Genomic DNA, 72,089 nt, shown 5'->3' on the forward strand with positions numbered 1-72,089 from the left:
GGCGAACACTATTTTTTTCGGGTTCTCCTGAACCATGTCCTTGGAGCGACATCATGGAGGTACCTCAGGACTGTTAATGGTGTGCATTATCCTTCATTCCGTGAGGCTGCGATGAGGAGAGGTCTGATCGAAGAAGACAAATCGCTCGACGAATGTCTTACTGAAAACAGTCTGTTCCAGATGCCATCCTCATTACGTGGGTTGTTCGCTACAATAATTGTATTCTGTGAGCCGAAAGATGTGGCAGGTTTGTAGACAAAACACTTCGATGCGATGGCATAAGACTACAAGCACAATAATCCAAACCCGAGTGCGGTGCAACAACTTGTTTTGATTGACATCAGAAACATGCTGCAATCTATGGGTAAGGACATAAGGTCGTTCCCTCTTCCGCAGATCGACGATGCATTTGACGACGCTAGCGGGGTCCCTCGTGAGATATTTGAAGAGTCGAGCATTGAGCTGAATCTGGACGATGTCAGACTAGCTGATATGCTAAACAAGGAGCAGAAGGCTGCTTACGATGACATAATGTCAACTGTCGACACCGAACAGGGTGGTTTATTCTTTATTGATGGACCTGACGGCACAGGAAAGACTTTTTTTACAGAGCACTGCTTGGAACCGTCCGTAGGCAGAACAAGCTTGCCGTTGCTACAGCTACTTCTGGTGTTGCAGCATCTATAATGCCCGGTGAGAGGACGGCATACTCATGTTTTAAGATTCCCCTTACGCTTGATGACTCATGTTGTTGTAGCTTCACGAAACAGAGTGGTACCGCCAAGTTGCTGCAATCCGCGTCTCTTATCATTTGGGACGAGGCGTCAATGACAAAGAGGCAGGTTGTTGAAGCGCTAGACAACAACATGCGTGATATAATGGGGCGGCAAGATCTTCTGTTCGGTGGCAAGACGGTTGTCTTTGGTGGAGATTTCAAGCAGGTCCTTCCTGTTGTACGGAAAGGATCCAGGGCGCAGATTGTTGGTGCTTCCTTACGGAGATCGCATCTTTGGGAACACATGCGACATCTTAAGCTCGTGCACAACATGAGGGCACAACATGATCGTGAGTTCGCGAATTATCTGCTACGTATTGGTGATGGCACAAAGCAGGTTAACAAAGATGGTGATGTATGCCTTCCTGACGAAATATGTGTCCCGTACTCTGGAGATTCCGAGAAAGATCTGGACACGTTGATCGACAGCATCTTTCCAAACCTCAATGCAAACATGACAAACAAGGACTACATCACCTCCAGAGCCATTTTATCAACCCGTAATGATTGGGTGGATGATATTAATTTGAAGATGATCAACAAGTTCCAAGGTGGGGAGATGGTGTACCATAGTTTCGATGAAGCGGTGGATGATCCGCATAACTACTATCCTGAGGAGTTCCTTAACACATTGACTCCCAACGGCCTACCTCCCTATGTCCTAAAGCTCAAGATCGGATGTCCGGTAATATTGCTTAGAAATATAGACCCTGCAAACGGACTCTGCAATGGAACGAGGCTGGTGGTTAGAGGGTGCCAAAGAAACTCAATAGATGCTGAAATTGTTTTGGGGCAGCATGCCGGGAAGAGGGTTTTCATTCCTCGGATAACCTTGTGCCCCTCTGATGATGAGATGTTTCCATTTCAATTCAAGAGGAAGCAGTTCCCTATCAGGCTCAGCTTCGTCATGACGGTAAACAAGTCACAGGGCCAAACAATACCAAATGTAGGGGTTTACTTGCCTGCACCTATTTTCTCACATGGTCAGTTGTACGTTGCTATGTCTAGAGCCACAGCCAGAACGAACATCAAGATCCTCGCCCTCCCGCCTAACGCAGAGGCAGAAGAGGAAGATGCGAGAAGGCAGGAAAAAAAGATGCAGAAAAGAAAGCAAAGGGCAAGGGTAGAAGAAATGATGTAGTCAAAAAACAAAAAAGAGTACTACCGGTGAATGACACGTATACGAAAAATATTGTATACAAGGAGGTTTTGACATTATAAGCCAGGTAATATTATTATATTTATTATTCATGCATATCATACAATTTAATGCGTATCACTAATAGAATGATACAATTTAATGCTTCTTACTTTATCTCTAGGTAAAATTAAATGCTTTATGATACTGTGCATGAGATGGTCACGACGGAGGAACGGGAGGCTATCCAGCGGGTAACATCTCTTTATTATGCAATTTATTTGGAGTTTTTCGAAAACAATTTTCTATCTGAATGCGTTAATTTGCAGATAGTTGCTCAACTAAGTGTGCATTCAAAATAATAAATATTCAGTTCTTTTGTTCGAATACAAGTTGAAGACTAGGTAGTGTAACTGAGGAAATCATGAACCATGACGCTATTATATAACTGTGCGCTTATAGTGGTAGTCACTATCCAGAATCAACTCATTAATACAATAAATGCTAAATGCTCTGCTTCTGGCTCTGTACCACTCACAGTTTATATAAGAGGACGGCTCTAAATTTTCAAAATGCAAGAAAAGGTCCTCCTCCATCGATGGCGAGGCCCGCTCCCGACCATCACGTGTCCGATCCGACCTTCTACAACGTGGATCTGCACACTCCTGGTTGTTGGCCGCTATGAAAGGACCTCGAGATGCTTAGAGGGGGGGTGAATAAGCTCACTTCAATTTTTCCTGAAAATTCTTCGCAGCCGTTAAAACTGGTCAGAACTTCCGGTGTTGTATCGGAACTTCCGGGGGGGGGTCCGGAACTTCCGGTACAGGGGCGGAACTTCCGACCCAACAGAGTGAATTAAAACGAAATTAAAGGCTGAAGCGAAACTGCCAATTCTACTTGAATCAAAAGGTAAGGTTAGATGCTAGGAACCTCCTGCAACCACAAATATAACAAGGAATAACACAGGGAGAGAGATCGGGCTCAAACAAGCAACTAGGGTTAGTAAAAAGGGAGCTCAAGCAAACACAAGAGACAAGTGATTTGTTTCCCGAAGTTCACCTTCACTAAGGAAGGCTACGTCTCCGTTGAGGATCCCACAAAGGGAGGGCTATCACGAAGAGCCACTTGCCTCACCCCAATTCCCACAAAGGAAATTGGTGCTCACTAAGAGAACTCCACAAAGGAGTGGGTAATACAAACGTTCCCGGGTGCTCCACACGGAGAGGGCACTCAACGGGCGACGCCTAACCGTCTAGAAGCAAGCTTCAAGAGTAACAAACATGAATTGATGCCCGGAGATACTTCAAGTGCTCTTGAGATGAAGAAAATGAACCACACACTCAAAGCTTCTCAATCTCACACCTCACAACAAGTCTCACTCAAACTCTAGCTCAAAACTCACAAGAATTAGCTCAAGAGGGAGTGGGCAGGAGTGTTGAATGCTCAAGGAGGTGTTTTGTCTTTAGGTAGGTCAGCAGCAAATTGGCGGACAAATTGATAGTGGGTGCACTAAACTAGTATCCTCAAACTAGTATCCTCAATTGTCCTCAAACTACTCTCACTCTCACTCTCAGTCTCACAGATGTCCATCAAGCAGCACAACATACGGAGTACAGTAGTAAGCATGGAAGGAGCTGCAAGTCTTCCCTCCACGTGATCTTGTCTGTGCTTAATGTTAATAAATAAATATGCAGCTGTAGTATCTAATCAGGGGTTGAATTGAAGAAGAAAGGATTCAAAAGTGGACAGCAACCGGAAGGAAGCATATGGCATCGGGTTCCCCGGCTGGCCAAAAGGGATTGAACTTCGATCTCCTTTTCAACGGAAGCTGGGGGGTGAGTGACGACGGACAGCTTCAAAAGTTGCAAGCTAGACTCGCATGGCCTGTGTGTACTTTCTTTGAGGAGTTCGCAATAGCTAATATTTCATTTCTCCACTTCAAAATACTATTTTTTATCCTTTCTATGTACATAGTTTTTACTATATATATTTGCGTATATATAGTATATATGTCTACATATATAGTTTTTTAAGCATTTTGAGAAGTCAAAACAAATAGTAATTTGAGATGGAAGGAGTATGGTTAGATACATATTAGTATACCATATTATTATTTATTTATAAACACACTGTGTTAATACAATCTGTTTTTAAAATGACCTACTCCCTCCGTTCCTGGTTACAAGAAGCGCACATATATCAAAATTCTAAATTTACAATTTTTTATCAATTATTTATCCATTAATTTTTTATTTTAAATGTAAATTTGACATGATTGCATTTGTAATCAAATATAATTTCTAATAATTATAAATTTATAACTATAAGTAATATAATATTAGAGAAATTGATGGTCAAAATCTAATTTGGATGGCCGTACCATGTCCCATCGCGTTTTATAAACATAAACTGAGGAAGTAATTGTTTATTCAAAGTGAAGTGATTCAGGACAATTCTCACTAGCAGTCAATTTCTGTACAAGACAAGCTCACAACAAAGTAAAGCCTGAGTCATTTTTTGCATCTACCAGTGAAGTAACTCGGGCGCGAGCTTGGAGTATTAAGTATTTACATACAGTATGGACTTGAAGGGGTATTGATATCTGGTTACATACTCCCTCCGGTTAAATGAAGTTGTTTTGGACAGCCACAGGATCTCTAAAGAACAACTTTGATTTTTTATTTTTATAAAAATATTTATTAAAAACAAATATATGTCCAAGGTGATGGCCAATAGGCTGAAGATTATATTACCAGAAATTATCTCTGAAGAACAATCAGCCTCTGTCCCAGGGAGACTTATAACAGACAACATAATCACAGCATATGAGTGTCTGCATTTTATGAAAAGAAAGAGAGCTCGGGATTTGAGATGTTGCGCCTTGAAGCTTGACATGAAGGAAGCATATGACCTCGTCGAATGGGAGTACCTCCGCTCAATTATGCTTCGGTTGGGATTCCATCGTAAATGGGTTGAGATGGTAATGAGATTGGTCAATTCAGTATCTTTTTCAGTTCTCCTAAACGGTGAGAGTTTGGAGAAATTCACACCGACAAGGGGTATTCGGCAGGGAGATCCTATCTCCCCCTATCTGTTCTTGCTAGCAGCAGAGGGCCTTTCGTGCCTTTTAAAAGCTAGAAGTCAATCATCTACACTCAATGGCATTAGGGTGGCACCATCGGCTCCGATGGTAAACCACCTATTCTTTGCAGATGATAGCCTGTTGTTTTTCAAGGCAGATAGGACGAATGCTCAGGAGGTGCGGGAGGCTCTAAATATTTACTGTAAAGCTTCTGGACAACAAATTAATGTGGACAAATCTTCGATCCTTTTGCCCAAGGGTTGTTGTCAGAGCTTACGGGATCAAATAAAAAATATTCTTGATGTGCATAGTGAAGCCCTCAATGAAAAGTATATGGGTTTGCCGTCAGATGTTGGGAATGCGTCTACTGGTGCTTTCAAATATTTGAAAGACCGGGTGTGGAATAAAATACAAGGATGGATGGAGCAATGTTTATCGGCTGGTGGTAAGGAGGTTCTCATAAAATCAGTTGCTCAGGCGATACCCACATTCTCAATGTCATGTTTCAGATTGCCGCGGGGCTTATGTCAGCACATTGATGGTCTCCTTCGCAATTTCTGGTGGGGCAGCAAGGAAGGAAAAAGAAGAACCTGCTGGGTTGCTTGAGACACCATGGTGCAACCCAAGTATCTGGGCGGTCTCGGGTTCAGAGATCTTGAGATGTTTAACCTAGCTCTCCTTGCGAAACATGCATGGCGAATTCTTGTTGATGGATCATCTCTAAGTGCTAGAATACTGAAGGCAGTATATTATCCTAATGGAGATTTCTTGGATGCAAATCTGGGAAGCTCGCCATCACGCATCTGGAGATCCATCATTGATGGTCGGGATGTTCTGAAACAAGGTCTTATAAGAAGAATTGGGACCGGAGAAACTACGAACATATGATCGATGGATTGGCTTCCTACCGCAGGACCGAGGAGACCCATCAGGTGCAACATGACAAATCCCCCTCAACTTGTGAGTGAGAATATTGATGTGGCATCAGCGTGTTGGGACATGGGAAAATTGCAAGCTTTCTTTACACCTGCGGATATAGAGGTAATTTCAAATATACCTCTATGTAATCGACGCTAAGAAGATTTTTGGGCATGGCATTATGAGAAGAATGGATTTTTCTCTGTGAGATCGGCTTATAGAATGCTAGCATCTATGAAAGCGTCAAGTAATGCTGGGAGATCTAATAGAAAAGAGGAAGAGAAGGAATGGACTAAACTCTGGGGAGTTAAAGTACCATCAAAGATTAGAGTATTCTTGTGGCGGCTTGCTAGATGCTCATTGTCTTCTATGGATGTTTTACACCACAGTAAAATGACAGATAGCAGTTCTTGTTCGATATATGGAGCAACTGACTCATGGAAGCATTCTCTTCTGGAATGCAACATGTCTAAGAGTGTATGGGCATTAGAAGATGATGACATTTTAGAACTGCTAAGTGAGACATGTGAAGTGAACGCAAAGGGCTGGCTACTATCAGTAATGAAGAGCCTGTCACATGATGATTTTGTATGAGTGGCAGTGACATTATGGGCAATCTGGTATGCGAGGAGGAAAAGCGATACATGAGAACACTTTTCAAAGTCCTCTGTCCACGTATTATTTTGTTACAAAATTTGTGGCGGATCTGCAGAACTCAAAACCACACAAGGGGGAGAAGACAGTTGCGCAGACTCGTCCCCGGTGGATTCCCCCACCGGTAGGAATGTTGAAGATCAATGTGGATGCAACTCTATCTAAGAGCTCGAGTTTTGCATCAGCTGCAGTAGTTGCAAGAGATATAGAGGGTAATTTCCTTGAGCATCAGCTGTGGTCTTGACTGGTTTAACGGACTCAAAAACCATGGAAGCAATCACATGTAGGGAAGGCATGGCGCTGGCTAGTGATCTAGCTATCTAAAACTTCAGAATAGCGAGTGATAATTCTTCTGTCATCCGGCAAATAAGAGAAGGAATGGATATGTGTCCACATCTCACGAACAATGTGTCCATATGACACATTGTTTGTGAGATTTTGTCTAGAGCTAGAGAGTTCAGTAGAACGGAGTTTGTCCATGAGTATCGAGAGTCAAATGAAGATGCTCATATATTAGCTAGGAGCTCTGTCTATAGTAGTGTTGGTCATCATGTATGGTTTATGGCTTCACCAGATGGTGTTTGTATCACCCGTAATGTTGAATAAAGTGTGGTGATGATTCTAAAAAAAACAAGAGTGAAGGAGTAGCAACCGGAGGGGGCATCAAATCATTTACACAGAAACAGAACCTCTTCCTCTGTCTTCATCTTCCCCCCCCCCCCCAAGTCCCTCATCTACAAGATTATTCTAGAATCTTCTAGTATCTTCCGGCTTGCTGATTCCTGGCCTCCCTTCCCCTGAGGTCTTGTATCCTGCTTCCTCTGAATCGAGTAATCCCACTAGGTTGCTAAAATTCTAACAGACACCTCAACCGGGCTATGTATGCCGCTCTTGGGTGTTCCAGGTCATATCATTCAGCACTACTCACAGGAAAACAAGACGTCTCCAGCCCTCCACCTGGATACATTTGCTATAGATGTCGAATTCCAGGGCATTTATTCACCATCGCCCAACCATTGGTGATGCCAAGTTCAACAATAATAAAATGAGTCGGTCTCTTGTCCTAGTAGTAACTGTCAGACAGTCCTATCGATGGTAGTTTGGATTTGCTTGTCCCGGATGCCCCAGTTAGTGCTGTTGATGACTTGCCAGTAGAGCTCCACTGTCCGACTATGTAAAAAAGTGATGAGAGATGCAGTTTTGCCGAGCAAGTGTTGTTTTGACAGTTTTTGTGATAGATGCAAGTGTTTTTTCATATGCTATGTTTGTATGTATGTTCAAAGCCTTCGTTTTGGTGTCAATGAGTGCATTTTATAATCTACCCCGACCGTGCTTTCTAGTGACTATGATATCTCACATGAACGAAGAACGATCCATCACAATAGTTCAAATACCGACTATTATAGTTCATAATTCATAATTTCATAATTCCATATATAATAATTCAGATTATAAAGCAAACCAAACAGCTGCTAAACCCGGAAGCGATCATCCATTGATCAGAGGTTCGAGGGGGCCCTTAATAGCACAGGGATCATGGCATCACCAATGGCACAGGGCCCTTATTCCGCAGATCATGGCGCCGCAATGGCAAAATATTACTATGGTTTAGCCAGTTAGAAATTTTTTTTCTATGGTCTGGGTTTTAGGGTACTTATAATTTTACTATGGTTTGGGTACCTATAATTTAAGTCAAAATCTAATTGACTAAATCATATAAAATCTAATTGACTAAATCATAGTCAAAATCCAAGTGGCTAAATCATAGTAAAATTTCCCTAAACACTAATACCCTAAATCATAGTAAAGTTTAGGACTAACCATATTTCAGTTTGTCCAAGGCATGGTTAAGATGGCTATAGCCTAGGCATGGTAAAGATGCGAAGTTAGCACCATTGTTATACTACTAATTCATGCTAAAATAATTTTTATTGTCCAAACCATAGTAAAATTCTGAAACATATTTTTTTGGTTTTTTATTAAAAAATGATTAAATTTAAAAAAATCCTCAGGTTGCCACCCTGTGGCGCCATGATCTGCGGCGCCACACTATAGCGTCATGCAAGGTGGCGCTACAGGGTGGGCCAGGGCGCGGCTGCAGGCCGCCACGTCAACCTACTGTGGCACCACCATGCATGGCACCGTAGTGTGGAAATGCGGCACCACGGACGGTGGCGCCGCAAAAACGGTTGGCTAGTTTTAAAAAATAAAAATTTTCGCGGTTATTTTTGGAAATACTTTAAAAAAAGTTAAAAATAAAAAATATTCTACACCGGCGCGTGGGCGAACCACACCGGTTGGTGGAGCACGGGAGATGGGCCCCCAACCCAACTTTCCCTGTGAACCCACCCCGCAAGATAGAATAACCCGTTTCCGCAAAACTGTACACGCTGCCGGCGAGATTCCATTCCGAAACCTAGGTCGCTAATCCATCCACTACTCAGTACTCACCCCTTCCCACCACCGCCGCCACCACGCCAGGTCGGAAGCCACGCCTCCTCGCCACTAACGTTCGCGGTCCTCCTCGGCTCCTCGCCGGTCTTCGTTGCCGTCCCTGATCCGTTCTCGCTGTCCTGCTCCAGACTCATAGGTCAGTCCACGCCGCTCTACTTCTGTACTTCCCCGCCTTCGAGTTCGTGGCAAGGTTGTCTTCATCTATTCTGTGCTTGATCTGCAGCCCTTGTTTTGCTCGTCGTAGAATCTCTGGTGATGGCGGGAGCTACGCCCAAGACCTCATGGTTCTCACTGGACTGGCCGGTGTATGAGATTCGTGAGACGTTTTTCTCCTATCTCGGGGAAAATCAGTATGCCAAGTTGTCATCGACTCCGGTGATCCCCATCGATGATCCCAAGGTGCCCCTCATACATACATGCCTGAACCGGTTCAAGGGGGCCCTTAATGGCACAGGGAGTCATCGAACCTGCTTTTCTTTGAGATGCATTGTTACCAGTTCTGATGATGTGATTGAACACTTCAGAAGCGACGCAACTTACCATTGATTTACAGAAATCCTCGGGAGTTGGTCTTCTAGGGACTACTTCAAGGAGGAAGCCATTGGCTTGTTACACAGTCTTCTTAGCAAGGTACAGCTTCTGCTCCCCGTAGTTTCTGTGTAGTCTTGTTTTATGAGTTGTGTTAATAGTGAAAGGTCTGAGTATAGTTTCTGAAATAGGAATTGTGACTTAGTGTTAGTACCAGGGTCTACTTTTATATTTGATATCATGGAAGCATGCTTAAAAGATGACATTTACATCTGCAATTTGAGGGTCTACTTCCTTAAGGCGTCGATCCAGGAAGCTCTGCAGTCTCTGGCCGGACGGGGTCCTCATGGCGATCATCTCTTCGGGAAGTGCCTTCTGCTACGCCTGCCTTCACTTTGTTTCGTCCACCTCGTCGGGTTGCTAAGGTCTGTTTGGCGGATGCTTTGCCGCCGTTGTTGGTTGCTCCATGCGGATGCTTTGCCGCATTGGTCGTGCTGCTTGGTGGATGCTTTGCCACCATGTCCTTGGGCTCGGGCGGATGCTTTGCCGCTGGTGTTGGTTGCTCCATGCGGATGCTTTACCGCATTGGTCGTGCTGCTTAGGTGGATGCTTTGCCACCATGATGCTTGGGCGGATGCTTGGCCTCCATGATTCGGTTGCTCGGGTGGATGCTTTGCCACCTTTGAGGTCGAAGATCTGTGTACCCTTGGCGAGGTTGTATCTATGCAGGTTTAGCAGGGTGGTTGTGTCTGGTTTTGGGGATTCTGAGTGTGATTCTTCTTCGCTGTTGTTTTATGTTGGTTTGTTTGTCGTTGTGTAATTTTTCAGTGTTTCTTTTCTTTTAGTCCTTTGTGCTCTCATGTGGGCTAAGGTCTGTTTGGCCTCACCGAGAATTTGTCTGTAAACTGCTTTCTTCTCAATGAAAAACGTGCTAAGGCACGGTCGAAAAAAAAGGAAGCGGTGTTAAGACATAGTGAAAGGTTTGGGTATAGTTTATGAAGTAGGAATTGTGACACATCTACAGGTCATTTCAAACTTAGTGTTAGTACCAGGCTCTACTTTTATTTGATATGATGGAAGCATGCTTAAAAGATGACATTTACATCATTGCAATTTGAGGGAGCAGTATTAAGACATGCTTAAAAGTTTCTTTGTGTGTACTTCTTTACTATGCAGAAATATGGATTACCAGAATCTAGAATACATGCCACGTATTTCAGTGGTGATACATCTTCTGGTTTGAGTCCAGACAATGAATCAAAAACTGCATTGCAGAAATGCATTGGGGAAGAAAGAATCTTACCTTCTATGTCGAAGGTAATGTCTTATCAACTTCTTTTTGAATTTATACGAATATTTATGGACTGTGTTTGAATAATAGGAAGACACTACACCAAAACTGCTCAATTTCGTCGGCCATTATAATTTCGTCGGCAAAAACCAAGCCGACGAAAATAACTCACTTATTTCGTCGGCCAACAAAAACCGTCGAAATTATCATTTATTTTCGTCGGCCTGCGCAGCCCGACGAAAACAGTGTCATATTTTCATCGGCTAGTTCCTAACCGACGAAAATAGAAACTTATTTTCGTCGGCTTGCTCAACTTACGAAAATAATATTTCTTTTTCGTCGGGCTGATAAAAATAAATGAACCCTAGTCAACGATAGGGTTTGGGTATTTCAGTCCCGCACAGCACATCCCCGCGCCCGACCCCCCGCCCCCGCGCCCCGCCGCCACCGCCCCCGGCCCAGCGCTCCGCCGCCCCGCGCGGCCCCCCCGGGCCCCCGCCGCCGCCGCCTCACGCGGCTCCACGCCGCCCCTCTGCCCCCGCGCCTCTCGGCCCCGCGCGGCTCGGCCCCGCGGCCCCCGCCCCCGCCGCCGCCGCCGCCTCGCGCGGCTCCACGCCCCCCCCCCCCCGCGCGGCCCCCCGCGGCGGCCGCCGCCGCCCCCGCCCCGCGCGGCTCGGCCCCGCCGCCGCCGCCGCTTCGGCCCCGCTGCCACCGCCGCCGCCGCCGCCTCGCGCGGCTCCACGCCCCCCCCGCGCGGCCCCCGCGGCCGCCACCCCTCTTCCCCCGCGCCCCTCTGCCCCGCGCGGCTCGGCCCCGCAGCCGCCGCCTCGCGCGGCTCCACGGCGCCCCCCCCCCCCCCGCGCGGCTCGGCCCCGCCGCCGCCGCCGCTTCGGCCCCTTTGCCACCGCCGCCGCCGCCGCCTCGCGCGGCTCCACGCCGCGCCCCTCTGCCCCGCGCCATTTTGGTGCTTATTAGATATGTCCTTGAGGGAATTGGTTTGATAGAAAAGAAGTTGAAGAATAGAATCTGTTGGAAGTAAGTATTGTCCTCCTCCTCTACTTACACTTTTATGCCTGTAATTATGGTGCAACATGCTAATGTCATGAACTTTTAGGGGTTTGGATGAATCAGGAACTAATTTGGATAATGATCTTTCAGTTCTGAAGGTACTTATTTCTGTATGTTCATCTTTCAATTTCTGTATGCTACTAACTTTGTGATTGTGGAGTCTTGTTAGTAGTTGGGAGGTAGCTACTAACTTTGTGATTATGCTGTACAAATGTAGTCCCATGTGAACCAAGATAAGAACAAGTTAAAGACTTATGTAAACATGTTTTTGGCAATCTTTTGAACAAATAGCGCAAGTGCAAGGTGTTCTGTAGTAAAAGATAAATAATACTATCGTTTTTCTGCAGCAGCTGTTTCACGTTTAGTCACAGATTCCTGCAGTAATTCTTTATTTTATTTAGCAACCTCGAGTTATGCTGTTAAAGATCATGTGCTTTTGTAATATTCCCCCTTTATAGCTCACCATATAGTTCCCAGGAACTGGAATGCTATTGTCAATTCTTTGATATATTAAGGTTCCAGAATGCACATTTATTTGTGTGTTTTTCACTTTGCTCTTCCATGAACACATAGTTTTGCAGATACTGGAAAAGCTAAAATATGACTGTGTTATCTTCCTTATTTTTCCCTTTTATTTTATTTGTCAAAATACATGCTTCTCTTGTTAACAAGTCAGTCTTCTGTGACACTGCAACAATAGTTTACATGTGACTTTATGCATAAACATAATCCTGCATTGACAATATGGGAATAAAAGAGAAACTGTGCGTTTTCTTTACATGATACATTAAGTAAATAGTAGTTTTTGAAATAATCATTACATCAAGCCACTTAACTGACTAAAATTGTTTTGGCTGGTGATAAAAAGCTTAGGCAACTCATGTATTGGGGCCCACCTGGTGTTAATGAGGTCCAGCTTTGAGTCTATTGCCTTTGGCAGAAATAATAGCGATGGCAACTCATGCTGCAAGAAGTTTCCTGAAAGGCAGTGGAGCTTCATCCAGAGGTAACATGAATTGACCTTTCATACTTAATCCCTACCTGCGGGTTGGTTGTGCTGGCACATTCTTCCATTGGTGTGGTTCAATTACACGTGAGCCATATGGTCTTGCCTTGGTCCCTCCTTTATAATGATGGCTATACCGGGATTAGATGTATGCTTCTAATCGATGCGTGTTGTGCTTTGCAGATACGTATATAGTTACTGGATGCTTTTGCATATATGAATTAAACATGCAGTTATCATTGCCTTGCCTTTAATTATTTATGAACTTCTTCTTTTTTTCCCTTCATTTCTTAGTTCAATAGGCAAGCAGATGGCGTATTGAGTCCTTTGCAAGCCAAACATATCATAACAAGGATTAATGTTCAATGTTTGGCTGCCATCCTTCAAAAGAAAGAAAGCTTCTATGAATTAGATGACTATGATAACATAATTGATTGCATCTCTTCTGTAAGTTTTCATGTGCGCTTCAAGTTACCTTTTGTTGCAAATGATAACTGGCTGTGTAATATTATTGATTTCCATGGTCAATGACATGTAATGATGACTTATAAGCATTTATGCAGCGTGCTGGTGAAGAATTTGATAGCTATTCGGGTAAAGTTGGTGAAGCTGATACTGATGGAGTTGATACAGCTTACCGCCTCCTTGCAGATCATATGAGAATGATTTCTGTTACTAATGCTCCTGGTTCTCAGCTTGGTAAGTGTGTTATGTTTCGGTTGGTCACTAATGTTAATAATTACAACATCAGTGTATGGCTTGTATGCTAATTTGTCATGATACAATTATTGATCATTTTGAAGGAATAATCATACGAACATGATTATGGATGACTTGTTACATCAATACTTTCTTTTTTTCTTGTCATTACATTGTTCCTATTGTGTTAAATTGGTACATGTCTTTATGAATACCAGGACCTGGACATGAAGGTCGTGAGTATTTCCTTAAGTGTGCCGACAAACTGGCTGTGCAATACGGCCACAAAGTACTTGAGATACTTGAGCAAGATCGCTATGCTGTGTAAGAACAATCACTTTTATTGGAATCTGTGCTTTATTTTTCATGTATTTATACAAAAAAAGTTTCCTTGTTTACAAAAACTAGTATTTTGAACAATGTGTTCTTACACATTATAAACTTTTAATTTTTAATAAAAATGTTTGTTATAATTCTATTAGAGCAACTCCAGCAGTAGCCCCCAAAACAGGGCCCCTACTTTTTATTTGGGTGCTCCCCCACTTTTGGGGGCCCTGTTTTCTTGGCTGAACTCTAGCAGGAGCCCTCAAAACAAAGCCCCTATTCTTAATTCCTCTATTTCCTCACACATAGGCCCTGCTTCCTGGGCTGAAATCTGCAAGAAATTTCTTTACCAAGTTACAATCCATTTGTTCTCCTTTCTTCAGCTTCTCCTTTGCTTGCTTCCTACACATAGGCCTTTTACTGCTAGGCATGGAAGAGTCATGGGTTTGGCTCTTTCTACTCTCACCATCTTCTACATCAAACACAACCACTGTTGCTGCTGGTGAATTGCTTTCCCTTGGCCTTTTGTTGTTGAGAGGGGGCGCAAACTTCTCGCTATGCCTAATCTTCAGACAACAATGAAGGAAAGGAAACCCCTTCTTTCCATCTGCATATGCATTTTGAGCTTTTAGCAACTGAAACCAAAGATGCAGCAGCTTAACAAAAATAATGATGCAGCAGCTTAATAGAATCAAAGACGCAGCAGCTTTTAGCAACATTTTTGAGCTTCTAGTAACTGAAATCAAAGATGCAGCACCTAATAATATCAAAGATGCAGCAGCTTGTAGCAACAATGGTGCAGCACCTAATAAAATTCTTACATGTTCCTGGTATGACACTCCACTAGGATGACGATGCTCAACCTCGTCATATAAGCCTTGAAACTTCTGACACTCTTTGTGAATTGTCGCCCCCCTATGCTCAAGAGAACTTGGATTCCTGTCAGATGTAAATTTTCTGTTGGCATGGAAGTTCTCAGAATTCACTTCCAATAGGCCTTGCAGGTTGCTCATTTCAGGTGATAGGATCCAAACTTATGTTCTCCCATGGTTCACATAATTGGATGTCTTCATCCAGAGAGTAGTTGGTAGCACAGATTGCCTTCCTCTTTGGTGCACTAGGTTGACTAGGTAAAATTCCATTGTCATGAATCTCAATTTCGTCGGACATCAACCGTGACCATGCACCTCCCTGTGTGCTCGAAACGACCAGGAAGCAGCAGCCTCAATGTTAGCTTCGAAGGGAGAGTTGCGCCTCGCTGGGGATTCGCAGGGGTTGGTGGTCCAGACGAAACTGCCGTTTCGGGCCTGGCCAAGAGCCTACAGGAATGAGGACCGTGACCACACACCTCCCTGTCATCTCATAGCGCACATTTACCACTTCTACCTTTTGCTGTGCGCTTCTTTACTTCAAGTGAAAATAACATTGAAGATGAAACCTGTAAAATATTGATTCTGTGACTGGGTTTAGTCAAATGGGTATAAAATAGTGTACCGTAGATCTCTGGATGACAAGATATAGTCTTTTTTTACTTGACCCACCTGTTTTTGCTTCTGTTAACATTAATGGCAGTGTTTTTTATGTTCCATCTTCCTGTTCTTGTTAGTTCTTGCTAACCTGTCATGCAACTTTTGTTCTGAGTAGGTTAAATACTCACAGTGGGTATATAGAAAGAATACATGTTATCTATTATTGCTACCTGTGAGTTTGAACTCTAATGAATTTATTATCTTCCTTGAACAGTATTGTTTTTACAAGTCTCCTTGATTCTGATTTATGTCCCGAGCTCGAAGGGTACAGAAAAAAGGATCAAATAGAAGAAGATGAAGTGATGATTTACCTAAAACTATAAGGGAGGTACTATTCTTTTCAAGTTGTGCCTCTTGGATACTGTGGATATTCATTGTTTCATTTGAATAATGTTTTTTGCCAACTCTGCACCCTCCCCAGTTGCAGGATCAGAATTTGCCATTTGATATGGTAAAGAAGAAAAGGAAGAAAGGTGCCACTTCTGTTGTGTGGTATGCAACAAGAATTATTGAATTTCTTGGTCGGCGCACACCTATTGTCCTCAAGAATAAGAATACACGCTGCTCTCTAGTAGCACTATGTAAGTCAATGTGGCTGAATTTTTAGTTTTTCTCTCTGTATATCTACTTTAGTGGCTTGGCTGGTTACCCGGAATTCGTGCTGTTTACATACTTTTACCTTTCGGTGTACAATCCAACAAGTTTATAAATTAATTTGACATTAAATATCATTTGTAGTGTGTTTTCCCTCGTCACTCAACTTATTGGAAATGCAGGTAATGTTCTCCTTCTTGGAGAGAAGATAACTCTCAATTTAGATATCAAGAAGGTGTCTGAGGGCCACCTCATCTATCTTGTCCAGAGTTATCTGTTGTATGGGAATACACAAATGCAGGTATGCAACTGTATAGATGCAATTGTTTTGCAAGAATAATGTTCATTAACTCAAAGTTATGCTACTGTCCACTTATTATACTGCAGTTGGAACAAAACTTGGAACTATCAGAGTTCAATAAACAAGTTCTTGGTGTATTGCCGAAACTCCCGGGCAGCTTGTACTTTGATGTGAAATATGCTAGGTGACTCATACTGATTTAATTGAGTATTTGTGATTGTCCTTCTCAGAGTCTAATGCTTATGATGTCCTTTTTCAGCTCTTGTGGTTTTGAGCAGACCTTGGAAACTGCACTATTTGGTTGTCTCGGTGTCCCTCTACATCATGGTTGGATGGTTGATCGCCAGGTACCCATTGTACATGAGCTTTTTTAAATATTGGTTCCTTCAATCCATCAACATTTCTGTAAGATTTGAGATCTTTATTGGGGTAAAGGCTGATACTTCGATATTTCATTAGGATGTGGAGTTGGGCTCCTCCATACACAGAAGCTCCTACTTCAGACTTGCAGTAACTCTTGCTATGTATGAATCACTTCTACCCGAGCATCAAAAGTATGATGTTGGGTGTAAATACGACATGTTCTATTCTGCGCTTGCATTCTCTTCAGCTGAACCAGAAGAGCTTACCAGTTGTAAATTTCTACAACATAAGTGTTCAATTTTTCTGGAGCAAAACAATATTTGCAAGTGATTATTCTGTTACATCTTTTCTTTGTTCCCTAATTTTAGGTGCAAGGATCTCGACTTTTTTGAGGGGCCCTCAGCTAACCCCTTATGGGTAAATGGAAGTTTATATATATGTTCAAGTGTTACTTTTTTTTTTGTTGCTTTTAAAACTCGATTTATTCATGTCGCTGAGTGCAGATTCTCTTCATTAAAAAATGACCTTGAAGAGAGACAGCCCTCTCTCCTACTTTGGAATGAAACATTACTTACAGTATCTAAGGTGAGTTGATTTGTTCAGAGATAGTGACCCTCCCCTCTTCTTAAAGTGAGAGAACTTTCCTCCTAAAATATATCCCTATTATTGTATAGGTTGAAGACCAAATTTATGTATTGCTGAATGATATTTCCTTGTTGAGTACTCATACCGATGCGGTGTGGGAAAGGTTAAGAGAGGTATGTCGATATTTTTATGTTACATGTGATTATGATATATTATGTTGAATAATTTGCTGCTGGTCTTGCAACTGCCCAGTGTCAGTCAAGGCCGCAGCTTGATGACTGACTAAGTCTATAGGGTTGAACAGCAATCAAGCTAACTGTTTTTTTGCATGGTTAATTAGGGAAATGATGATGGATATTTTGTTGATTGTAACTTCATGCCTACAAATTCATTGATTCAATCAATACTGGTAAGTTCAGAATGTTGAAGTTCTTGCTCTATTTGATTTTTAGGCATGTTTTGCTAACTCAATGAAATCATGCATTTGATTTAGCCACTAACAAAAAATGAAAGAAAGACGTGGAAGAAAAAAGCGGAGATGGGTCTGAAGGGGCGCTTACTACCCAAGGAGAAAGAGGAGGATAGGAACGATGACAAAAAGGAGGATAGGAACGAGGACAGAGACTATGAGAAGAATGAGGAGAAAGATGATGAGAAGAATGAGGAGAAAGACGATGAGAAGACTGAGGAGAAAGATGATGGGAAGACCGAGGAGAAAGGTGATGGGAAGGCTGAGGAGGAGGATGAGAATATACAGGAGAAAGCAATTATATCTGTAAGTGCAAAACTGCTGGAATGATATCATGTTTTCTTATAAAAAATGCTGCTCCTCAAATCTGTTTCTCGCAGGGCATGCGTGGCAACTTGAATATGAGGCCTATTGATTTTTTCGGACGATCTACCCATATTATCCACCAGATAAATGATGGCCCATGCGCCCTAATTGCCATCTGTAAGTGAAATTGGCTTTACTTTCATTTTTTGTATTATATTTCCTCATGATTTGGATTTATTCTGTTTTTTACCACAGGCAATATTCTACTGCTCAAGGGGGACATCTTTTTTGAACGAGATGAAACTGTGGTTTCAATGGATTATCTACTTAATCTTGTCTTCACTCTTATTAGAGAAAGTGCTAAAATGCAGGTCCTTTTAAATTTGAATTTTGAATTCGAATTTTTAGTTTCAAATCCCGGTCCTTTTTGCGTATGTATATATGTATGTATTTGTCAATAGGCCTATTCTCCTGAAATACGAAGACAGATATGGGATGTGGCACCAAAACTGGCCGAAGGGTTTGACATGAATGTTGTCTTCAACAGGTGATTGTAGTTCTAGCTTTCCATATTGGTTATCCTTTTGCTTTGTTTTTAGGCTGGCTGCTGGCGTTCTGATATTTGTATTTTTGACATTGCAGAACAGATGGGTTTACGATGACACCAGAATGGTTGCTTCTGGATTGCTTGGATCTCAATATTCTGCATGGTTGGATTCCCAATGTGGTAAGCAAGTTTATCATGGGCATTGATTATGTTGTTAGTGCAAATTTTCTAATTCAGTGTGCAAGCATTGTATATGACGTGGCCAGCTAATATCATGATACTAATTATTAGGATTTGTTGCCCGGACCTGAAGTACCCGAAGTATCATATGAAAGACTTACTCTGAAATCTCTTGAACCTGATTGTCCAAATGGTTAGTTTTATTTTTCAGCTACACCTTGTTTGCACAACCTTTTTCATCGCTCTTATTGCTTTTGTTCAATGTTTTTAGCGGAGACGATCGAGAACTTTTTAAATGGACATCAACTTACTCTCATTGGGTAAAATATCTCTATTTTCCTTTTCCTATCTGCAGTATTTTTTTAGTTGGAAACTATTTGTTGTTTGCCACTTGTTAATATTTTAAATAACCATATGCCAATGCTACTGATTGGTTTCCCTACTGGAAGACCTTGGTGAGAATATTCCATGCATTCTGTATTGCCACTATCATTACAGTACTATAGTTAAGGTGAAAACTCAATATTTGTTGTATTTTATTACTTTAGGAGCTATGTTTAGCTGCCTTCTATTTTACTTTTTTGATCCATTTTGATCTTATGCATGCGGCTGCAGGGTGGGCCATATGCTTCCTTCCGGTTGCTGTCCACTTTTGAATCCTTTCTTCTTCAATTCAACCCCTGATTAGATACTACAGCTGCATATTTATTTATTTATTAACATTAAGCACAGACACGATCACGTGGAGGGAAGACTTGCAGCTCCTTCCATGCTTACTACTGTACTCCGTATGTTGTGCTGCTTGATTGACATCTGTGAGACTGAGAGTGAGAGTGAGAGTAGTAGTTAAGCCTTTTTCTTGGGTAGTGTTTTCCATTTGATGGACAATTAAAGCAACAAAAGGTACATACTTTGGGCAGGGTTCCTCCCAGGACAGTGTGTGTAGTACTCCTATCCTAGCAAAAATAACTTACCTTTCTTTGGCATCGTATCTCGTCGGTGCGAGAGGATTAACAGTTAGAGCATCTCTAGCAGATTATTCATCTTCACTATCAGAACATCTTTTCTCCATCTTCAATAGTCAATTTTGCATTTTTTTTCGTAATTACCATTGTAGCAGACTATCAAAAACTGATCTCCAATACCTCATAGGTCCACACGTCAGTCGATAGAGAAGAATCTTGCATTCTCCTACACGAATGGGGAGAAGAGATGAGTCATAGGCAATTGTTCAAAAAAAAAATGGGTGTTGAAGATCTAATTGGTAATCTGTTGGAGTTCTCTTCCGTTCTCTAATTGTCAAAAGGTAGATTTTAATAGAAATAAATATGAGCAATCTCCTGGAGATGCTCTTAAGCTGAGCATCGTCAACAAGGCTTAGGAGTCGTACTGCATCGATCTAAACATGTCAACTAATCGAGATCATCGATGGTTCAGGTACGAGTGTGTGTGGTGTGTGGGTTATTGAGGCGGCAAGCAAGGTCGGTGCTTTAGTTTTTTTTTCCTTGGCTAGGAGTACGAGTTGAATAATTTAAATGTTGATGCTTTTCAATTTAAATCTTTGAATTGTTATTTTCAACGTGCCGTATGGATTTTTGTGAATTTATATATGTGGAGGCTCCACAGCTACAGAGAAAAGTCTGACAAGCCACACTTTGGATCAACGTATATAAATCATAAGGTCAGTCTCAGCAGAGTTTCATGGCATTAAATTTGTTGACGTGGAGAAAAGAAAGAATATGAGAGTTTCATGGGATATGAGGAGAGTTTCATCCCTATAAAACTCCACTGGCACATTTACCTAGTTTTAAATCCTCATGAAATGTTGATGTTTTCCAATTTAAATCTTTGAATTGTTATTTTCAGCGTGTCTTATGGCTTTATGTGAATTTATATATGTGGAGGCTCCACACCTACAGAGAGAAGTCTGACAAGCCACACTAGTACTGAGAGTTTTGGATCAACGTATACAAATCATAATGCCATCACGGCGTCAACGGAGAGGGTTGTCTGACCTAAGCGTGGAAAATTGGAAGTCCAATGCCACGTATACGAAGACACGGACAAGGGACCGTTAATAACTTAGATTAGGCGCCATTTAGCACGTGAAATGGTGTTGATTTTCAAGCCCCGGACAACCTTTTGCTCCCAAGACTTTCATGCACGCCGATAGATATATATACATCCTTGGACTTTGGACACGTCCTCCAGCCCCAAGAGTCAAAACCAAACATGCCGAACTTCTTACTTAGCATAAGTGAGGCTCAAATTGAACTCAACTTTGACTTCAATTTTCTATAAAAATATTTATTGAAAAGTTATATATGTATATTTTGTGAAAGTAATTTTCGAGACAAATCTATTTATATGATTTTCACATTTCCAAACTCAACAACTTAAAAGTTATTCATGATTTATATTTCCAATTTTTGACTCAAGCCTTGTCCAAAACGACTTCCTTTACCAAACCAGAGGGAGTACACACACTCATCATCCCTTCGATGATACGTGCGCAAGCCTACCCCTAAGACCACCTCTGAAAGATTGAGTGTGAATCCTCACGTCCCACTAAAAGAATATTGCTGATTAAGTCCTAGAATAAATCCAGGAAAAAAGAAAACATCAGCGCTAAAGCCATGTTTAGTTCCCTGAAATTTCACCAACTACCCATCACATCAATCTTTCGGACACTAATTAGGAGTATCAAATGTGGATTAATAACAAAACCCATTCCACAACCCCTACCTTAATTTTCAAGACGAATCTAACAAGCCTAATTATGATATGATTAGACAACGTCGTGCTAAAGTAATCAATCTCTAATGATGAATTAATTAGTCTTAATGGATTCATCTCGCGATTTTCAGACCATTCGTATAGTTAGTTTTGTAAGTAGTCTACATTTAATACTCTTAATAGACCTTAAAAGAGGACCCAAAAATTTCACCATAGGAACTAAACGGTCTCTAAGTTGATAACTTGACCCTGATGGGCAGATTCCACGATAGTGAACACCTTACTAGCCGAGCTACACCTAATTGGATGCGCTTTGATCTTAAGTACATGACACCATTGAATTCTTACTCAAATTTTGACCAACAATATTTATTTAGGTAATTAATTAGGTAAAAATATTTATTCAATAATGAATTGGTTTGGTAAAGTGAGTATTATTAGATCTAACAACAAAATTACTATAAACTTAACTTGTATATTTATTTAAATACCTATAAATATTTAATTGCCTAATCAGAAATGACAGTCTTTCATGGCAGGAGGCAATGTCTTTTTTTCCTTTTTCATCATCTAGCACTGTGATTGTATACAAACTTCAAAGCAAATATTGCATCATCGTCTATCTAGTGGTCCTACACATCTAGGTGACGGTATTTCTTGCAACATGAAATTCAACTAACTTTCATATGATACACTTACCCTGATACTACAAAGAGGTAAATGGAACAATTTGAACGTGCTAAGCCATCCATGGCACATGACAAAAATTTAGACTGAAGATCGAGTCGGTTGGACAAGTGGCTTTATTAATATAAAATTAATTTCACATTAATTGTATACAAATATGTAAATTTCTATCATATATGTATTAAGATCAATCCAAACCTGTCACATATGACATAAATACATGAGATAACATAACAATACCACAATAGTCTATTGTCCAGAGTTCCAAACTCATGTCCAAACATCGATTCACGAAGAAACTGTTTAATTGGTTCATCGGTGTTCGAGATAAAACCGTCAGTTCCATTGGTCAAATTGCATGAACCACATAGGTCACATGTTCACGTTCTTCTACTTCAAAAATCGGTGAATTGGTCAAACTTAGTGTATTACAATTCAAGGGTGACTACAATTGATATAAAATATGCGGCATTGTAAATTATCCTAGGAACCATTTTGATGCACGAGGAGGTTTGAAGAATTGGATGGCCAACTAGTAGTTCAGGAACCAATTTGACTACCTTTAAGTCAACACCGAGGGATAAACATGTGTACCATTTTAAGATGCACTATGCCAGAAATGATTTGTGTTGGCACACTGAAACTAGCGTGTTGGCAGGCAGAATTGGCACGCGCCATCACAAAGGTGATCGGGGCCGCTGGGGCTAGCGCCTGCCAACACGGATGGGTGATGGTGGGTGAGTTATTTAGGTGGCCTGCTAGCACAGATGGCACATAGGTAAAGTCGTGGACAGCCTCTTCGGAAGCCAACCTTCCATTTGGAGCTTGCTCGAGAGTCGAGAGGAGCTCGGGAAAAGTTTCAAAAAATACCAAATCTTAAGGGGAATGTTTTGCTCTTTTTTTTTGGAGGTGCAGTGGTGGCTATAAAAGGTGAGTTTGTGCCGCCATTCCAACCTTCCTTTTTAACTTTTGTCATCATTTCTAGCTTCATTAGGTTGCTGTAACATCCCGATTTTTCAAAATCCTAAAAAATAGCCCCTAAATTTTTTTTCTAAAAACATATAGCAACTTCACATAAAAAGTCCCTGCATTTTATTTATTCACAGTGCACTTTTTAAATAAATCCTAGGTATCATATGCATAATTGGGTGGCTAACTTCTCTCACTCCAAATTTTCCTCACTAACTAGCCCTAAGGAATGTTCTAGAGATCTCCACATCTTGGTCCATTCAAATTTGAAATCACAATTCAAATTTGAATTCAATCTCTAGCTCTAATAAATGGGAAATCCTTTTAAACCTTTCATGGGCCAACTCTATCCTATCTAGCCCACCAGCAGAAACCGGCCCGGCCTCCCCCTTCTTTTCCCCTCACTCGCACAAGGCCCAGCCAGCCCACAGGCGGCCCAACTCGCCACCCGCCGCGCTGACGTCACGCCGACGCCAGCGTCCTCCTCCTTCCCTTCTTCCCTCTTTTACCTCTCCTCTACCGCGATGTCGCCGCCGCTTCGCACTCCGCCTCCCCGCTGCCTTATCCGACCCGTTCACGCGCGCGTCGCACCCGCCTGCTCCACCTCCTCCTTTCCCCCACAGGCACAAAAGCTATCTGCTTTTCCCCACGCCGCAACCGTGGATGCCGCCGCATTGTGCCCTGGCACCCCGCTGTACGCCCTCTCCGCTCGATCTCCCTTATCCCACCGCCATCCCCACCACGGACACGCGCGCTGCAGAGACGCGAAGCCAAGTTGACCACCCCCTCTCCTTTCTCCCCAAGGACGGAAAAGCCACTCGCTTTTCCCGCGCCGCAAACTGCACTCCCGCTCTGCCCCGGCGCGCCGCCATTGGCATACGCCGCCAGAACCCCCTCTCCGCCCCTCCCCTCACCCCACTGGAGCGAGCACCACGGCCACTTGCACCACCTCCGTACCGCATGCCCGCTTGAACACGTCCCCTCGCTCCCACGGCCGCGTAGCGCCCACGCCGTGCACGCGAGCTCTGCCCGCCGCCGTACCATGCTCTGGCCCAATTCGCCTTCCCCGGCCATCCTATCTCCATGCCAAGATACGCGCCGCACTCGCCTCATCCATCCGCACGCCTCCGTACCCCCCATGCCTGCTGGGAGTGCGTTGGTAGGCTTTTCCTCGCCGCACCACCCCCCCCCCCCCCCCCCACGCTCGGCCGTGTACGGAGCTCCGCCGCCATTATTGGCCCAGCGAGCTTATCTGTCCGCCCGAGCTCATCCAGAAAGCTCGAGCAAGCTCGCCTCGACCGCCTGGGACTATAAATAGCACCCCGGGGCACTCTCTCGCCACACACCACCCCACTCCATCCTCGCCGACACGAAACTCCCCTCCCCGCCCAAACGCCGCTCGCCACCACGGTGACACTTGATCCCGATCGTTTTGCTGCCGGATTGGCGCCCTCCGCCGTGTCAGAGCCCCTTTAGATATGTTGCCATCCTTTCCCCTGCCGCCTTCCCTCTTTTTCCCCTTGCTAACCACCCCGCCGCGGAACCAAGGTGCCGCCGGGATTCCGGCAAGCCTCCGGCGGTGCTCCGACCATCACCACCCGGGCTAGCTGCCCTACTACCCTCACAGAACACACACCATCGCACGTACACGCTCATTTGAGTCTATAGCCGCTTCCAGTGCACGTTTCGTGCACGACCGCGTGCCGCCGCCATTCCGGCGAGCTCGCGTCGTGCTGCCGCAGCCTCTCCGTTCCCTTCCCCACCCCTAATTGCTCCGCTGTAAGCCGTAGAGGCCCTAGAGCTACTCCTCGTCGCCGGAGAACCACCCTAGCGGCCGACAGTGAGAACTCCGGCGGCCTCCCCTGCATCGCCGCCGCGCCTGAGCCAAACTAGGGCGGCGCTGCCCGACCCCGTCTCACGCCGTCATGTCTCCTAGCCGCAGACACGCGGGCCCGGGAGGAACGACGTTGGTCCTGCCGTCCGCACCCTTGCCCATCCTTGTGTAGACGCGGTCCACATGGACCTTAGGCACATGTGTGCCATGCAGGCGCCACATGGGCTCTCGGTGCACCAGTTGGACGCCCACGTCAACCGCGCCAGCGCCGCGCCACGCCAGCCACCCGGCCCCGCCCGTCAGCCTCTCAACTGCGTCGATTTCGCTAGATACACACCAGCTTTTGTACACCAAACCTCAGTTCTATAGATTAGAAATTTCCAAAAATTCTCAGAAATTCACCAAAATTCTTAGAGACCCTAAGAAGCCTAGAAATGTTTTCCAATTTATTTTGACACATTTCCAAGTATTAGATTTTATTCAAGCCTTTTCAACCTATAGAAAACCCTTATGAGTGTACCCCAAAATCCACCTTATCATATCCTTAGCCCCAAAAATCTCCATAAAATCCTCAAAAATACTAGGAGCCTATAGAAACTTAACCACATCTTAGCCACATCAAATATTTCCTCCCTTTATCCAAAACTAGGATAAACACTCCCTTCTTTTATTAGAAAACCCATATTTCATGTGATCGTTTGATCATATCACCTCACGTTCTTCACATACCGTCCTAGGATCTCGCTCTAGCCCTTAGATCACATTCCCGTCTATCCTTAACCCATGCTTGATGTTTGCTATGAATGAATGATTGATGCGTATAACAATGTTATAGTAGATCGAGTGTGATGACGTCGGAAGACCCAAAAGCTCAGAAGATGATCGGGATCAAGATGAAGACTCAAGACAATTCTATAGCTTCCCCCTCATAGGAAAGAGGCAAGTCCCAGCAACACCCCCTTTCGATCATATTCTGTCCACTGTTTATAGTAAAACGAACCAAGATAATAAACCTGCCATGCATTTGCTTTAAGGACCAGTTGATCCCGGTCACGACTAAGTCATGATCGAGCATCAACTGTAGATTTGTTATTCAATAATACTCATGGAAAGGATTCTATTGCTAGGGAGAGATAGAGGTATTGGTTTTAGAAAGTAATAAAATGAACCTACTAAGAGAGTTAGACCCTGTAAGGATAGACTTGGGAGTATGGGGGCAGCCTGTGTGGAGGATCCTGTCCATGCTTACTCCGGACACATAAGGTTCGGTTCATGGGAAAGTCTTTCTGGTGCGATGTACAGCCGCACGGGCCAAAAAGGTACAGCCTGTCCTGAGTACCTGTAATGTGAGGCCTTGATCCACACCCCACCACTGAACCTAGTAAACCACCCAAGGGGCCACGGTGGGCAACGGATACACTGGAGCAGGACCTTCGCAAAGTCTCAGGTCCAGCCGGTACGGGTCATCGGGAACGTTATGGCATCCGGAGTGGCACGGTGGTATTGTATACCACAATTTATATGCATATGCATTTTTCCCGGGAATTGGACCCGCGAGGTGGGTGGTGGTGGAATGACCCCTACTTAGGCCCCAGTGTAGATGTGGGTGGAGCTAGGGGATGTTGTCTAGGATCGGATGAGAATGTAGTCCGAGAATAGACGCCGGTGGGTACGGGTTTCGTAGGTCAGTATCGCCTTTGCGCGAGGTATGGGCTGACTGACCGTGCGGGTAAAGTGTACCCCTCTGATCAGAGTGTAAACTATTCGAATAGCCGAGGCTCACGGTTACGAGCCCACACGGTAAAAGCTCCCATGTTTAGTCCACACCTTTGATACTAGGGGTAGGTGTGGATAGATTGGTGAGGCAGGGCAGTGGCCCTTAGAGAGAGTGGTACGGCGAATGCCGGCTCAGTGGAACCCCGGTGGTCGCTGAGTTAATAAAACTTGGGGACTGACAGGGGAGGCTTTGTGTTTCCCCTCCAGGACCAACCCACTTAATTATACTTGCTTTGCTTTTATTTCTCTCTTCAACTTAACACACATGCATTAGTTTACTTTTATAATAATCAAGACCTGCTTCCTTTCCGTTGGAATCTTGCATGTAGATATAGGTTAATTTTCTTATATGCTGGGATTTGCTGAGTACCTATTTTAGGTGCTCACTCTTGCTTCCCTCGTCCCTTCTATCACTACTAGAAAATGGTCTATCGGTACCAGCACGTTAGTGCCGGTCAACAACGAGCCGGCACTAACGTGCCTCAACAGTGCCATCCCCCCAACTGTCAGACGGCTGCCACAACGGTCAAAACGCACGTTAGTGCCGGTCGGTATATCTAGCCGGCACTAACTTGGTCAATTACAAATTAGTGCCGGCTGTCTGCTCTAGCCGGCACTAAACGTACACAGTTAGTGCCGGCTAAAACCACCAGCCGGCACTAACTTGCCCCGTATATACCGGCCACTACATCCCAGCCCTCCCTCCATTTCATTTGCCACTCTTCTTCTTCCCGAGCCCTCCTTCACTCTCATGGCGTGTTACAGGGGAGGTGCTGCCCATTTTTCCCCAAATTTGTGAGGATTTCACCCATCCAAGTGCACCAAAGGTTAGTAGCTTCTTCCACTCTTCTTTCACGGTATTTATTCTTTGTTTCATGCTTTTCTAGAAAAAGAAAATAGTGATTTTAAGGTTGAGGGAAAATGAGCATCATTTTCTGATTTGTTCATTAATTTGAGCAAAATAGAATCGTTTTGTTACTTTTTAGAGAAGGTTTTCTTGATAGTTTGACTATGACACATTTAGAGTAATTTTTTTGAATTATTTCACGGGGATATGTGTATATGCTACTATACAAAATTTTAGAGATTTTAAGGATGAGGGACAATGAGCTAATTATTGATAAATTTCCTGCTATAGTGATAAATTTGGCTTATTTAGCTAATGAACTAATTATTGAAATAATGGATCCGATTACACCGAAAATACGATTTTGTTAAAGAAACACTATATACCTAACTAGTGAAACAGAACAAAGCCACTCAAGAAAACTCGAAATAAAAGGACAGAACATACTTTGGGATTTGGATCATCAGCATCACATAAAGCACCAGCTAGAGTAGTATAGTTATCAGCTTCTGGAGAGTTTCTCACAGTTTCACTCTAAAGCTACTCCCTCCATTCCGTTTCAAATTATCAGTCGTTTAGACTTTTCTAAATTCATAGTTTTTCTATGCATCTGCATATATATATTACGTCTAGGTGTATTGTAAAACCTATAAATCTATAAAAAAAAAGTCAAAACGAACGGAGAAAATACCACGGACAAAAGCCACCAACAAACTCGCAAAAACGCAAGTCGTCACGAGAAAGCAACAGGGCAGTTGTAAAATAACAGAAACGACCCGGAACAACCGCCACCACGAACAAAAACCACCAACAAACTCGCAAAAACACAAGTCATCAACAAAGCAATAGGGCACTTGTAAAATCACATAAAACGACCCAGAACAACCGCAAATTAGAACTCGCAGTACTCGCCACGATTTAGGGTGTGTTCGTTTTCTAGGGCATAAAGTTTAGAGGGGTGACATGTGTATATGTTACTATGCAAAATTTTAGGGATTTTAAGGATGAGGGACAATGAGCATGATTCATTAATTTGTTCATTAATTTGAGCAAGGTAGAATTGGTTAGTTGCTTTTCAGAGAATGATTATTATATAGTTTGACCATCACACATTTAGAATGATTTTTTTGAATTATTTCATGGTGACATGTGTATATGTTATTGTGCCAATTTATTTTGCTATTTAGTTTAAATTTACTAGATAGGTGGCCTATGACACATTTACATTTTTTTTGAATTACTTCATAGTAACCTGTTTTTAGGGATAATGAGCATGATTTTTTTTAAATTTGTACAGATGGACCGGCAATGGATGCACGGAAGCCGGAGCACCTCGGCGTGGATTCAGGGTTTAGATTCTTTTCTCAAGGCAGCAATGGCAAATAGGTCGCCAAAGGGTTTAATGTGTTGTCCATGCAGTATTTGCGAAAATAAAAAGGAATTCCGGAAAAGAGAAACTCTATGGAATCACCTGGCCTTGAATGGTTTCATGAGTAACTATAGCCTTTGGACTAAGCACGGCGAAGTTGGAGTTACGATGGAAGATAATGAAGAAGATGATGATGGTGATAACAATCTTCCAGATTGGGCATGGGTTCATGAAACAGGTAGCTTTCAAGATGAACCAATGGACGAGGGTGAAGGAAATGTTGCACAAGAGGAGCCACCTGACGAGCTAGGTCAGGCGTTGCTTGATGCACAGAAAGACAGTGACACTGTGAAGGAGGCATTAAAGTTTGAGAAGATGTTGGAGGATCACAAAAGGCCATTGTTCCCTAGTTGCAAACCGGAGCAGAAGAAGTTGGGTACCACACTAGAGATGCTGAAATGGAAGGCAACTAATGGTGTCACCGATAAGGGATTTGGTGAGCTATTAAAGATTGTAAAGAACATGCTTCCTGAGGGTAATGAACTGCCGTCAACAACATACGAAGCTAAAAAGATGGTTTGCCCTCTTGGATTGGACGTGCAGAAGATTCACGCATGTCTTAACGACTGCATCCTGTATCGCGGCGAATACGAGAACTTGGAAGCTTGTCCTGTTTGCAGCGCATTGCGGTATAAGATCAGGCGAGATGATCCAGGTGATGTTGATGGGGAGCCGGTAAAGAAGAGAGTTCCCGCAAAGTTGGTGTGGTACTTCCCTATAATACCACGTCTGAAGCGCTTTTTCAAAAACAAGGACAACGCTAAGTTGATACGGTGGCACAAAGAAGACCGTAAGGAGGATCACATGATCAGACACCCAGCAGATGGGTCCCAGTGGAGAAACCTTAACCGAGAGTATCCTCAATTTGACAACGACCCAAGGAATATAAGATTTGCTCTAAGTGCGGATGGAATGAATCCGTACGGTGAGTTTGGTAGCGCTCATAGTACATGGCCCGTGACCCTATGTATGTTCAACCTTCCTCCTTGGTTATGCCTGAAGCGTAAGTTCATCATGATGCCGGTGCTTATAGAAGGGCCAAAAGAACCTAGCAACGATATTGATGTGTTCCTGCAACCCTTGATGGATGATCTCTTACTGCTCTGGAAAGAAGAAGGTGTACATGTGTGGGATGAGTATAAACAGGAGTCTTTCAACCTCTGAGCTTTGCTTTTTGTATGCATCAATGATTGGCCCGCACTTGCAAAACTTTCAGGACAGTCGAACATGGGATACATGGCCTGCACCCAGTGTTTTGATGAAACCGATAGCATTTATTTGAAACACTGTAAGAAGTGCGTATACATGGGCCATCGCCGATTCCTTCCTACCGATCACCCCCTAAGAACCGAAGGGAAGCATTTCAAAGGAGAGCCCGAAACTTGTCGTAAGCCTCTGTTCCGTAATGGAAAGCGTGTGTTCTCGATGATCAAGGATGTGAAGGTAGTATTTGGAAAGGGTCCCAGTAGCCAACCTGTTCCGAAGGATGACCAGGGACATGTTCCAATGTGGAAGAAGAAGTCTATATTGTGGAACCTACCTTATTGGCAAGTCTTACAGGTTCGCAACGCAATTGATGTGATGCATCTGTCAAAGAATCTTTGCGTCAACCTACTAGGCTTTCTGGGAGTGTATGGTAAGTCAAAAGACACATTGGAAGCAAGGAGCGACATGTGGATGCTAGCTGGACGACAAGGCTTGCAACCCGAGAAGAGAGACAAAGGACGCCACTATTTAAAACCTGCCAGCTATAATCTGAGTAAAGAGGAGAAGGAAAGCATGTTCGATTGCTTGAACAGTATCAAGGTCCCGTCTGGGTACTCCTCAAATATACAGGGCATAATAAATGTGAAAGAGAAGAAAATCCAAAACTTGAAGTCCCATGACTGCCACGTTCTGATGACACAATTACTTCCGGTTATACTGAGGGGTGTTCTACCGGAAAATGTGAGATTGGCAGTTGTAAAGCTTTGTGCATTCATGAATGAAATTTCACAGAAAGCAATTAATCCAAATAATCTAATAAAGCTGCAGAAAGACATTGTCGAATGTCTTGTCAGCTTTGAGATGGTCTTCCCACCTTCCTTCTTCAATATTATGACACACCTTCTAGTTCATATTGTGACAAAAATAACTATTCTGGGTCCTGTTTTTCTACACAATATGTTCCCTTTCGAGAGGTTCATGGCAGTATTGAAGAAGTACATGCGTAAACGTTCTCGCCCAGAAGGATGCATTGCTAAGGGCTATGGAACCGAGGAGGTCATTGAGTTTTGCGTTGACTATCTTCCTGATCTCAATCCGATTGGGCTCCCCGTGTCACACCATGAGGGGCGACTAAAGGGAAAAGGCACACTAGGAAAGAAATGTAATGTGCACATCCCTTGTAGTGAATTCAGCCAAGCAAACTTCACGGTTCTTCAGAATTCATCCAAGGTGGCTCCATATATTGATGAGCACATGAATATTATACAGTCTGAAAATCCACAAAAGAATCTTTCTTGGATTACACGCCAACATATAAAAACTTTTGACGGCTGGTTCCGACGAAAATTATTGGGCAACAACACAGTTGATCAAGAACTTCAATGGCTGGCTAGGGGACCATCAATCACTGTCCAGCAATACCAGGGGTACGAAATCAATGGGTATACATTTTATACGAGAGCTCAAGACAAAAAAAAGCACCAACCAAAACAGTGGTGTCCGTATGTGTATAGTAAACAGTAATGGAGAAAACAACAACTACTATGGTGTCATAGAGGAGATATGGGAACTTGAATATGGACCCATAGTTGTCCCTTTATTTCGTTGCGAATGGGTGGCTGAAGGAGGCGTAACGAAGGACCGGTATGGGATGACCATAGTTGACTTTAAAAAGATTGGATATAAAGATGAACCATTTGTTCTAGCTAAGGATGTGACACAAGTGTTCTATATGAAGGCATATCGAGCAAACCGAAGAAGAAGTCAGATAAGACGCCTGAAGCAGACAAGGCTAGAAATGAGCCGAAACGGCACATAGTTCTTCCAGGAAAAAGAAAAGTTGTTGGAGTTGAGGATATTTCGGACAATTCGGAAGATTATGACCAGATTGATGACCTTCCTCCATTCTCAGTTGACATTGACCCTAGCATCCTCTTATCCAAAGAGGACACACCTTACTTACGCTGTGATCACGCTCAAGGCACTTTCGTCAAAAGGAAGATTATCAATGTTCCAGTACATAATGATAATGAGTAGTAGTTTTATATAAATTATGTATTGAATTCTCTCAATCAGTGATGTAATGTAACGCACCGCATCGTATTTATCTCAATTCTTGATACTATTTCTCCAATGATGACATAATATCATCTTCAGATAATATTATATTTTTGCATGGTATAAATATTATTTACATTCACTAATTTTGCATTTCTAGAAGCATTGAAACATTAAATTACAAACAAATAATTAGGTAATATGCGAATTGATTATATCATTGTATAGGCCACTATTGAAAAGTTTTTTAAAGAATTTTGCATGGATCAAAATGAAATGTTTTCGATTTATTATCAATAACAGAAACATATACACATATAAACCCTTTACGCTACACATATTTGATAATGGTTGCATATTCGTTAATTTACTTCAATTACTATTATTATTGTGTACATATAATTACTATAATTATTGTGTAGATAAAAATAAGATATAAATTTTTGTTATATTATTCTAATTATTAAGCCTATGTTGAATAAATTTATGAATACTACAAATTTAGTGTAAATGGGAACTGGCGTGGCCAGTTCCCGCGCGTACACGTTAGTGCCGGCTGGTAACACCAGCCGGCACTAACTTGAGCACGTTAGTGCCGGCTAGTAACACTAGCCGGCACTAACTTGTTCTTCTGATGTCACGTGGGCGTGTTAGTGCCGGCTGGTAATACCAGCCGGCACTAACTTGAGGACGTTAGTGCCGGCTAGTAACACCAGCCGGCACCAACTTATCCATCTGACGTCACGTGGGCGCGTTAGTGCCGGCTGGTAATGTCAGCCGGCACTAACCGCGCCATCCCCCCAACAAATTAGCCCCTTCGCCCATTCAGATCGACGTCGCCCCCAACTTACCCGCCGCCCCGACCCTCGCGCCGTTGCTGCCGCCGCCCGAAGCTCCGGCCGCCGCTCACCTCGTCGTCCTTGCGCCATTGCTGCTGCCGCCCGAAGCTCCGGCCGCCGCGCACCTCGTCGTCCTCGCGCCATTGCTGCCGCCGCCCGAAGCTCCGGCCGCCGCGCACCTCGTCGTCCTCGCGCCATTGCTGCCGCCGCCCGAAGCTCCGGCCGCCGCGCACCTCGTCGTCCTCGCGCCATTGCTGCCGCCGCCCGAAGCTCTGGCCGCCGCGCACCTCGTCGTCCTCGCGCGCGGCCAGTTCCGTGCAGCCCGGCCGCCCGGCTGCCCCTGCCGCCTCGGGGTCCTCGCGCCACTGCTCCGCGTCCTCGCGCCATTGTTGCCGCCGCGCACCTCATCGTCCTCGCGCGCGGCCCGTTCCCCAGAGCCCGGCCGCCCGGCTGCCCCTGCCGCCTCGAGGTCCTCGCGCCATTGCTGCCCCAGTGAGCACCTTGCATTGTCATCTACGAAGTTAAATCATCTTGATCTATGGAGTAAATCAGTACATACTGCTGTAGTCACGATATATGACATTGGAAGCTCTAAACATAAGAATTGCTTTGCTGCACGGTGAACAAAAAAATAATAAGTGCACCTCCAACCAAAAAAATATAAAATCAAGCAGGAACTTCAATTATCTGAAAAAGAAAATACTGGAATTAGAGGTATACCTCCACCTTGTTGATGATGTAAGCTCCTTGCACTCCTGAATTACAAAATGAAACAGTCAATATGGTACAGTAATAAAAAGGAGAAAGCTTCCTAACATAGAGCAAGCTTACTTCCAGCATTGCAAGGAAATCATCACGTGCTTTCCTCTGTTTGATACGTTTTTCTTCAGCTTCAAACTTTTTTCGCTGGTTCAAGTACTGCAGGAATAAAATCATCAGACCCAAACCTTAGAAACATTTACCATAAAGAGCCAGAGGAGTTGAGGATACTGCTAAGAAAGGTTAGGATCTTATGAGAAACAAAAACTGACCTCACATTGAAAGCTTGCTTTCTCTCTAGACTAAAGTTTCATACCTGATCCCATGTCCAATCAGACTCAACATTTACTGAATCGAGCAGGGACTTGAATGCATTTTTTGCCTCCTACATATCAAAAAACATGTGGTACATAAATTAGATGAGCACTTCATGAATAAATATCCAACTCATTATTTGTTTCTTTCAAGTGATCCTCACCGCCTTAGTGGCATAGACTACAGGTTCTTCTTCACTTGTTTTCTCCTCCAGTGGACTGACATTAATCTTCCCTACCACTGGCATGGTCTTTTTGGCCTCCTAGAGAATAGCATGAGGAAGCGGCATTAACACATACGGTCCCAGAGAGGAGGAGGAAGTAGGCAGCTCTAGTCCACTAAGCCTAAGTAGAATACAGCAAACTCTTACTGAAAGCTAGAAACAAAGGAAGGTTGTGTCATGTATATGCAAAATATTCACTTTTAGTATCAAAAATATGACGAGGCAGTGCAAAGAGTTGCATGTGATCAGTTAAAATATGATGGCATTTTTGTTTGTTATTTGCTTGGCTGCCGCATTTCGGAACTAAGGACAACATTCAGACCTGTTCTGACAAAAACCATAGGTGTTTTATCTGTATTTCTAGCAAATTAGATAGTAGTTCCAGCTGTCCTTATATAGCTTTCTTCACCATCATCGTATATATTTACAATCTGAGCATAGTAGGAAGCTCTATGAAACAGCTCATATTTCTCAACCTATTTGGATGCGTACCGATTCGTTGTGTGTGTGTGTGTGTGTATGCATACCGAAACTGAGTTCGATAATTGAGATTTAACTGTACACTTGAGCATGTTTGCAGCAAGTCTAGTCGTTATACTGTGAGAATTAATTTTCTCTGTCTGATGATAAGAGTATTAGCTAGTAATGTCTATGCCTACTGCTAATTCTAGCTTTAGTTCAATATTTGGTGTCATAGTGATTTCTGTCCCTATCAGTTACCATTGGTGTCATAACTTTAGTTCAATATTTACTATCATAGTGATTTGTTTTTCTGGCATATAGGACATGACTTAACATACTCCTTAACCTGCCGATGCATCTTGTTCCAATAAAATATTGATTGCCAAGAAATTGTTCAATCCATACAGGTACCACACAAGAAATTGCCAATGATTGTGCATGAGAAGCTCTACATAGGGCATCAGCTACTTTGTTTTCTTTCCCTTTTTTGTATTCCACCACATAATTGAATCCCAACAGCTTTATTAAGAGCTTGTGTTGTATTCCATCAATAAGCCTTTGTTCATGAATATATTTGAGGCTTTGTTGATCTGCTCTTATTTGAGGTTCAATATTTGGTGTATAGTTGAGAACTTGCAATGATAGTCTGTGATTTGCTTTCCTGTTCCAGTGAATGCTGAGTTTTTAGTGTTCTGTGTGAATGCTGTTGATCTTCCGGCAATGCACTGGCCCCGATTCGCACACGGGAGGCCCGAGCATGGAGGCGGGGCAGGCCGGGGCGTCAACCTCGCGTGGAGAGGCGTCTGTTAATAGTTACTAAATAAATCTTTTTTGTATATATAAATTCAGGAATTTGTTTTGTTCAGTTGTAAAAGAATATATTTGAGGCTTTGTTTACTCGGTAAATGATTGCATTTAAGTGCACAGTAACTTGATTAAGTATTAAGATGATTAAATGGTTGGTGCATTTAAATCGGCACCTTGGTGTTTTGATTTCTGGATCTAAATAACCATGTGAGCCTTTATGAATATAAACATGTGTACAATATTTTTGCAAATACATACATTTTATTAGTACTAGAAAATACTTAATGTTTTTTTATTGTTTCGGGTAGTGGAAATGGATCCTACGGACAACCAAGACGAGTTAATGCACGAGCTCATTTGTGGTAGTACTGGGCACATAGCTCCAGAGTATCACGAGGGTGAGAATGATGGCAGCCAATTTTTAAACTTGCATTATCATGGCGACGAGGAGCAAGATATTAGTGGGGAGGAAGAAGAAAATATCAAGGAAGCCGAGGTATGAAAGTTTAGTGATTCTTTCAGGCATCAGGATAAACGTTTTGTCAATACCTGTCGCGACGTCCACTAGTTGGTAGCAACCCGCTTGATAAATTTGCGATTCTTTCAGGCATCAGGATCGAGGAAGCCTAAACGGAAACGTGGCTCCAAGAGGAAAATGGTAGGATGTACGACCATCACGGAGATCAACGAAGCAACCGGCGAGCCACTAGCCCCTGGTCAAATTAAGACGACCTTTGTAAATCAATTGGGATATCTTGTTAGGGAGAACGTCCCCATAAAGTACAAGGTTTGGAAGAGAAATAAAGTCTCTGATCGACCTGAAGATATCGTGCCAGATTCGGAGAAAGATTTGTTATGGAAAGAGGTGTCGTTGCACTTCAACTTTCCCCCAGGCAAAGCTGACAAAGTAAAGGGATGGGCATTTAAGAAGATGGCAATTCAGTTCGGCTCGTTCAAGAAAAAATTGGTGGCAAACTTTGTCAACAAGGGCCTCACACCAGATTTTGATAAAGTCTGGAAGAAGCAACGAGAGTGGTGGAATGAATTCGTGAATTACAAGCGCAGTGCTGACAGCATGGCAGCCTCGATTCAAGGCAAGATGAATGCTAGCAAAAAGACAAACTTCCATAGACTTGGGCCTGGAGGTTATAAGGTTGCTGTTCCGAAATGGGAAAAGATGGAAAATAATTTAATTGCAAAAGGAATCGTACCGCAGACCTTGAGTTGGCCCAAACGAGCAAGGTATTACTTTTATGCTCATGGAGGCACACTAGACCCCGACACTGGAATGTTTGTGACTAGCGACGTACTAAGAGAGGCTGCCCAAAGACTTGATGACGCAATGAGGCGTACAGAAGAAGGAACCTTCCAGCCCAACAGAGAGAATGACGAGCTGGCTTACGCTCTTGGGAATGCGGAACACACTGGACGGACCCGAGGCATGGGCGTAGTTCCATGGAAATATGGCTTTTCCGGAGATCTCGAAACCTACCGAAGCCGATGCAGAAGCAAGGCAGTAGTGGCAGAGAAGATCTGTAGCCTAGAAAACTAGATAATGTCACTTGAGGCAGCAGTTGGGCAACACTCGGACCAACCAGCTGCCAATGTGGAGTTCAGCACCCCTTCTCAGCGTCGCAGCAGTGTTGCTTCCACAGAGCACCCTACTTTGGGTGCCGACAGGACGAGGGACCCCATCGACGACATTGCCGTTAGGACCCAGTGTGAGCTTCTGGTTCTTTATGGGAAAAAGCTCAAAGTTTGTGCTGAGGGTTATGCGGAAGTCCAAGAAGAAGGCAGGACAATACATTGCCAGCCAATTCCTGAAGGATTCACCAGAGTCTTTGTTGACCGAATTACTGAAGAACGCTGGGAAGACTTGGACCTCCCGATCCCTATAGGTCCTGAAGAAACAGAACTACAACATGCCGTACACACATGGATTGCGTGGCCAAAGTGCGACATAAGATTGGTGCAAGCAGCCACAGATTCCGCTCGGTGCTCAAGGCAAAGATCACCAACACCAGCTGATGACAGGAATCCTAGTGTTGGCCCACCTTCTCCACCGCCTGCACGGGACCCCAGCATGGATCCGCCATCACCAGCCGCACAAAGCGAGCCAATTTCGGCATCATCACCAGCCGCACAACAGAATCAGAGTCAGCGACAGAAGGCATACACGGTACCTTCGGTCCCGCCATCTCATAAGCAGCAAAGAAAGAAGAAAGCGAAGGCTCCAGAAGAGAAAGAGGCAGAAGAATCGTTTGAAACCTTCTTGCTGAAGCGCAAGCTACTGAGGGAGGCTGCAAACAAGAAGCCAGAAATAGATCCGGTTGCGAAGGCACATTTCATTAAACACTTCATTAAAGATCCCACCAAGGAGAAAGAAAGGGAGTTGGATTATGATCGGCAGATCAGAAAGTGCTACAACAACCCCAAGAATCGACGGATCAATGCAAAGACCGTTCCCCAGCTCGGAGAGCAGTCCAAACAATCGATCCCTCCATTGATAGTGCCGTGTGAAGAATGTCCTGATGAATCAAGAGATCCGTTGACCATGGCTGGGATGATATTGCAAACTGATCTAACAAGGGCTCAATTGCTTGGGGAGGCCCTACAGAATGCCCGCGGCAGGAAAAGTTTGTACTTGGTGAACCTTTGATATGGCCAGAGTTGCTACCATTCCTACCAACGAGAATGGCCGAGTTACACAAATGGTATGCCGTGCAATCTAAAGCTAATGAATTAGAGATGTTCCCAGCCCGGATTAAAGATGAGCATTTCTGGCGGGGGGCAGGTGAAGTATATATCGAGTTTGAAGCACTTTACGATTTATACCATCAAGATGCCCTTGACAAGTCCCTCGTGAGTGTATGGTGCATGTGAGTATTGTCTCTCGTTTCATTATTTTTAGCTTTGTGTGTTGACCGATCCCCTTTTTCTTGTGTCCCGTAGGTCAAAAATTCAAATTTGCCAAAAAAAAACTTCCATAACGTCGGGTTCTTCGACCCCGATATTATACACGAGAAAACGGTAGAGCAAAACCCTGAAGAAATAGTCAATATTATATACAGGGGGTTGCGTAAGAATAGCATGTGTCCCTTCATTCTCTTGCCATACAACCATCAGTGAGTCGTTCTTTGTTAGCCTTTTTTTTCAATCCCTTCGTATTAATAATACTATTTAATAACTATTTTAATCAACATTAATTGGTTATGCGTATGTATATGCACAGCTTTCATTGGATATTGCTTTGTATTCGGATTGACGAGCACAAGGTCTTGGTGTACGACTCGTTAAGGCAAGATAAATCAAAGTACCAAGATCTCATCGAGGTGGTAAATACTGCATGGCGTCGCTACCTCCGCAAACACATAGGCTTGTCCATAGGTGAAATCGAGCCACTTTATTGGGTGACTGATTTTCCGGTATGAATATACTCTCGCTACTAATGTCATTCGCAATAAACATCAGAAAAATTCTATATCTTAACCCACATTTGTCCATAGTGTTGTAGACAGGGACAAGGAAACAACTTATGTGGATACTACGTATGCGAGTGGATCAACACTTTTGCAAGTGAAAAAGGGCAAATGACAGTGGAGGCATTCAATGTACGTGAGCACAATCACATCTGCTCATCATTTTAATTCATTATCTTTTATTCTCATGTTTTTATCGAAAAATATGACAGCATTGGCGGATGAAAGAAGAACTCATTGAAATGGCTCGGATCAGGGCAATTTAAGAAGCTATATGCGGATTCCTGCTCGATGAAGTCATAAATCCTAAGGGCGAATTTTATGGCGATGTCCGTACAAGCGTCGCCGAAAAAGATCCGACGACGGGGAAGCTGATAAATTACTATAGTTGATGTTCTTAATAATTTGTAATATCTCAAGTACTTTTAAACTCCTAAGTGTTCCATACATGATGAATATATATATATATATATAATATTAGTGTAATATGCTGTCCTAATATTACTGTGCAATGCAAAAAGTACGATTATGTAGTCGAATACGGTAGAAATACGCATAGCCATACGTATAAAAATGAAAAACAAAAGATAAATAAGAAAAAAGATTTAGTGCCGGCCAGTTATACCAGCCGGCACTAACCTTGCTGCCAGGAGCCGGGCCGGGTCGGGCACGTTAGTGCCGGCTGGAATTACGGACCGGCCCTTTAGTGCCGGTCAATATAGCCGGCACTAACGTCTGACACGTTAGTGCCGGCCATTTAGTGCCAGTCACAGGGACCGGCACTAAAGCTCCCTGTGACCGGCACTGATGTGCCTTTCTCCGGCAGTGTATTCAGAAGAAAGAGAGGACGAGCTTCGTAGCAGGGGAGGGTCTGCTGACCCGTTTTCGGACAAGCTACCTGAGGTATGGGTCTACTATGTAGGACTCCGCTGCAAGTTAGAGGTTACACCTATGGTAGTATTCTTCTTACCTTTAAACCTCTTTTAAATAATAATTGCTTGTTCTTCCGATATATGGATTTGATACTTCTTGTGAGAAGTGCTGGTACCATTAGCCGATCTAGGGAGTGGTACTATTGGCATTCGGGCACCCATTTATATATATAAAAGGCAATTATTTATATATAAAAAAGGGGTGGTCCCCACAGGGTGGTATCAAAGCTATATATAAACGTAAATACGCTTAGATAGCCCTTAACCCTAAAAATCACTAAACTAGATCCTTATTCTTACCCTTTTCTGAAAGACAAGAGGCATCAACTCCGAAAGACGTTGATGAAACAGAGGAGCAGAATTAAGGACAAAAACATATATATTGGCACTATGCAGAATTCCTATTCCCCGTCCCATCAAAATGCCGGCACATGCATGGAGTATTAATTACACAGTTTTTGTTATACTTTGCGAGACGGACATTTTAAGTCTAATTAGTCAATGTTTGGACAATTTTTACCAAATACAAACGCAATGCTACAGTGCGCTACAGAGGCAAAGTGCGAACTTTGCCAGGCCCGAATTGGGCATCTAAACAAGGCCTTAGTCAAGTATATGTGATGATAAAGTAAGTCGAGTCGCAAACAAAATAAATGATATTTACACCACTTTTTGAATAAAAAGATGATCAAACGTTACGAGAAAAGTCGACAATGAATAGTAATTTGGAACGAAGTTAGTATTACAATATAGAAAAAGATGAACTGCTATAGCATTCTCTAGCTAGATAATAATTCTTAAAAGCTTTTATTAGAATTTTAAGTACCATTCCGTTCCATCATCTTTGCCATGTATTTAGTTACTGAAAATGTTTCTATTATATTCTTGCATTATTTTTTAAATTTCTGAGTGCCTGTAGCATCGCATGGGCCATCACCTAGTCAGAAATAAATCCTGGGATCAAAGTCTGAACTGTAGATACACTGATGCGATTCTCACAAGTCGCAACAGCTACCACCGCATCTTGGATCTTCACCTAGCCCTTGCCCAGTTCAAGCCAGTAACCATCATCTCATCTTTACCTGACGAACCCAGGTTATTTATTTATAGGCAAACGGGCCTAAAATGCTGTATCAGAGAGACAAAGATGGTGAGGGATGCTGAAGATCTTAACCGACACCACCTGGTAGTCAGGAACCATCAAAAATGGTTGACGAACTGAAGGAGCTAGCAGCGGTCTTGCAGGTAGGCGGGCAGTGCTTGCTATGAACAGCGGCGTCAGTCGGCTTGTTCGCTTGACTAGTGCTGGTTTGTTCTGAGATAAAAGTACTGCTGGCTGATTGCTGGTTTGTTCTGAGAGAAAAATACTGCTAGCTGGTGGCTGATAAGCCAGACAAACAGGGCGAGTATTGTTTAACAGCTTTTGTCTTGAACCGCGGTATCAACAAATAAATTTAAATTGAGGGAGTACTACATTTAAGTCAATAAATCATTAGATAGGCATAACGAGGGATGGCAGGAACAAGAGAGAAAATGTGCATGCCGAAAAATTAAAAACGAAATCATAACACATAAAAACATGGTTCAACCAAAACATTAGCCCAGTTCAGTAGTACATAATAAAGTACCTGTATCTGCATACCGCAAGCAACATAATCCAGATAGTCACATTACACATAATTTTCATAATTCAACTTAAGAAAAGTTCAATCTCCAATGTCTGAATCAAGATTCTTTGTACCATGTTTCAACAAACGGGTTGACGTTTTGTCCTAGCCAGCTCTTCGCATCAGATGGTTTACCCTGTTCAGTTTGTTTGATAGCTACTTTTCAGCTCGCTTCGGTGCTTCACTCCTGCCTGGATCAAAGAGAATAGCTCATGTTTTGAATGATAAAAAAATCTACAACATGAATTATTATGTTCATCCAACAAGAACAAGTGTCATGTTTATTAGTAACTAGCACAAAAAATAGAAAGTAACATAAAAGCAAGAATAAATTATGCATGTCTGTTTTGGTCAAACATATTGTTCTTGAAGTGAAAACCCAGAACAACTTAGTTTTGTCATAAACACAACTCAATACTATGTCCAATGGAACGCATTTGGTTGATCCCCTGCAGATGCCCCGGCCAGGCTGTGTGGGTGCAGCTTTTGGGAGTTTAGTTGCCTGGGGCCTGTCCAGTGGCATGCAAAAGTAGCCAGCGAGCCTAGCTTGGTATTAACATGCCAGTTATGGTATAAGCAAATAGTTATCATGTTTTAAGGCATATTAGTCATTAGTATTGATTTGATGATTCAGGCAAAATAATTATAATTAATATGTTTATTAATATAAGCCGTTTAGTATCGATTTGAGACAGAATTCCACCACAGTTAAAGAAAACTGAGCTGTGGCCTTGTCTACTTCCATAACAGTTTTGCTAACTTTTCATAGGAAGGAACGCGCACAAACCACAAAAAATCAGCTTAACACAAACTTATTTTTATTGGATTATTGCCAGGATTTGTTTAACCACCTGATATACAGGCATACAGCATCGACAACACTGTACAGAACAAGTCATATCAAATAACCCTCCTCCACTGAATCACATTGTCATCAAGCCATAGCTCCTGAAGCTCTAGACCCTACTGAAACCAGAATGGTACCATACCAACACAATGATTAACTAGTTCTCATGGCAAGCATGGCATTCAAACATATAGTCGCACATAAAAACATAAAGGGAACTTACCAGCATACAGAAGCTACCTTAATATTGCTCAAGTAATCCTGCAGATCTCACTTGTGCAGAAGTCCATGGTAATCTTCTGGACATCAAGCTCAGCCAATCCTCGCAATGTTGCCTTCCTCACATCAATAGCAAACATCACTGCCAACTTGTCCATGTTCCTGGGTCTGGTTTCAGAAATCAAGTAAACGACATCATCATCCATGCTTAGGATGGGGTTTGCCACTGGAAGCTCCTTCCATGTTCATGTGGTCTTGCTGCTCAGCGTAGCCATGAGATCAGAAAGGCATAGGTCACCAGCCTCCAAGTTGATGTCTTTAACGACAACTTCACAGTCACGTTGCCAGTGCCAGCCCTCCGACAAACCAACCGGTATCGCCATGTTCCATGTTGTCGACTTCCAGCCATCACGGATGACCTTGGATTTAGGGTTATTGAGTTGGCGCACCCAATCAGTGTAGCAAACAGGGACAGGGGTGGCAATCAGCTCTTCTCGTTCCAAGAATTCCAACTCGACATACTTGATCGAGTCTTTGTTCCGGCTGATAGTCACGTCCCGCAAACAGCTGAGGTCACGATTCTTGAGGAGGCGATCCCAGTTACCCCTTGCCGGCGCCGGCAGCGGGACATCCTGGAGCAGTGGGCGTTCCTTGAGCACGTCACAAAAGAAGATGCCGCGCCACGGGTCCACCCAGGCGACCGTGCCATGCTCACCGCCAATTGTGATGGTCTTCTCAGTCTCGTGGTACAGCCTGTTGACTGCCGGAGGTAAAGGGACAAGCCTGTCCCTCACGAACTCATTCACTGACAGCCGCTTGGAGATCCACCCTTTGGAATCTGAGGATCTGTACAGGTGGAGGTCCAACTCCCACCTAAGGAGCGTTCGGCCATAGTACAGGGGGCCCCTACCACCGAGAGCAGCGACGACATACCAAGCGCCGTCTTCGCGGCTAATGAGGGCAGTTGCGGAGTCGTGGAACCGCCTGGCATGCCGGTTCGGTAGCAGATCTAGCCACTGGGTGCGCGGTCTGTAGACGAAGTAGTCCCATTCCGTGCTGTTGGGGCCGAGGGGAACACGGAGGAGGGCGAGATCTGCGTCGGTGGTGACAATATTGGGCCCTGTGCGGCGGAAGTCCAGGCCAGGGTAGTGGACACAGAAGTGGGAGACAAGTGGCGGGCGGGCGGCGCGGAAGGTCACCTTGATAGGCAAGCCGCGACTCGTGGTGCTCTCGGCAGTGGTGGTGTTGGGGAGGTCGGCGATGTAGCACCGCTTGTCGAGGAGGACCAAGCCTGATGCGGCGGCGGGCTCGGGAAGAGAAGGTGGAACCTAGGAGGAAACGGTGGAGGCAGCCATGTCCGTCAAGGGCGAGGAAGCGGAGGAGGTGAACAGATCCAATCCAAGCAGAGGCGAGGGGATCGGTGGGATGGCAGCAGGCGGCGGCGAGATTTTTGGGACGAAATTTGGGGTTAGGGAGCTAGGGTTTACCTTCGGGGAATTTTGGAGCCGCGGCCGCGTCAGTACGTCACACGTTGTTTGTGGTTAGTGCTTTCTGCTGACCGGTTCGGGCCGGGCCGCACCGTCAAAGCCCGAAAACTTCGACAAAGCTTCCGATATAAATAACAATAAAGGCAAAATAGCCACTTTCGTCCTCCAACTCTTGACTTTGGGTCGATTTCGTCCCCCAACTCTTGAAAGGTGCAGTTTAATCCTCAAACTCCTGTATTCGGGTCACTTCCATCCCCAATCCAACCTGGCTGTCCACGTAAGCACGCCACATCACTCGAGCGCCACGTCTGCTAAGGTAAAAGTCTCATATGCCCCTGTGCCTTTTCCTTTTTCCCTTCGCCTCTCCCACGCAGTAGCATATTTATTAAATCAATAGCTGAACACAAATCGAACTCACATATTTCCAATTTGATAAAAAAAGTAGTGTCTGACCTCCATCTCTGCATGCCGGCTATTCGATTCCTCACCACCAGGTGGTCTCCATTCCTTCCCGACCGTCGATCCACTCCTGTGGCGGCCACCTCGGGCCATGGGGCGAAAGGCGATGCGCCGCCACAGCAGAGATCGGTAGCCGCGCAGTCCTTCGGCGTGACGGGTCTCCCGACCTCCCCGCGCTCGTCCACCTCCACCTCCGCGGTCGCCGCTGACTTGGACGAGCTGCTGCTCACGGCTCCGCCGCCGTCAGCATCGGAGCCTCGGAGCTTCCCCTACGCGGTGAAGCAATAGGGAGGCGAGGCGGAGGCTGAGCAGCGAGGCGGAACCGCGGAAGCCTCCTGTGCGGCTCGTGAGGGAGAGAGAGGCAGAGGTCAATGCCTCCCAGCCCATGCAGGAGAGAAAAATGAAGGCGACGGTAATAACTTAGTCTTTTCACCTGTGTACAGAAACCACGATACACGTTTGAGTGATGTGGCATGCTTACATGGACAGTCAGGTCGGATTGGGGATGGAAGTGACCGGAATACAAGAGTTCGGGGACTAAACTGCACCTTTCAAGAGTTGGGGGACGAAATCGACCCAAAGCCAAGAGTTCGGGGACGGAAGTGGCTATTTTGCCAACAATAAAAAAAATTGCTACTCCCTCCATCCCTCCATTCCTAAATGTAAGCATTTCTAGCATTCAAACTCAAGGAATAACAGAATTGCTAAAAGACCTTTATACCCCTCATTTTACACTACCCACCAACTCTCCACCAACCCACCTACCCATTTAGTTTATCCCTAATAATGCTTACATTTTGACAAAAAAAATGAACCTTAGAAATGCTTATATAGTGGAATGGAGGGAGTATTTTTCCCTTAAAAGTCTTTGTTGGCGGCGGATGAGGCTGACTTCCGTTCTCAAAGGGGCTAAGGATCAGTCTGATTTTTCTTTTCTTGCTGAGGTCCTTGTAGCATATAGGCTAGGCAGCTGTCCTCCGTATCCTTATACGATGTACTTGTATTTATACTTTTGTGCTTCACACATTTAATACAGGTATACTTTATCCAAAAAAATAAAAAAACATTTTAAAATGAAAACAGCTCCGCTCAATATTTTTTCGACCAAACAGTGTCAACACATCCGTCGAGCTACAAGTGGAGAGGTCGTCGATACGCCGGCTCCTCCCCTAGCTTCTCCTCACTCTCTCCCTATCTTCTACATCTCACTAGGAGAGCTATCAAGCTACTACTCTCATGTGGAGGTGATTATAATGAAAAGTGACTACTCTAGTGATGGAAGTGAACTGAATTGAATAGAATGATTGATTCGGGAGCTAGAGACCTCCTTTTATAGCTCTAAGAAGTGCAGGGGGCATTTGTAGATGTTGAGGAAGGTCGGTGGTCGAAGTGTGGTTGTGGGTGTCGTGGATTCGCTGCCCTGACCGTCCAATATCACCGCCTTTCGATGTTACGGTGATGGATGCTCCTTAGAGGCGGTTATAAGGTCAATCGAGGCCGAAATGTCGGTTGGGAACATCGGTTTCTGACCCTTAGCGTATGACTTGTGGGTCCATGGATCCTTGGCACGTCCACCGACCACCATTTGATCAAAACACCTTAGATCAACGCTAGAGAAACTCCCAGGATCTGCTCAGACAGATCGATGACGTAGACGGCACTGAGTAGTGTTTTGGATTTCGGCCGAAAACCAGTGAAAATAGGTCAATGACTGGTATTGATCGGTTTCGAGCCGGTTTCCATCGGTTTTTGATTTGTTTATGTTTTTATCAAATTTTATAAAAAAACCAGCCAAAATAGGTAAAAATTGATCTTTCGGCCTTACCGCCCACCTCCAGTATTTTCTCTTTCGCCAATGTGATTGCGGCGCCCGCCCCTGACTTGGCCCAAATTGGCTCATATTTTGTGGGCTGATAGATCTCTTTGTTAGCCTTGTGTCGCCAGGTGAATCGCCAAAAACGAAGTTTGGATTAGCCCATTATGATCATTTTTACTCCGGACTGCTCCTAGAACATCTTTGCAATCTTCTAGAAGTTGTAACTTTGTCGACCGGACTCCTATTCGGGTGAACCAAAACTCCGTTTCGTGTACCTCGACGAGCTCTTTGACATGGTGCAACCAAAATGGCCATTTTTTATCATGAATATGGTCATTTTGTACCTACACTCACATAGTCATCACAACTTGTGGAAATGGTTATAAATAAACCCTATGACTATGGTTTATGTCACTTTTATGACTAAATTAGGCATTGTTGATGGTATAAAATGAGGTGTTAAGGACCGTCAACAACCACAATCACGCTCCATATTTCCACGTGTCGGGGTGTGGAATCAACGTCCTGGTTGGTCACGACGTGCTCTCCATCGGACCCCGAGTGTTCGCGTTCTCGTGTGGAGTTGGCGATCACATGGGGTCATGCCTCTCGGAGGTTGTCGGTGACCAGAGTAGTCTCCGCAGTTGTTTACAGGAGGTCTTGAATGGAGTTCACATGGTGGTCGGTTAATTCGATGAACTCACCTTGCCTTGGTTGTGGAGATGCAAAGGGTGACGAAGAGTCCTTCATTTCGCTCCCTTTCGCACTCGCAGCAGTCAGACAAGTTTGAAGTACTCCAGAAAAGGTTCCTTAAGGGACAACCCCACCCCCCCTCCCAAACCAACCCATTTTGGGAGCCAAAAACCCAAACCCAAACCACAGTCTAGGACTCCTGCCCCTAACGTCAAGCGTTACTGGTCCATTCCATGGTCGGGGAGCTCTCTTCAGAGGGGCTAAGTTGTAGCCATCCAAAGGTGAGAGCGACTGCATCGTAGTCGCTCTGTCGCGAGGAAGAGGTCAGAGTGGAAGCCCGCTCTGGGCTCCCTACCAAAGTGATGATGAATCCATCCTTCTGCAGCATAAACGCACACCGGGAACCCAGTCGTTGTTGTGGTTGGCCATCCGAAGACTGATAATGATGATGTTGAACGCGCTACACACATTGGGAACCCAACCGTTGTCGTGGTTGGCATTCCGAAGCCTGATGATGGTGTTGAACGCGCTAGATCCCCTACCTTGCGCGCCAACTATCGGTGTCTTGAATCCGGGTCTACAGTAAGATTCTACGTGGAGAGCATTTGGGCTATCGAATGGAATGGCTCTCAAGCTACTACTCTCATGTGGATGATCTGAGGTCGTACTCCCACCTAATGAGCTTGCGGCCATGGTACAGGGGGGCCCTATCACCGAGAGCAGCGACGGAATACCAAGCGTCGTCGTCGCGGCTAATGAGCGCAGTTGCAAATCTATTGATTTGCAACTCTATTGAGCTTGCGGCTAATGAGTACAGGGTTCGGTAGCAAATCTAGCCAATGGGCGTTCGACAGGCAGACGAAGTAGTCCCAGTCCGATCCTTTGATGGCGTTGTTGGGGTCGAGGGGGACACAGAGGAGGACGAGATCTGCGTCGGTGGCGACGATCTTGGGCCCTGTGCGGCGAAAGTCCAGGCCAGGGCAGTGGACACAGAAGTGGGAGACAAGTGGCGGGCGGACGACGCGGAAGGTCACCTCGATCGGCAAGCCGCTGATCGTGGTGCTCTCGGCGCTGGTGTCGTTGCGGAGGTCGGCGATGTAGCATCGCTTGTCGAGGAGGACCAGGCCTGAGGCGGCGGCAGGCTCGGGAAGAGGAGGTGGAAGGAAAGGGCGGAAGCAGCCATGTCCGTGAAGGGCGAGGAAGCGGAGGTGAACAGATCCAAATAGAGGCGAGGTGATCGGGATGGGATGGCAGAAGGCGGCGAGATTTTTGGGAACGAAATTTGGGGCAGGGACCTACATGTCACCTTTGTGCAAACTTTATGGGATTTGCTATTTTTTTCAGGTGTATATGGAAAATAACATCTGTTCACAGCACTAAACCATGGGATGAAAATCCCCAGACGCTATTCGGCGCGCGTGCGCCACCAACTGAAAATCTAACAGATCTTCAGAATGAAGAATAGACTGATCAAATCTTTAGTTCTTTAACATCGGAGGACTCTCTCATCAGGTGATATATATCGGGTAAATTTTTTCTACTCCGTGGGAGTATCTACTCCCACGTACATGCTCCCTCCGTCCAAGAAAGAGTACGATTCTAGCAGTGTTATGTTATATATGTTAAATTTGACCAAATATAAATTGAAAAGTATCAATATTTATGATATTCAAATAAATGCCTTGAGATTAATTACGAACTGTAATGTATAGCTCAAGTTCATATGAGTTTTGTGCATGGCGTCATTATAATATTAACCAGTTTGTATAGCTAAATCATGGGCAACTTATCCAGCAACAGGCCTATCACAGATCAGGCTAAATTGAAAATTGTCCTTGTGGGTCAGGGACATGCGGCGGCATCATCCGTACACGCATCGAGCAGCAAACATGCAATACTTGAACAGCAGCACTAGTAAGTCTAGTGTAGCAATAAAAAAAAACTCCAATAATGTTCAGTTAAACAACCCAGAGCTCATTTCCCTCCGGCTTGTATAGTCAATCACCAATAAACTACATTAACTAATACTGTAATAAGATGGTAAAAACAGAGTATAAGAAATCTGAACAGTACAGATTTTTTCACATATATTTTCAATCAAATTAAACTACATGCTACACCACTTATGTGCGCCCATCAATTCCTGAGTTCCAGCCATGCGAACGTGACTACATTGGTAAACAAAAAGGACATAAGAAATCTTAACATAGCAGATTTTACACAGATTTTCAGCGATCGGGAATTCATAGATGAGAAGAATTTGCATGAGGGTCAGCCAGTCCGGACAGTTCACCAGTCAGAGTGATCACCACAGTTCACCAGTTACATACACTATGAATAATACTGGTCACAAGTGACCGGCACGACCACGGCCATTGCGGGCATGGCCACCACCACGACCACGGCGGGCACCATGGGCATGACCACCACCACGACCATGGCGGGCACGGCGGCGGAGGTTCCCCCAGGTTCCACGAGCATGGTTTCGGCGGCGGGAGTTCCATGTTTCACGACCAAGGACTTCTGGTCGGGCGTATTCTTCGAGGACCTCTTTCAACCTGCAACCTAGATTTTTTTTATATATGATATATATATATATAGTGTATTTATATTCTATACCCTGGGTATGAAATATTATTCCGTACCCGGGTCACTCCATCGAGCCAAACCACCCAGCCCGAGTACGACCGGTCTGCGCCGACCTCGTACGAGCTTTGTTCTTTAATAGTTTTTAATCTTCGACGCATGGTAGGACTCGCGTGAACCTAGAAAAAAAATCTGATTTTGGTTCCATTCAACTTGTCATACATACACCGGTTTCTCTAAGTCTAGAATTTTTCTAAGCCACATTTATTTTGTTTATTCAAAATCCCTCTCTCATGTTTGGCCAAAACTAGAACCTAAACCTATACCCCCACGGTCAAGCCGGAGGAGCTTGCTATCAACTAATGAAGGCAAATGATCCCGGTGCAACCAAAATAAATGTAGTCGGAAAGTTTTCGACTTACAAATGTTTTTGATGCCTAAAAACTCCTCTAAGAATATATTTAAACTCATTGCTAGCTCTGAGTTAATTTTTAATTTTTGAAATTAGAGGAGTAATTAGCATCTAAACATAGTTAAGGGGAGGTTTTTGAGTTTGCTTAATACCTAATGACCTATAGATGCATCGCGGGAAGTGTTTGATCATGAGCATCTTGGGAACATGTAAAAGACAAGCATGGGAGGGGGGGGGGGGCGCTGCATGTACCTAAATTTGTAGGAAATTAGTGGAAGCACATGATGCAAGGGAACAAGGAGGTGACTTAAAGAAAAGAAGAAGGGCACAAGTTCCATCATTTCAACTAAAGGAGTGACTCACAACGTTTGGGCGGTGGAATTGCGTGGAACACAAGGATAGAGAGCAACAACGAAGCGGGAAGCAAGTGGGAGAAAATTGCCAGGAGACGGGGCAGCAGGGCCCCTAGGCCGATCGGCCTAGGCCGGCCGGCCTGCCCCCATAAAGCCGCCACCGGGGCTCCTCTTCCACGGTAAGTTGCTCGCTGAGTTCTTTGTTTATGTTCTTGAGTTCGTAGCCCAGTTCTTCCTGCAAACCTCCAGAAAAATTTGAGTTCCAAACTCACCTCTAAAAATCCCTGAAAAATCACCACAATTTCCACCACTCCACATACTTCGATTGTGTGTATTTCCATCGGTTAGAAACCCTCAGTGCACTTATAGTGAGTTTAGGGCAGCAACAGTGTTGAAGAAAGCCGCTTGCCTCTTCGGAAAGAAGTCACGTTCATCATCATCAAGGGCACCGTCGTCGAGCTCTTCACGGAGGCACTGGATTTCCGAGTCTCCGCGAAGCATGGAGGAAGACGTGGCACCATCAAGGAGCGACATGCTGCTCCTTGGTGGCATGAGGAGTACAAGAGGATCGTCCATGTGGTACACTGAACCGCAAGGGCACACGAAGGAGCCACCCGTTCCGCCACGACACTCAACACGTTCATCCGCTCCACCACCCTACGAGCCCAAGCGTTCCAAGCATGGCTTCATGATCAAGTTGGTAGAAGAAGAGGAGAGGCTTGGTCATCTTGAAGGGAGGATGGTAGCGAACGTCGACTTCGACAATGGCGCTCTCCAAGTGTTGGGATTCTATATGGATATTTATCAAATTTTGAGCAACCTTGGTTGGGTGCAATTTTCCGACGGAGTTTCAACTGACACTCACATGGAGTTTGCAGTGGAGATGCTTATGACGATGGCACCAGTCATACAAGAAGGAGTGTCATGCCTCTCTTTTCGCCTCAAAGATGAAGAGCAACTAGTTCCTTATGAATATATTAGAGAGTTGCTCGGTTTCAAGAAGGAAGCCCCGGAGCAAGTTAATGTTCAAGTTAATGTGTTAGAAGAATTTTGGGGAATGATCTCAGAGGAAGCTAATCGGCAAAGGAATACCATCCGGAATCCTATCATCGGGATATTTCACTCATGGATGAGCAAGAGAATTTTGGGAAGGATGAGAGAAACAAAGGTCACCGACATGGAGTTAAATTGGCTCTATGCGGGAATGATAGCTAGGCAAACCATTGACCCATCTTATGTCATGATTAATCGGTGGGCTTGCGAAGCAATTTCGGGGACCGGTGATACTGGTTTGGGGTGCTATCTGACCATGATAGCTATCTCATTAAAGCCGACAATTAGGAGGAACCCAAAATTCTTACTTGTTGGGACTTCTTTGGGGATCGAGTACATGAAGCATGGCAAGTATATTAGTGGAGATGAGAGGAGAGGGTACAAATTGGCAAAGGTCAATGTTCCTCTTCCAAACATTAGGCTGAGATTATTCATTGAAGGAAGAGAAAATTTGTTAGAAGAAGGACTTCTCGTGCCGTGCCTAATACCGCATTCGCGGCGCCTTATGCACATTTGCCTCAACCGGAACAAAGTGTAGCAATTATTGGAGGATATGTTGAAAGAAATATGCAAGACGCCGCAGCCATCCAAACACATGCGAATCAATGGGGAGAAGGGACGGCGAATATCACTTTTCAAATGGGTCGCCTTCACATCATGCCGCCGGATCAATTTAGAGGAGGACCGGCACAATCATACTACGAGCAAGGATACAACGCGCAAGACTTTCAATATCAACCACCGGAGGAATGAAGAAGGAAGAAGAAATAATGGTGCTTTCAAGTTTGGTTTGATTTTCCTTTTTCCTTTTCTTTATTTTCAGCTTTTTGTGCAAGTCTTTGTGTGCGCAGCATTTTCTTTTATTTATTTTCAGCATGTGTGTTAGTAGTAATGTTTGCTTTAATCACCATGAATAAAATTTGCCACCTTGTTATAACCTTTGGTGAAGATGGAGAATTTATGCCATGTTGATATATGATGATCGTTGCCGCTTTGCTCATCTTTGTACTTGTTTTATGCATGATTAAGCTAATGCTCTCCTTAATGCGAATCTGAAATCAAATTAAATACTAGCTTAATCCTTTGCGGAGGTTATGATAAAGATGAGACCCATAATTTTTATTGTGCTCTCATTTTTGGATGGGTTAAAGATGATTTATTTTTGTTCTTAAAAGCTATACTAACCTTGTCATTAATACCTCTTGCATTTTGCTCTACCTATCCAAATCCTTATATTTATTGAGTGCAAAACCTTAGTGTACAAGATTTATTTTTGGCTGAATTGATTCAAGGCTTGATTTCTTTGGTTCAAGACTAAGAAGTTGGTCATTCCATTTTTGCGTACCTATCTTTTGCTAGCCTTTTTTATCCGTGCATTGTAAGTTTCCACATCGGAAATTTTGCAAACCTCACCGGATATCCACCCATAAACCCATATCTTCTTTTTTGTGTTTACCTCCTTGCTAGAACCTATTATTTGAGTATGGATCGATATTTCAAGGAAGAACGCAAGAAAGTGCAACAAGGCGAAGATTTCAAGTATATCTCTTTTGAAAACTACAAGATTTCCGGTACCTACCTTCATCCATCACCTCTTTGCTCGGGGACAAGCAATCGTCTAAGCATGGGGGAGGAGGTAGGTACTAATGTAATCTAGAGTTCAAAGGGGAGTATATATAAAGAAAGAAAGAAAAGAGAAGAGAAAAAATATATATAAATAAAAAAATATATGTATATAAAAGTAAACTCCCCGGTTCTCTAGATACATTAGGAGTTTCAAAAAGCTTCAAGATCAAGATCCATGCTCACTTTTCCAAACATGTGTAATCCGATAACGAGGACTTCGTTTGTGCCTCGGGATCACTCTTTTGCCATTTGCACATGTCCACCTATCTCAAAGCGTGTGTATCTCTCTCCCCCCTCCGTGGAACATTATTTTTCCAATGACCTTTTTGACGAGTCTCGGTAAGCCCATGAGAAGCTTGTCTTGTTTTGATAATATCTCGATTATAATATCTTGGTAGGACTAAACTTTCCCAAAGCTCCAGATAAAAGCCTCCCACTCATATATATTTTTTGAGAGGGGAAAGGAGTAGATCAAATAGGCTTGAGAGACATATGAGATGAGAGTTCATGAACAAGATGCAAGAAGGTTTAAATTTTTTAACTTGGTTTAGCTCTTTTCTCCATCTTGCACTTTACTTCAAAATTTCTGAGATTCATTTGAAATTTGGGAGCATGATTGATTACTTGTGGGAAGAGCTTAATTGATATCCACCCTCCATAGGGATGAAGGCTAGTACACTATGGTACTTTAATGAACTAAAATTGGAGAGCATTATGTTTTCTTATGTATGATCACATGAAGGGTATGATCAAGGAAGGGCAACACTGATATCCATTGAAGGCTTACTCAAGGACGAGTAAGGTTTAAGCATGGGGGAGCTGTTGACGGTCAAATTTGGTGCTCCTAGCCATGAGTTTACCTTCAATGTTGGCATTGATTCGATATCCAAACTAACAGTACTAACTCCCTTGATATATCAAGTTCATTCTTGTATGTGGTTTTTGGAGTATGTTGTTTACGCAGGATTTTAGCGCTTAAAGGAGTACTTTTGGGTGAAGTTCATCGAGCACTTTGTGAGAAGATAATGAAGCCCGGCACAAGTCAAGACTTGAAGTGAACATGACTCCAAATGGCCCAAGGACCAAAGCATGAAGATGGAGAACTCCAGGGACCTAAGTAGAAAACTAGGAAGCTTGCATTGCAAGAAACTCCATTTAATATGTGGAGAAAATGATGTCAAGGGCCCACATGCAGAAGGACTTAAATTTGGAAAATTGCAAGAAGCTTCGGGAAGCAACCGGGGGATGAATTGGGCCGGTTTGGGCCCAGGTCGGTCGGCCCAGGCTAGTCGGCCCAAGCCGGCCGGCCTAGCCCATTCCGAGCCCGGTTCGCCGCCCCCTTTGACCTATCCCCTCCTCTGCCTATTTAAAGTGCCGACACCGAGGCTCACGTATCAATTCATTCATCATCCGCCGCCGAGGCGCAGAGAAGCTAGAGGGACACCATCTCGGACAGGAGGGTCGTGCTAGTTGACTAGGGTCTCCCTAGCCGGCATGGGAACCTTGCAAGGAAGACCACGTCAGAGTTCCAGAGCTAGGATCAAGATCAAGGTAGGATCCCGGTGGTGATCTTATTTATGTAATCATTCATGGTGAATTTATATTGTGAATCCGATTTCCAGCGATCAAGTGCCTTCTCTTCGGTTTTGTTCTCTCTTGGTTTTGCTTCTTCCTCAATCTATTCTCGAGATAGATTGCTCGGGGTGTTCTTGTAGCCATGGTGGCTAGAGGTGCATACCGGATCTACCAAGTGGGTTCAACGCGTTCCTCGCGAACGTGCTCTTAGGTTCATCTACACAATAAACGAGGCATCGTGACATGATGTCGTTCACGTGTATGGTAGATGCCTTCGAGGATTTGAACGGAGGCCATGGTTTAAAGATGCTTTTTATGAGATTCGCTTTGTAATCTTCATCTCTCATTCAGAACTTCAACAAAAGTACGATCTATACTCTCTAGATTGGTTATCTCTACGTGTTCTCTCGCTACCTCTCGAGTTTAGTAGATTAGATGCAAATCACCTCTTAAAAGAAAGTGTTTTCTGCTTTGTTAGATTGAATCTTGCGTTGCACATGTTCCATGAATTCAATAAACCTTGGGTAATACTCAAGGGAAAAAGGTACTACATGATCCGTATGCTTGCGGTGAACTTTGACACGTTTTTGAACCATCAACACAATCACATAGAAAAACATATCAATGCTATGGCGGTGGGACCAGACTGTCAGGGATAGATCCCCTGGGTACCGCAAGGAAGCTACCCGAGCTCTAAAAGAAATCTGGTTCCTACTAGGATTCCGCTGTAATCCTATTAGGACTCATATGCTGTAATCCAATTAGGACTCCTAATCCTACTAGAAATCCTGCCCCCTGGGATATATAAAGGAGGGCAGGGGTACCTGGATAGGTAGAGCAACTAGGAGGGCAATTAGAGCCACCAAGAGGAAGAGATCCAACAGAGAGCCGCCTACAGGCAGCTCAACACCCAAGCGCAGGGCGTAATATTCAACACCCCCAAACAGGACGTAGGGTATTACGCTACTCTAGCGGCCTGAACCTGTCTAAATCTGTGTCTTGTGTCCTTGCGTTCACCTTCAAGTTCCAGATCAGGTGATCCCTCACCAAACAACCACCTACCTTAGGGTATCCCTAGGTAGGCCGACGGTAAAAATACCGACAGCTGGCGCCCACCGTGGGGCCGATCATCACGATCATTGGGCGAATTTGAAGGACTTCTTCATCAACATCAATCCACTCAAGGTGGCGGATTGCTACTTCGTGCATATGCATTGGCGGATCGATTCATCGAGTTCGAGATCGGATCCTTCGACGAACGGCAACATCGACTTCGTCTACTCGGCTCGACTTCGCCTCGCGCTACAACGTTGATGCGCCGCGGCCTCCGGCCTCGATGACCCGGCTCAACTTCGGCTTGGGTCGCAATGTCCGTGCGCAGCAGCGACGAGTTCGACTACTTCAACTTCGCGAGGACGATTGGCGGCCCGCCGACGACTACTTCGACTACTCAGCTCGGCTTCACCTCGCGCTGCAACGTTGATGCGCCGCGGCCGCCAACCTTGATGACCCGGTTCAGCTTCGGCTTGTGCCGCAATGTCCGCGCGCAGCAGCGACGAGTTCGATTACTTCGACTCCGCCAACGACTACTTCGACTACTCGTCTTGACTAGAAACTAGTTGAGGGCGAGCATCACAGCAACGACTACATCAACTACTCTTTTCGACTTGAAAACTAGTCAGAATCGACTCCGGCTAGTCGAGCTTCATCAACAAACCGTCGCAGCTCCATCAACGAGCTCCACGGCTTCGTCGACATTCATCCACGAATCAAGCTAAGTCACTTATACCTTTTCCGACTTGTTCTTCACAAGATCGGCTACCTTTGGGGGTACGCCTCTCGACGGGCATGAAACCCTCGGGGGCTACACCATGATCGACTACTTGTCCGTGTACTACTCTCGATGAGCAATGAAACCCTCCAGAGCTACATTTCGTCGACTACTTTTGCGCACGGCGCATCCTCTTTGTCGCATGACGACTACTTTCTGCACGTTGTCTCCTCTTAACGGTCGCTAATCTACTCGAGTAGCAAATACCTTAATCCGTGAAGCCTCGAGTCCCCAGTCATGACCTAAGCGACCCGTCCTGTATGAGCGAAGGCAGGAGACCTAAGCGACTCGTACATGATATGAGCGAAGGCAAGAGACCTAAGCGACTCGTACATGATATGAGCGAAGGCCATAAGACCTAAGCGACTCGTATATGCTATGGGCGAAGTCTAAACTGGGACCGGGTAAACGTAAAGGGTGGACTACTCGGGAGATTTAAATGGCCTACGAAAAAAAGAGCTCGACACAGCAAATTTCACACCGAATAAATTTTGGTGTCTTCACATTATTACTGAGTACTACTCGGTATCTTCGCATTATGCTACATAATGTATGCATTGTCTTTTTTCAGGTCAAGCTTCGGCAATAACCCTTCAGGCAGTACATCGCGCCATCACAGTTCCGCCAGTTCCCAGGCTCGGGGGTTGGGCGCTGCACACTACTCGACATGGCTCCTTCGGCTCTCCTGGCTCGTAAGCTCAGGGGCTGGACGCCGTAAAACTACTCGAAGACGACTCATATGAAGACTGAGAGTGCAGAAGAAATCCTAAGTCACCGCGCAGTTAAATAAACCAGTGGGAGGCGAAGCGTTTCACTGTGCAGAAGGCGAAGAGTAACACCAATGCCACGATTCTTGGATCCTTTTTTCAAAGTTTAGATTTGGATTCAAGGCTCGGGGGCTGCGGGATACGTAGCATCGACTACTTATTTTTCAAAAGTATTCGAAGAGTAAGTAAAGAAGACTCAAGACTAATTTGACCCTCAGCCTGATTCTTCGATTCAACCTAAGGCTCGGGGGCTACTCCATATGGAGTGCGATTATTCATCGCACCCCATACAAAAGAAGGAATTCGGGGCATGAGCACCTCATAGCTTCGATGCAGCTAAAAGAGTACTCGAAGAGAAATTTCAAGACGGAGCTTTGAAAGAAGTCGAAGTCTACTTTAGAAGTACTCGAAGAGCCTGTAGTACTCAGCTACGAAGAGCTCGGGGGCTTGTCAGGGATAGATCCTCTGGGTACCGCAAGGAAGCTACTCGAGAGCTAAAAGAAGTCTGGTTCCTACTAGGATTCCGCTGTAATCCTATTAGGACTCATATGCTGTAATCCAATTAGGACTCCTAATCCTACTAGGAATCCTGCCCCCTAGGATATATAAAGGAGGGCAGGGGTACCTGGATAGGTAGAGCAACTAGGAGGGCAATTAGAGCCACCAAGAGGAAGAGATCCAACAGAGAGCCGCCTACAGGCAGCTCAACACCCAAGCGCAGGGCGCAATATTCAACACCTCCAAACAGGACGTAGGGTATTACGCTACTCTAGCGGCCCGAACCTGTCTAAATCTATGTCTTGTGTCCTTGCGTTCACCTTCAAGTTTCAGATCAGGCGATCCCTCACCAAACAACCACCTACCTTAGGGTATCCCTAGGTAGGCCGACGGTAAAAACACCGACACAGACGCCGCTTCAAACGGTGTCAGGATATTCAGACGCCATTGCCAACGGCGTCTGGGCTCTCAGACGCTGTTGACAACGGCATCTGGGTCATACCTACCAAATGCCGACGCATCCATGCCAACTGCTGATCTTCGGCCGGCGGCGTTTGGATCTAGACGTCATTGTGTGCGGCGTTTGAAACTAGATGCCATACACATCGACGTCTGGTGTATAGTTTCAAAAAATTTTGAATCCAATATTTATTTTTGGAAAATCAAGAAAAAAATATAAAAAATTCCCATCATGTGATTCGTGTCGGGCCATGAAGGGCCACCATGGGGTAATCGGGGGAATTTTTATATTATTTTTTTGGGATTTTTCAAAAATAAATGCCTCTTCTAAAGATTGTCAAAACTATACTACCGCCGCCGTAGCCAACGGTGGTTGCCGGCCCAACCGTCGTTTCCAATAGCTGGGGTGATGTGACACGACGTTCGGATCCTGGTCGCTGTTTGAAACGGCATTTTGAGCAAATGCCACTTCCAACGGCGGCTGGAGTCCCACCCGATGATGGTTGTGTAGCGAGTCAACCGCTGTTGCACGCAGCATTTGAAGGGAGCCCAACCGCCATTTCCCACGGTAGTTGCAATTTTTTATTTTTTTACGAACGAACACACGAATTTGCGATGGCACGTACGACACAACTACTAACCTAACCATGCATCATTGCTAGTCCTGACATGCCTTAGGGAATTTAGAAAACAATTACAAGAGTCCTATTCTACTGGTATGAGTACTGCCCTAAGAACATGGATCCGCCAGAGTGCTGGGATCGCATTGTTGACGGTCAAATCTGACACTCCTAGCTATGAGTTTACCTTCAATGTTGGCATTGATTTGATATCCAATCTAATGGTCCTAACCCCCTTGACATAACAAGTTCGCACTTGCATGTGGTTTTGGAGTATATGTGTTTACATAGGATTTGAGCGCTAAAAGGAGCACTTTCAGGCAAGGTTCATAAAGCACATCATAAGAAGATAAAGAAGCCCGGCACGAGTGTAGACCCGAGGTGAACATGACTCCAAATGAGCCGAGGACCGAAGCATAAAGCCGTCAAACTCCAGGGACCTAAACAGAAGATGCGGAAGCTTGTGCGACAAGTACCCCTATCTAATTCGTGGAGAAAATGACGTCAAGGGCCCACATGAAGAGGCGTGGAAATCAAGAAAAATGCAGGAGGCTTCGGGAAGCAAGCCGGGGCCGAACCGGGCTGAAGTGGGCCCAGGCCGGTCGGCCCAGGCCGGCGGGCCCAGCCCATTCTGGACCCGGTTCAGTGCCCCCTTAGACCTAGCACCCCCTCGGGCTATTTAAAGACCCCACGCAAAGTCTCACGGAGGAACTCATTCGTCATCCGCCGCCGAGGAGCAGAGAAGCTAGCGGGACACCATCTCGAAGAGGAGGGTCGTGCTAGTTGTCTAGGGTTTCCCTAGCCGATGTGAGAACCTTGCAAGGAAGACCACTTCAGAGTTCTGGAGCTAGGATCAAGGTCAAGGTAGGATCCCGGTGGTGATGTTGTATCGTGTAATCATTCATAGTGAAGTTTTCTTATGAATCCAGTTTCTAGCGATCAAGTGCCTTCTTCTATGCTTTTGCTCTCTCCTAGTTTTTCTTCTTCCTCAATCTATTCTCGAGATAGATTGCTCAGGGTGCTCTTGTAGCCATGGTGGCTAGAGGTGTATACCAGATCTACCAAGTGGGTTCAACACGTTCCTTGCGAACGTGCTCTTAGGTTCATCTGCAAAAGAAGCGGGAGCATCATGATAGGATGCCAAGAGCGTGTACGGCGGGTGCCTTCGAGGGTTTGACGGGAGGTCATGATTTAAAGATGCTTTTTATGAGATTCACATTGTTATCTTCATCCCTTTGCTTGGAGTTACAACAAAAGCATCATCTAGGCTCTCTAGATCGGTTATCTCTACGCTTTCTCTTGCTACCTCTTGTGTTTAGTAGATTAGAAGCAAACCAATCTCTCAAAAGAAAGTGTTTTCCGCTTATTAGATTGAATCTTGCATTGCACATGTTCCATGGATTGATACCTTGGGTCCATACTCGAGGGAAAAACAGACTACGATGATCCGTAAGCTTGCGGTGAATCTTGGCACGTTATTCAACCGTCAACAAGCCCCTTTTTCTGGCACCGTTGCCGGGGAACAAATAATCAAGATCCAATCTAGTATTGCGCTCATAAATATTTTTCAGTTTTTCTTTTGATTTTCTTTTGCATCTCTTAATTTTGATCATCCTCAAAAATCAATCTAATCTAGTTTTGACTAAGCCCTAGTTCATAGTTTTTCTTTTAGATTTTTTGTAAATTTTGTTTATTGCTAACCCTAACAGGCGATGGACGGCTACCTCTCCAATAAACCCAAAAATTTAGTGGATGATCCAGAAAAACTTTACAGGCAAAGGAGACGTGTAGCACAAGCCAAGAAACTGGAAGCTAAAGATCCAAAAGCGGAGGCCGAAGGATCGTCAGAATCTCCAAAAGAAACTACACCTCCAAGTCCGAAGGGAGATCTAATCTTACCACCACCCATGGGAGAACAACTATTGCCGAAGCGCAAGATCAGGGAGCTATGCACCCCGGACATCGTCGATCTACCAAGCCTAAACCTCAAAAACATTGGAAGTCCGTTTGAGATCAAGACCTCAACTATCTGCATGGTGCAACATTCATCTTTCACCAGTAAAGAGGATCCTAACCTTCACCTCCAAGCATTTATTCAACTTTGTCATACTTTCAACATGGAGGGGGTGAATCAAAATCAAGTGAAGGCAAGGCTTTTTCTGTTCTCATTACTTGGAAAAGCTTTGTAATGGTTCTACACTCTACCGGCGGAGATGGTGCAAAATTGGGATGCTTTGATGAGGGCTTTCATGAAGGAATATTATTCGCTGGGTAAGATTCAATGTTTGTGCAACAAGATTGCTACTTTTGCTCAATTTCTAATAGAGACCATCTCGGAAGCTTTTGAGCGGTTCAATGAGTACACTCGGGCCATGCCACATCACAAGTTCCCAAAGGAAGACCTAGTTCAAAAGTTCTATCAAGGGCTCAACATGGCATCGAGGATGATCGTTGATGCATGTTGGTATTTCTTAACGTATGCAAAATAAATCCGTAAGCGTACGGAGATACTGTTGTAGCACTTCCCCTGTGGAGTATTCCAAAGGGTTTATGTCAAACCCAAGGGAACGGAGAGGAGATCTATCGGGTGACTATCCACGGACACCCAACCTGTTGAGGTGGATGGGTAATGAAGGTCTCCCTGAGGGTGTCTGACTCTAGAGGGGAAGAACTGCTATAGAACCTCGCTTTGGGCACCGACCCTCCCTGACTTTAACAGGCCAAGAAGTCCCAGCAAAAATAGTCTACGCCGTATCAGAACGTGGGGGATTACAAAGGGTCCAACGACTGTCACTACCGTGGCCTACCCCTGCCAAGCCGTGGGATACGGGACAGTTGAAGGATAACCAGTGATCTAGACACCACGTCTACACCACTGATTACTACTATAGCCCTACCTCACAATGACGTCTTGAGGTCGTACTATAGCACCTCGTGCAAGCACGAAGCGACAAACCCGCGAGAGCAGTCTAGGCCTTACTCATCCTGGAATCATCTACCAACAGGAAGAATGAGTGCCAGCTGATTCATGCACTCTATCTAGATCGAAGGCAGCTAATCCCACAAATAGATATAAGTTTTAATGCACTTCTTCTACTAGATCGAAAGGATCATGTTACAAAGAATATGAACCTCTAAATCAAGAACAGACGAAGAACACAAGAACATGACATCTATGCAAGAACACTACTTTAGTCTAAATGAGAAATGCACAAATACTCACTTTGGTCTAAATGAAGAACAAGACACCCGCCGAGGAACTAGGTATGATGAATGATGAACAATTCATCTCCACCAGCCATCAATTCACTCCTCACACCTCTCTACCTAGCATAATCAAGAAGGAAAGGCTTGGAGCATGTCTCTACTCTCACCCCCTCCCCTTCTATTTATAGGGGTGATGGGCACCCTTGGGAGGAGGCTTGGAGCACTTGGGAGGAGTGTCTCGGGGGCTTCCCGAAGGGAATATTCACGGCACCTTCGAGCACCGCCTCTAGGAAGTCACCAGGGACCACCACATGGAAACTGAAGGCGGTTGGCGCCTAAAGGAGGTCGGCTGACCCTGGGGTCGGCCGACCCACTTTGGCTGCCAAACGAGCCCAGCTTTGTCTGGGTCACTCCTTGGTGGGTCCTTGGTCCTATCCTAAGTCCACGTGCCCAAAATAAGGCGGTTTGCTGCCTCTGGTGGGCCCTTTGATCAGTGTGCTCTCTTCTAATTGGCTGGAGTTGTGTTTCCTTGCTCCTTGTGGGTCCATGGATCCATGTGAAGCCTGTGTGGTGGCCTCTAATTGGCCGAGGCTGAGTCCCTTGGATCCGTAGGGTGTGCTTTCTCTCATTTTATGAGCTAACACACCTGCATTCAAATATTCATTGACACTTGTGGAACTTGTCAGTATTAAGCCCTATCACTAGTGTGTATGATTATTTATCATGAATTTATGCAGGAGTTGATGGCCCAAATTTAGCACTTAACAGCCGTCAACAATGCATCAGCGGGAGGATCCATCATCGAGCTTACTCCAACCGAAGCGTTCACTCTATTCAAGAAGGTTGCGGATAATGATACATGGGCGTCGTCTGGACGCTTACTTCCGGTTCAACCCATGGGGAATGTTAAAGGTGTTTTGCAGGTGGAAAAAGAGGAACTCCTTGAAGGGAAGATCAACTCACTCATGAGGAGGTTGGAAAGGATGGAGATAGAGTAGAATGAAGCTCAAGACCTAAAGGCAGCCGAAGAAAGATCCACATGCGAGGAGTGTGGGGAGTATGGTCATGTCCAAAAGGATTGTCCGGAGGAAGCAAAGGTGCTCGACTACATGAGGAAGGGAGATTTGCCAAACTTCCGCTACGGGCAAGGTAGACCTCAATTCAATGCAAGTTCGTCCATTCAAAATATGGTTCCTCTTTGTATACAATTGAAGGATTTCATGAACGAGCAAGCTAAGATCAACAAGGACACTGTCACTAAGTTCAAGGCCATGGATAAAGTATTAGAAAATATAGATGGCAATGTGACGGAGGTCAGGAGCTCCAACCATCAAGTGCTCAATATGATGAAGATGCTAGAGACGCAAGTGGGGCAACTTGCCGGATGCCTGACGGCTAATGAAGGGAGATTGCTAGGACAACCGCATGGTCCCGAGATGGCGAAGGCCATTCAAACTCATTCGGGAAAGGAGACCAAAGACCCCGAATATCCGGCAGGAGCAAGGAAGCCTAAGCCAACCGCCGAGATGGAAGAGGACACTAAGGAGAAGGTGACTAGTCTCCCCGAGATTGTTACCGAAGAACCGGAGTTCGAGATGCCGGGAGAAGACACAAAGATGCCTCCACTTAAGCCATGCTACTTCCAAGGTAAAATTGATAATCACTTTGAAAAGTTTGTGGAAGTGGTACGCAGGTTAAGCATCAATATGCCGCTCTTGGACGCTCTTCAAGTTCCAACATATTCTCGCTACCTCAAAGACATACTCGCTAACAAGCATGAGATGGAAACACTCAGGGTGGATCACGTCAAGATGTCCGAGCAATGTAGTGCCGCTATTGCAAATCAAGGACCCGAGAAGCAAAGAGACCCCGGATGCCCGACCATCCCATGTTCCATTGGCTCATTCATGTTCGAGAAGGCATTATGCTACCTCGGAGCAAGTGTGAGTCATTCCTAGAGATGTGTTCGAGAAGCTATGCCTACCGAAGCTGGAGCCTACGGCCATGTGTTTAGAGTTGGGCGACAACTCTATTCGCTATCCCTTAGGCATCGCCGAAGATGTGCCCATAAAAGTTGGAGATCACTTCATCCCCGTCAACTTTGTGGTTCTTGAGATGGGAGAAAGGGAGAAGCCACCACTCATCCTAAGGAGGCTGTTCCTCAAGACCGTCGAGGCAACAATCGATGTCGGCAAGGGGGATACATCAATGGCGAGAGAAGTGCTTTCAAGTTTCAACCACGATTCAAGGTATGCAACATGATTAATGTTAAATATGTTCCACCTCATCGTCGCATTAGCAAGGAAGAGCCGAAGAAGAAGGAACCGAAGGAAGACACAAAAGTTATTGCATCCATCGAGACCAAGAATCAAAGCCTGCCTGTGAAGACCAAAAAGACGACTAAGCCGAAGAATAAGCCTGCGCCCAAGCCAAGGATGGTGCAAAAGTGGGTACCCAAGATTGCAATGCCACCAAAGAGCGTTGATCCGAAGTGAAGAAAAGGAGAAGTCTAGCTGTAGACTTTAAACGAAGCACTTTGCGGGAGGCAACCCGTTCGTCGAGTCAAGAATAAAGCTACCAGGAGGACAACCCGACCAAGAATAAAAGCTGCTGGGAGTGCAACCCTGAAGATTTTTGAGTTTTCAAGTAAGTCGATCATAGAATTTGCTACGCAAGACATAGTATAAACTCTTAAGTGGTTGAACAAGTTTTGGAGACATTTAATTTGCTCAGTCATTTTATTTGGAATTTTTCAATCGTAAACCAATGACATGAGCCATCCTATGCTTTATTTGCCTCTTTTCAAGAAACTAGAACCAAAAATTCAGAACCTATCGGTGCCTTCCATGTTCTTCATGATGGTAAGGTCGGCTTGTTTTACATGATAAAAACACACGAGTAGAGCCTCGCTTTGTCCCTTAATGATTTTAAAGTTTCGACGCATGGTAGGACTCGCGTGAACCTAGGAAATTCGATTTTTGGTTTGATTCGACTTGACAACCACCGGTTTCTCTAGAATTAGAATTTTTCTCAAGCCTCTTTTATTTTATTTATTCAAAATCTCTCTCTCATGTTTGGCCAAAATTAGAACCTAAACCCATAACCCACGGTCAAGCCAGAGGAGATTGCTACCAATTAATGAGAGCAAACAATCCTGGTGCAACCAAAATAAATGTGGTCGAAAGTTTTTGACTTTCAAATGTTTTTGATGCCTAAAAACTCCTCTAAAAATATATTTAGGCTCATTGCTAGCTCTGAGTTAATTTTTAATTTTTGAAATTAGAGGAGTAATTAGCATCTAAACATGATTAAGGGAGGGTTTTTGAGTTTGATTAACACCTAATGCTCAAAGATGCATCACGGGAAGGCTTTGATTACAAGCATCTTTGGCACATGCAAAGGACAAGCATGGGGGGGGGGGGCAGCAAGCACCTTGTTTTGCAGGAAATAAATGGAGGCACATGATGCAAGGGAACAAGGAGGTGACTTAAAGAAAAGAGAATGGGCACAATTTTCATCATTCAACTAAAGGAGTGGCTCACAACATTTGGTCGGTGGAATCCCGTGGAGCACAAGGTCAGAAAGCAACAATGCAGTAGGAGGGCAAGTGGGAGAAAAATCGAGGCAATAGGGGCAGTAGGGACCCCTGGCCGGTCAGCCTCCCCCCATTTAGAGGCCCCCGGTGCTCTCCTTTCACTGGTGAGTTGCTCATTCAGTTCTATGTGTCCTGCTCCTGAGTTCATAGCCCAGAAGTTCCAGCAAACACCCAGAAAATTTTGAGCTTCAAATTCATCTCAAAAAATCCCTGAAAATTCATTACAATTCTTGCCACTCCATATACTTCGGTTGTGTGTTTTTCCGCCGGCAAGAAACCCCCAGTGCATTTCTTTGTGAGTTTGTGCAGCAACCATGTTGAAGAAAGCCGCCAACTTCTTTTTGAAGAAATCATCGTCATCGAAGGTGCCATCATCAAGATCATCACAGAGGCACTCAGTCTCCGAGTCTCTGTAAAGCATGGAGGAGGACGTCGTGCCACCGAGGAGCGACATGTTGCTCCTTGGCAGCATGAGAAGCATGCGAAGCTCATCCATGCGGTACACTGAACCGCATGGACACACCGAGGAGACGCCCGTTCCACTACTACGCTCGACATGTTCATCCGCTCCACTGCCCTATGAACCGAAGCGCTCCAAATATGGCTTCATGATCAAGATGAAGGAAGAAGAAGATAAGCTTGGTTACCTTGAGGGAGACTTGTGGCGAACGTCGACTTTGATGATGGTGCCCTCCAACTATTGGGCTTTTATTCGGACATATATCAAGTATTGAACCACCTTGGATGGGTGCAATTTTCTGATGGGGTTGGAATGTGAGGACCATGTTTGTCCGAGGGACCGAGAGGATGGTCGCTTCCTAGTGATGAGTGATTGACAATGTGGTGTGGATTGACGTTTGCCTTGGCTTAAGTATTACAGGTGCAGGTTGCGGCTTGATTTGCGTTGGTGCAGGTGAAGAACAAGCGCGAAAGGTCTATGCCAAAGTGGCCTCCGAGGTGATGGAGAGACAAGTAGGCTTGGTTCGAGGGACCCGGTGGCCGACGGGATCAAGTGCAGGCCGTATGGTGCAAGAACGAGCGAGGCAACGTGGACATGTGGTGAAGCCGGTGGTATGGTGGCAGTCAAGTCAAGGAATGAGGCAAGACCGAGTAGACCATCCAGGCGCCGCAGGTGAAAGGCTTGGCATGCTCGAAGCTTGGCGTGGAGGTTGTGCCGTGCACGTGGGGTTTGGTTGTTTGGCCACAAAACCATCAGGTGGAGGGTTTCTTGGTTTGGGCATCAAAACCAAGTCCGAGGACCAGGCGTGGTGGCACCGGTCTGTCCGATGGGACCGGTCTGACCGATCAGGAGGACCGGTCTGACCGGTGATGGCCGTGGTGCGTCGGGAAGCTTCGAAGCGGAGGACACGTGGCGTGATCGCAAAGCTTGCATGGAGGGGACGCGGCTTGCGGTGGATGCGTGCCCGTCCAATGGAGAGATCGGCGGCGTTTCCCAAAATGCCCTCCGTGGGCATGTATCTTACTTTCATGTTGTATGGGTAGTTTCGTCATTCGGGGGCTCCCATATAATGTGGGATGGTAGCCATCTCTCATCGAACCTCTTGGAACCCTAGATCATTTCCCCCCTTTGTACTTTGGCTATGGTTTTCTTCTTCCTTTAGGCTAGCTTGTGCTTCATCTCCAAATCATCAAGAGGGATGGATCTGGGAGGATGCTAGCTCTTGTATAGAATTTTTCCTTGGAATGTGAAGAAGATTTGGCGTGCTAATCTTGTCTCCTTTGTGAATCCCGTTTTTCTTTTTATGGATTTTCGGAGGCTTTTTCTTGGGATTTTTGTGGAGAGGATTTGAGGGCGTTTCTTGGTGGGATTTTGTTTGGGGATCACATGTGAGTGCTTTGTGCTTCTTTTCTTGGTGATCTTGCCCCTACAAACCCACGGGAAGGTCTTCGATTTGGTGGGTTTTGGTTGACCCCGAGTTCTTGGTGTTCATCCTTTTGAATCTCAATTTCTCAAGATTTGGTGAGTTTGGGGATGAATCCTTTTGACTATGGACTGCCCATGAGGTAGATCTACAATCCCCAAAGTCTCACTTGAATCCATTAAGTGAGTTGGGAGATCGAAGGAAGTGTTTTGGAGGGTTCACCCGCGGGTGGAGATTTTCCCGAGCTGCCCAGGCAAGACTGGTCTAACCGGTCCTCCCCACCGGTCTGACCGGTGTGAGCCTTGGTGGGCTTTCTCGGGGGATTTTGCTCCAGAGTGTTCCTCGTGTTCCCAGGAGAGTTCTTACTCAGGTTTGGTCCAGTTTGGTTTTGGTTTGCTCGGTTTCTTAGCTCTTGGTGAGGTTGTCTAATCCTGAGTTTTCATCCAGTTCTTAGATTTTGATTCAGGAGGGTCTGGACTTGTTGGTGAGCTTCCTATAGGTTTTTGGGGTTTTCAGTCTTGACCGGTCTGACCGGTGGGGGTGACCAGTCTGACCGGTGTGTCTGGGCGACCTGGCCGTTTGTCCCGGCGAGTCTCTATTGGCCCTCGGGTGATCCGGTGTTGGTTTTTGGGTGACCCAGCACGTCTCTGTGTGCTCTCGGGTGATTCGGCTGCTGGGTCCGGGTGACCCGGTCTGACCGGTGTGCTTGACCGGTCTGACCGGTGTGGTCTGTGCAGTGCACTTTCTTGTTTTCTGCTGCGTGTTTTCGTGTGATGCGCTTGTTGGGATGTCTTGCTCCTAGAACCAGCAGTACTTCAGTGACTGTGTGGTTTTGGCAAGAAGAGTGTCGGAGGACATCGGAGTTGAATTTTGGAGCACATACACATTCCTCTCATCGAAGAGAAATTTTATTTGGCTCCCATTCACTCTCCCCCTCTCTGGTCACCATTTCGATCTTTCAATTGGTATCAGTGCTGAGTTAAGGGTCTGCTAACTCTAACCGGTTCGAGATCCACAAGATGGCATATCAAGAAAGGGGTTCGGGTCCTCCTCACTTCGATGGGAAGAACTACCAGATGTGGTAGGCCCGGAAGGCCGCTTTTCTTCGTGGCAAGGGACAATTGATTTGGGACGTGACCGAGGATGTCAATTATGTCTGTCCTGAGAACTTTCTTCTCCCGGGTTCACGTGACATGTGGGACGCCAACAACAAGGTGATTGACTACTTGTACCGTGCTCTTTGTGCATCTGAATTCAATCGGGTGTATGGAGAGGCGTTGGTTTGTAAGATTTGGGAGAAGTTGCAGAATGCCCATGGTGGGAACAGCCAGGTGAAGGCTCGCATGTTCGCTACTTACCGGAGAGAGTATGAGAATTTCACTCATCTCCCAGCGAGTCGATTGATGTCATGTTCCAGCGCTTTATATGTATTGTGAACAACATGAGAGCAAACATAGAGGTCCTACCATACGATGATCATGATAGAGCTTTGAAGCTCTTACACTCTCTAGATCGTTCGGTGTGGAGTGCCAAGGTTGAGGCCATCATGGAGTCAAATGGCTATGAGACTTTGAGTGTGGATGAGCTATTTTCGAAGCTCAAGTCTTTAGAGGTTGATAGGGGTTTGAGAGACAAGAGCGAGAGCCCTACTGATTCACATAGTTTGGCTCTTGTCTCCAGTTCGAGGTCTAACGCTAACTCTTCTGTGTGACACTTTGCCATGTCTTCTCTTGTGTCTTTGCCAGATGAGGAGTTCGAGGTTCTAAGCGAGGAGGATCTCGCGTTGCTGTCCAGGAGGTTCGGGCGCATGTACGAGAACCGCAAGGGATCCAGGTGGGTTACGAGTACGTGCTACAGGTGCGGCAAGATGTGGCACTTCATCGCCGAGTGTCCCGAGAATGCTGACAAGATCGACCACAAGCACCGCCCGAGGGATGAGAACAAGCATCGCTCGAGAGAAGACAAGTACAAAAAGATCGAGTACCGCTCCAAGCACAAGAACAAGGGGAGCGGCAGACGAAGAAGCAGAAGCCATGAGCAATGGTGTCCGACTCCGAGGACACGTCTTTGAGCTCGAGTGGTGAGGAAGAAGATCACGGCAAGCGCAAGGAGAAGAGGCACATGAACCGCAACCTCAACGGTCTGGCGTGCATGGCAGTGAAGGAACTTGTGTACCATGGTGCATAGCTCCAATAGCAAGAAGAGCTCCGGCATCAAGAAGAGCAGAAAGGAGGTTGATGAGGCCCTACTGCCCATTGGAGACCGGGTGTAGGCAATTATGGACCTCCTATGAGCACCTCCAAAAGACTGATGAACCGACAAATCCTTGAGAACCCTACAATGGATTTGCCATCCCATCATATGTGCTAGTTCAAAGATGCAAGGTACGATGTTCAGGAGTGGATTTGCCATCCCATCTGACGGACTTCTTAGGGCGTCTATAGTTGTGGTGAGACTGGTGACCGTAAGAGCCCGGATGGCTTTATTATCAAAGCAACATGTCCATCATCCCAGATGGCTTTCTGTCAGGTTTAGCGGCATACAAAGCTGGATATCTCCCGGCCATCAAGTGTTTTTTCAAAGTCCAAGCAATTGATTCTGGATACTGAAAGGGTAAAATTTGCTTTGGTGGATATCTGAATGGTTGGCAAATCACTAACGCGAATGCGGGTTCGGGGATCTCCGCGGGGATTTTTCCCCATGAGGGGTCGGGGACGGGCGAAAAGCTCCCCCGCGAGCGCTAGCGAGGACGGGGGCGGGGAATTTCTTACCCCGCGGGGACGGGGATGGGCAGCCATTCCCCGATAGGGAATTCCCCGTTGCCATCCCTAGTTGCATGATTTCCCTGTGTGTTTTTGAATATACTATCAGGAAAAATGGAAACACACAAGGGAATTTCGTTTTCCAGTAGTACAATGTGCAGGTGCTGCCAATTTAGCCCGGTGTGCGGACCAGTCTGTTCATCAGCTCACGTTCCGATCGGTTGATCTCGACAACAAATCTCTCTCGCTATCTCGGATCACTGAGTTGCCTGGTTGCCCGTCACGCGGCGCCAGGCTACTGTAGCGGGCGGGTGTGGCGACTTTGTGGTGTGATCGGGAACCAAGCGCACTCTGTATGAACACATTATTCGGCGGCAGGATGAATAACATTAGCTTGCGAAAATTGTCAATGAGGAGCATGTCAAAATTCCCTGTGACGAAATGGATAGTGGGCCGAAGGACGATGCGCATGAGGATCCTTCATTCTTGACTTTATTTTTATTGTTTCACTCTGTGTGAGAATATATAAAATTATGCCATTTACTTAATTGTGTTGAGCTCTATAGATGGCTTTGTTCATTGCTCACATATGATGTTTTTTTACCATCAACACACTGATAGAAAAAGGACCTTTAGTTCTTGATACACGTAATATTTGGATATTTATGTGGCACCTTTATTATTTGCCACAAAATTTGATGAGATAATTAAGGGAGCGAAGAAACTACATGGATGGGAACAAAATCCGACCAGTCGCATTACATAAAGATGACTCAGGGTGCGTTTGGCACAGCTTCCCCAACAGCTTCGAAAGCTGTTTTGGGCGAAGTTATGCCAAACACCATCCCAAAACAGCTTCGGTGAAGAAGCGACAGGAAAACCTGCTGACTGGAGCGATTTGGGGGAGGCGGAGCCAAAAATCGTCGCTTCGCCCGCTCCGCCCCCCGCTCCGCCACGTCCTTTCCAGCGCTGCCCCGGGTGGGGTCCATCAGGAGACGAGGCCGCGACGTGGGTGTGGAGGAGGCCGCCGCGTGTGTGTGGAGGAGCTCAACGGCGGCATTAGCGCGGAGCTCGACGGCGTGGACGAGGTCGTGGAAGAAGGCACGGCGGAGAGCTGGAGGAGGGTGCCGCGGTGGAGGAACCCGGCGGCGGCTGCACGGCCCGGCGAGGAGGACCGGCGGCGGAGGAAGTGCTCGACGGCAGCTCGCGGAGGAGGAAGTGCTCGACGGCGGCCTGCGAAGGAGGATGTGCTCGACGGCGGCCGACGGTGGAGATGTGCTCGACGGGGGCCGCGGAGGATGTGCTCGACGGCAGCCTGCAGGACCGCGGAGGAGGTTCCCAGCGGCGGCTGTACGGCGGGCGGCGGGTGCGAGGGGGCCGGCCGGCGACGGGCGCGACTGGAGGCCAGCCGGCAGGACAGATTGCGGTGGGGGAGTCGATTGGAGGCAGGGGAGATGAGCGGATGAGCCCCGCAACGGATAAGGAAGAAAGAAGAAAGAGAAAGA

The 72,089-nt window shown here is 45.1% G+C and overlaps 2 protein-coding genes and 1 pseudogene across 11 annotated transcripts; 2 read left to right on the forward strand and 1 right to left on the reverse strand.

The window, feature by feature from the left end:
* Positions 1-11,709: 11,709 nt before the first annotated feature.
* Positions 11,710-20,518, forward strand: LOC112884858 (ubiquitin carboxyl-terminal hydrolase MINDY-2-like). 10 transcript variants are annotated; one of them, XM_025950471.1, is made up of 24 exons: positions 11,710-11,875; positions 11,955-12,006; positions 12,777-12,914; positions 13,209-13,361; positions 13,478-13,613; positions 13,832-13,937; positions 15,681-15,794; positions 15,894-16,047; positions 16,243-16,361; positions 16,448-16,545; positions 16,621-16,708; positions 16,821-16,995; positions 17,093-17,141; positions 17,228-17,309; positions 17,399-17,482; positions 17,650-17,718; positions 17,803-18,084; positions 18,159-18,261; positions 18,340-18,455; positions 18,546-18,631; positions 18,727-18,811; positions 18,923-19,004; positions 19,083-19,131; positions 19,427-19,831. In XM_025950471.1, the coding sequence occupies exons 8-24, from the start codon at positions 15,915-15,917 to the stop codon at positions 19,497-19,499; spliced, it is 1,773 nt and encodes a 590-aa protein (XP_025806256.1). In that variant the 5' UTR covers positions 11,710-11,875; positions 11,955-12,006; positions 12,777-12,914; positions 13,209-13,361; positions 13,478-13,613; positions 13,832-13,937; positions 15,681-15,794; positions 15,894-15,914; the 3' UTR covers positions 19,500-19,831. The 10 variants fall into 10 exon arrangements, 7 of the variants coding, with proteins under 7 accessions (XP_025806256.1, XP_025806258.1, XP_025806252.1 ...); XR_003227194.1 differs by lacking the exon at positions 19,427-19,831 and adding an exon at positions 19,964-20,518 and having other exon boundaries at positions 11,711-11,875; positions 15,888-16,047; positions 18,732-18,811; XR_003227193.1 differs by having other exon boundaries at positions 11,711-11,875; positions 15,888-16,047; positions 18,732-18,811; positions 19,427-19,687.
* A 693-nt stretch (positions 20,519-21,211) lies between these two features.
* On the reverse strand, positions 21,212-44,441 carry LOC112884859 (annotated as a pseudogene).
* Positions 44,442-50,758: 6,317 nt separating this feature from the next.
* Positions 50,759-52,698, forward strand: LOC112884166. Its single transcript, XM_025949520.1, has 2 exons — positions 50,759-50,887; positions 51,087-52,698. The coding sequence occupies exon 2, from the start codon at positions 51,208-51,210 to the stop codon at positions 52,297-52,299; it is 1,092 nt and encodes a 363-aa protein (XP_025805305.1). The 5' UTR covers positions 50,759-50,887; positions 51,087-51,207; the 3' UTR covers positions 52,300-52,698.
* Positions 52,699-72,089: the final 19,391 nt, after the last annotated feature.

The sequence above is a fragment of the Panicum hallii genome, chromosome 3 (assembly GCF_002211085.1).
Source record: "Panicum hallii strain FIL2 chromosome 3, PHallii_v3.1, whole genome shotgun sequence".
Classification (NCBI taxonomy): Eukaryota; Viridiplantae; Streptophyta; class Magnoliopsida; order Poales; family Poaceae; genus Panicum; species Panicum hallii.

Bases quoted from the DNA above. Each gene is read 5' to 3' on its own strand.
- LOC112884858 (XM_025950471.1), top strand. From the start codon at position 15,915: ATGGTAAAGAAGAAAAGGAAGAAAGGTGCCACTTCTGTTGTGTGGTAT. The intron at 18,456-18,545 runs GTCCTTTTAAAT...ATTTGTCAATAG, and splicing joins GAGAAAGTGCTAAAATGCAG to GCCTATTCTCCTGAAATACG. The intron at 19,005-19,082 runs GTTAGTTTTATT...CAATGTTTTTAG, and splicing joins TGAACCTGATTGTCCAAATG to CGGAGACGATCGAGAACTTT.
- LOC112884166 (XM_025949520.1), top strand. From the start codon at position 51,208: ATGGAGGAAGACGTGGCACCATCAAGGAGCGACATGCTGCTCCTTGGT.